The sequence below is a fragment of the Pan paniscus genome, chromosome 3, assembly GCF_029289425.2.
Source record: "Pan paniscus chromosome 3, NHGRI_mPanPan1-v2.0_pri, whole genome shotgun sequence".
Taxonomy (NCBI): Eukaryota; Metazoa; Chordata; class Mammalia; order Primates; family Hominidae; genus Pan; species Pan paniscus.
The window spans coordinates 29921463-29993551 of NC_073252.2; positions in this window are offsets into that span (position 1 = coordinate 29921463).

Sequence of the window (72089 nt, forward strand, 5' to 3'; positions counted from 1 at the left end):
TGTGTGTGTTCTGACTGCTCCACTGACCAGCCATTTCCCCCACATGTCTCTTTCTCCTTGGGCCTCCCTACTTTTTGAGAAACAACAATATTAAATTAGCCCAATTAATAATTTTACAATGGCCTATAAGTGTTCAAGTGCAAGGAAGAGCCACTTGTCTTTCACTTTAAAACAGAAACTAGGAATGATTACACTTAGTGAGGAAGGCATTTTAAAAGTCGAGATAGGCTGAAAGCTAGGTGTCTTGCACAAGTTTGTCAAGATGTAAATATGAAGGAAAAGTTCTTGAAGGAAATTAAAAGTGCTACTCCAGTAAACACACAAATGATAAGAAAATAAAGCAGACTTATTGCTGGTATGGAGAAAGTGGTCTGGATAAAAGATCAAACTAGCTACAACATTCTTTTAAACCAAAGCCCAATGAGGACAAAGTCCTAACTCCCTTCAATTCTGCGAAGGCTGAGAGAGGTGAGGAAGCTTCAGAAGAAAAGTTTGACGCTAACAGAGGTTGGCTTGTGAGGTTTAAAGAAAGAAGGTATCTAAAGAACATAGAAGTGCAAGTGGAAGCAGCAAGTGCTGCTGTAGAAGCTGGAACAACTCAACCAGAAGATCAGCTAATATAATTAATGAAGGTAGCTAAGCTAAACCACATATTTTCAATGTAGACAAAACAGGCTTATAATGGAGTAAGATGATATCTAGGACTGTGATAGCTAAAGAGGAGAAGCGGATGCTTGGCTTCATAACTGCAAAGGACAGGCTGACTCTCACTAGGAGCTGATATAGCTGATGACTATGTTGAAGCCAATACTCATTTGACCATTTCTGAAATCCTAAGACCCTTAAGTATTATGATTAATTTACTCTGCCTGTGGTCTATAAATGGAACAACAAAGCCTGGGTAACACCACATCTATTTACAGCATAGTTTACTGAATAGTTGAAACCCTTCATTGAGAGTAACTGCTCAGAAAATAGATTCCTTTCAAAGCATTACTTCTCACTGACAAACCAGCTTGACACGTAAGAGCTCTGATGGAGATGTATACGGAGATTAACCCCTGCTAACACAACATCAACTCTGCATCCAAGAATCAAGGGGTCATTTTAATGTTTAAGTTTTATTATTTAAGGAATACACACTGTAATGCTGTGTGTGTCATAGATAGTAATTCTTCTAACGGATCCAATAAGATGAAGGGAAAACTTTCTGAAAAAGATTCACCATTCTAGATGCCATAAGAACATATGGAATTCATGGTAGTAGATCAAAATATCAATATTAACCTTCTTAGAGAAGAAGTTGATTCTAACTCTCATGGATGACTTTGAGAGGTTCCATACTTCAATGGAGAAAGTAACTGAAGATGTGATGGAAATAACAAGAGAACTAGAATTAGAAGTGAAACCTAAATGTGTGGCTGAATTTCTTCTGTCTCATAATCAAACTTAAACAGATGAGCAGCTGATTATTATGGATGAACAAAACAAGTGGCTTCCTGAGATGTCATCTACTCCTGGTGAAGATGCTGTGAAGATCATTGAAATTACAACAAAATATATGGAATATTACATAAGCAGTTGATAAAGCAATGGCAGGATTTGAGAAAATTGACTTCAATTTTGAAAGGAGTTCTACTATTGGTGAAATCCTCTCAAATAGCATTGTATGGTACAGAGAAATGTTTCATGAAGGAATAATCAATCAATGTGGCAAACTTCATTGTTGTCTTACTTTACCAAATTACCACACAACTCTAACCTTCAGCAACCACCACCTTGATCCGTCAGCAGTCACCAATATTGAAATAAGACTCTCCACTATAAGAGATTAGAACTCATTGAAGGCTCAGATGACTGTTAACACTCTTTAACAATAAAGTACTCTTTATTTAAGGTAGGTACATTTTTAGACATAATGCTCTTGCACACTTTAAAAACTACAGCATTGTGTAAACATAACTTTTATATACACTGGGAAGTCAAAAAATTTTGCGACTTGATTTACTGAAATATTAGCTTCATTCTGGTAGTCAGAACTCAACCCACAATATCTTCAAGGTATGCCTGTAGTTAAAAGAAATCCTGGACAACATTTTATGGGGTAAAAACAGAAGAAAGAACATCAAATTTTAACTTACATACATTCTTATGTATGCATTTACATTACTACTTATAATAGCTGTACAATGCTGAATGCTGTAGAAAAGAAATGAATGGGATTTTCTCTGCCATTCTTAATTGTGAGCTCCAATTCTTTCCTTTAATCTTTCTCTTATTATAGACAAATTAATTGATATCTCTCAATCTGAGTGATCTGATCTGTTAAATGTGAGTGAAAGCATTGTTACTACATATATTAATGTTATTGTAAGATAGTGAGAATTGAATTTAATATCATTTTCTAAATAAAAAATAATATTATAAATATTAACAATTGTTTAAAAGACTTTTAAAGTCAGGTTACTATCAGTAATTGAGATGGTGTGGGGAATTAGCAAATTTAAAAAATGCTGTAAAGGAAAAAAAGCCCCAAATTTTGTACCTTTAATAAGAGTTCTCCCGATTATGTTCATTTTAATATTTTGCCTTTTTTCTTCTATATTTTAAGGAGACAGAAAATAATAATCTCCCTTAATATATTAAGATATCTATTTTAGAAGGCCCTGACTTTTTGTACTAAGTCACAGTTTGGTATAAGCAAATGAACTGTACTCTGCTTTATATGCCTGTGGGTTATTGGCTTAATGGGCTTATTTCCATTCCATTATAATCATCAACTTATAATGAACCAGTCTATAATGAACCAGAATGAGAGAGCAAACACATAGTTTGCATGGGTGCATTTATCTTAATCATTAAATTGTTATAACTAGATCATTTAACATGGATGTATTTCTGCCTCAACCTTAATTGAGGGAAAATGGTTCTGGAGGATTTAATTACGTGGTAGGTATGTATGTAATGGAAAGATTTGACTAGGAAGTTTTTTCTACTACAAAGTCTTCTCTAAACGTCATGACACGGAGAGTCAATTAGGGACCCCACAGTTCTCATAGCCCTTGTTTTGTCCTTAATTTGGCACTATCAGAAACTCAATTTCAGGATGCAAATGTGTGTTTGTATTGTATGAAAATGATTAGATGGTGATCCTGAAATCATTCAACCAAATGGAAGGATCTTTTTTATGGCAAAACATACAGAACAGACTTCATACAGAAAAAAATTAATAAGGCAATTGACTTGAGGTATGCAATTAAGGATATAGAAGATGTGATACTGTCATTAAATCTGAAATGAACAGTTATCTATAGATATAACAGAATGCTAAAATAACATTTATAATTAGAAGTTAAATGCTTAAGTTTCAGCTAATTATAAAATGTTACTTTTTGGCACATAGACAAAATAAGGATTTTAAATTTATTCTTCTTAGGATGGGAATATTTTACATTGTGCCTTCCCAAAACAAAGTTTATAACCTGATATAAAATAAGAGCTTATAAAATGTGCAATAATTGAAATTAAATTGATTTTGTATGTTTTCTAAATTTATCCAAGATATGAAGACATGTTATAGAAAAAAAGATTCTCCATACACAGGTTCTTATTATATTAGGAATAACTCAACCTTCCAAGTAAGGGCCCCCAAATTCAGATTTTAATGAATTTAGTTTTAATATTACTTTGCTACCAAAGCAAGGAATGACCATAGTTAGTTATAAGAATATACTTTTTTAATACAATAAATTTTGAGATCCTCCAAACAAGTTATTTTCTCTCATTCTAAATTATAAACTTGTTCTCAATTTATTTATTGAGTTAATAATGCAGTCCATATATTGTGTATTTCTAACATTTGTATGAGAGAGTTCCAATGAGAAGGCCATCAAAGTAATTTAAATTCATAGAAATCAAAAATTAATACAATATTTAAAAATATTTTTTAAAAATTGTAAGAGGGAATTTTTCCATCTGAAAACTGACCGATGTTATTAACTTACAGTGAAAATAATGAGAGTAAAATTAGACAGACTAAACTATGTCACGAACAAAATGTTAAAATGAATGTTTCAAATTAAAAAAATAAAAATTACCTATAGTTCTAAATATTATTATGTATGCTTCATGTATTATGTTCTATGTATATGGCCAACGCAAATTATGTACAAAATCGGATGCTTGATCTGGGTTCTTAGCTAACACAAAAATTTGTATTGTTAAAATCGACATAAATATCTGAGATATTTCCTTGTATTAAAATTTACTAATATTTTCATGGACTAATTTAGTTACAAGGAAAAACAAAGTAGTTAGAAATCTAAATTTGATTTGACATAAAATTCCAAATTTAAATTTTTTTTTAATACTTGAAAAATATCACTCTGCTTTCTGGCACCCAGTGTTCTGTTGTGAATTTTGAAGTAAACTTGGTTATCTTTTTTTTTTTTTTTTGGTTATTGTTCTGTTCTTTTTCTCTGTTTGCTTTTAGAACTCTCTCTTTTTCCTAAATTATCAATAGTTCGCCATTAAGTATCTCATTGTGGGTTTCTGCTGATGTTCTACATTTGACTAGAGGCTTTTGTGATGAAATCACTCATCTTTTTAAATTCTGAAAAATGTATCACAGTACTTTTTGGAGATATTTCTTCTCCCAACCACACATGAAACATTTTCAATGAAAATTTATTCGACTGTGGAGATTATTTCAGCAACATTCAAGGTGAATATTCTACAGATGGGGTTATCTGAACAAAACACTCTTAAATTTTAATAGCAAATTATATATATCTGTATCTATATTCAAGTATATATAGACATAGATATTTACTTATAAAACACTATTTCTAAATAACTTATGTATCAAGAAGAGTATAATTTGGGCTGAATGGTAATAAAAAGATAAATATCAAAACTTGAGGGATGGGTCAATGGGCTTAAATAATTTTGCTTAGATAGGAAAAAAGATAAATGACCTAAGTATAAAATTTAATCAGTTAAAAACAAACAAACAGAGTAAGCCAAATAGTTTAGAAAAAAAGAAAATAACGATGAAGCTTAAAATCGATGAAATAGGTAACAGGACAGGCTCATCGGCTCACACCTGTAATCCCAGCACTTTGGAAAGCTGAGGTAGGACGACCACTTGAGCCCAGGAGTTTTGAAACCAGCTTGGGCAATATAGTGAGACCCTATCTATCTCTAAAAAAAAAAATCCTTTAAATTAGACAGATGTGATGGCACGTGTCTGTTGTCCCAACTACTCGGGAGGCTAAGGCAGCAGGTTTGTTTTTTACCCTGGAGTTTGAGGATACAGTGAGCCATAACCACACCACCACAATTCATCCTGGGCAACAAACTGAAACTTTGTCTCAAATAAATAAATAAATAAATAAAATAGATAACTAAATAATAGGAGAGAAGTTGCAAAAAAAATATTTACTCAAAATAAACAACACATTAGAATATTAGCAAGGTATTAAAAGATAAACGGTTGTACACAAAACATATTCAAACAGAAGAAAGGCATAATAGGCCTGCCGTAGTGGCTCACACCTGTAATCACAACACTTTGGGAGGCCAAGGCAGGCAGATCACTTGAAGTCAGGAGTTCAAGATCAGCCTGGCCAACGTGGTGAAATCCTGTCTACTAAAAATGCAAAAATTATCAGGGCATGGTTTTGCACTCCTGTACTCCCTAATCTTTTGGAGGCTGAGGCAGGAGAATTGTTTGAACCTGGGAGACAGAGGTTGCAGTGAGCCAAGATCGTACCACTGCGCTCCAGCCTGGGTGACAGAGTGAGACTCTGTCTCAGGAAACAAACAAACAAACAAACAAAGGGAAGGCATAATAGTAAGAGGCTAATCTCAACTAGTTATACAAGCAGATTTCAATTTTTATATATACTTACATATAAAATCAAAATCCACTGAGGTCTTTCTACACTGACATTAATTAAAATAGTAACTTAAAATTTCACAGAATTGGAAACACATTCATCTCAGATGGTTTTGCATATGAATTCCACCAAATATGGAAGGAACAAATTATTTCATTGTTAGGCAAACTTTTATGGAGGACATAATAACTAGGAATCCTTAGTTGGTAATGACAATTGCCCTGATACCAAAACCAGGAAAAGATAGAGTGAGAAAATATAGATCAATTTTGTATCTAAATATGCATCTGAATCTTATAGCTACTATTGTCCTCCCAGATCATCTTTATGAACTATAATCTGTAGATAAAAATTATATCAACTCTTATTTTTATTGTTGCTGTAATTTAGATTAAATCATGTTTTGTCATTTTTACTCAATTTGTATTATTTTCCATGTTATCTATACTGTAGTGGAAGGATTTTTAAAATTCATGGGTTATGAAAAGCAATGTAGGTCTAATTTGAAAACAGAGACAAAAGAATACAACTTCAACTTGTAGTTAAAATTAAAGATTAGATAGCAAAATATTATGGAATAAAAAATTAACAATATGCAAAAATTATGTTTCCAACTTAGTGTAAAATAGTATCTAAGATCATGTCCTTTAGAATTTGCTATACTTGCATTTGAGTTATATGGTAGCTTCCGAGTTACACATACTTTGGTATGTTATATAATCAGACTGAAACGCCATTTCCATATTAATTCAATAATAACAATAATACTTATCTTACAGAACTGTCGTGAGTCTGAAAAGACATAATGTTTGCCAAGTATATAATGTCACCTGGCATATAGGAGATGATCAGTGAATGACAGTTATAAGTGTTTCAATGTTATAAAGAACTCTTTAAATTTTTGTGAATTCATACAGAGCAGGAACATGCTAGCATTTAAATTAAACATAACAATTCCTAATACCATAACCATGGACCCTTAAAAAAGGTTCTTCGGGCCGGGCGTGGTGGCTCACGCCTGTAATCCCAGCACTTTGGGAGGCCGAGGGGGGCGGATCACGAGTTCAGGAGATAAAGACCATCCAGGCTAACACGGTGAAACCCTGTCTCTACTAAAAATACAAAAGAATTAGCCGGGCGTGGTGGTGGGCGCCTGTAGTCCCAGCTACTGGGGAGGCTGAGGCAGGAGAATGGCGTGAACCCGGGAGGCGGAGCTTGCAGTGAGCTGAGATCACGCCACTGCACTCCAGTCTGGGTGACAGAGTGAGACTCCAACTCAGAAAAAAAGGTTCTTTGACCATGACTACCATAAGAACTAGAAGTGATATTTCATGTGAAATTACTGTTCATTATACCACTCTATTTTATTAGTTCCAAGACTCATAGTTCTTTTTCACCCTTTTTTTTTTTTTTTAGATGGAGTCTCACTCTGTCACCCAGGCTGGAGTGCAGTGGCACGATCTCGGCTCACTGCAACCTCTGCCTCCGAGGTTCAAGCTGTTCTCCTGCCTCAGCCTCCCTAGTACCTGGGACTACAGGCGTCAGCCACCACACCCCGCTAATTTTCGTATTTTTAGTAGAGACAGGGTTTCACCATATTGGCCAGGCTGGTCTCATCTCAAATTTAGTGAAATACAACAGTGGCTGGACTGGCATTGCAAATGTCATAGCAAAGATACAGGGCTGCATTAGAAAGGCGGGGACCCTGTGTGGTTACTATAATCCAGGTACATGGCCTGAAAAAATGAAATAGGATATGGATCATTTTGGTGGTTCCTATGTTCTAGACAACCACTTAGAGGATGAAGTGATCCCAACATAGTGTTAGATCTCTAGAATAGGTGAATATGTTCTGTCAAGCTTCAGAGGTCAGTCAGAAGACACACTGCCAACATCAAAGAAATTGCAGATGGGAGATCCTAGGTGGTTTCTAGCTGATGATGCTCTTGATTTTTATTTTTTTTCTTAAATCAAAAAATTGTACGTTCTATAGTTGGATAAATTTTATGGCAAACAAGGACTGAACAGCACATGGTCTTCTTGAAATAATCACATCAAATCAAGACACAGAGTACACGGTTTGGCATGCAAAGTATCAGTTGGCTTTGGATCTCCTCTCTCTCCTTGGCAGATTCTTGTGTTCAGTTCTGAGATCCACAGAGATGGAGGATCATTGAAGAATCAACAAAAGTATCTTGATATCTACTACTCCAATAAGGCATCAGTGCCAGATTTTAGCAACAACAATAACAAACGTAAGAGGTTCTTTTTTTTTTTTTCTTTCTTTCTTGCACTTGCTCCTCTCCCTCAGTTCCCTCTTGGAGAAATTGAAAAGAGCTACTGCTGATGGAAGATGAACTGGGATTTAAAACGACAAATAAATCATCACACACCCTCTCCACATTCGCCATGGCAGGACTCAGAGTCTAAGGTATATCCAAGTTTGGAATTGAGTAAGAGTTCACATATTAGTTTGGGTTTCACTTTTAACTAAAATAAATTAAAGCAAATAAAAAATGTTAGTCTTAGTCTGTGTGATTTTTCCCAAGATTTTATCCAGGAATAAGAAAGGATTCACAGTTTTCTTGTGGGCTATGAGGTGATAAAATATAAATGCCTTATTTGTCATCACACAAAGTCCAACAAGTAACAAATTAAGTGGTTAATACATATTCAAGATAAGATAATTCTCAATGTAGGTAACAGAAAGTGTAAAGCTTTGGAGGTAGAAATCAGCTTGATATTTCCGGAAATGGCAAGAGCATTTTAAACAATATACCATGTAGTCAAGTGTAAAACTATCAAATATATACACAAGTGGATTATAAAGAAGTATATGAATAGAATATGCATTAAAGGAGACTTCTCTGAGACTGTGTCCTTTGAGCTGGATCATGTAGAAAGAGTACATTGAGTGCATAAAAGACATTCCAACAGAAAGAGGAAATATATAAAGGTGAAGCAATATAAAATGTTTGACAAATGTGAGCAGGAGTATGAATTAGGAAAGGAAAGGTAGAATATTAAAAGATACAGCTGGAAAATAGACTGGGACCATAATAAAGATTTTTGTATTTCATAATAAAAATATTAGATTTCAGCTACACATGAAACATTCTAGAATAATAAGGATGAGATTTCAGAACTAGAAAATTAGCTCTCACTATCCCCCGACAAAAAAAACAAAAATACAAAAGGACCCCACAAAAGTCTATGGTTTAAATGTTTATTGCTGCTGTAACAAATTAGCAGAAACCTAATGACTTAAAATAACACACAGTTGTATTGTCTTATAGCTCTGAATGTCAAAAATACGAAAAAGGTCTCAATGGGTGAAAAAAATAAAGCTGTCAACAAGATTTCTAGAGGCTCAGGGTGAGAATCTGTTTTCTTGTCTTTTTCAGGCTCTAGAGGCTGTCCACATATGTTGGCCCGTGGACTCCTTCATCCAACTTGAAAGACAACAGCTGGTCAAATCTTATGCATGATGCCATCTTTCTGATGTTGATTTTGTGCTTCTCTATTCCCTATCTAAAGAATTGTGTTCTTGGCTGGGTGCAGTGGCTCGTGCCTGTAATCCCAGCACTTTGGGAGGCTGAGGCAGGTGCATCACAAGGTCAGGAGTTCGAGACCAGCCTGACCAACATGCTGAAACTCCGTCTCTACTAAAAATACAAAAATTAGCCAGGCATGGTGGTGCGCGCCTATAATCCCACCTACTCAGGAGGCTAAGGCAGGAAAAGCGCTTGAACCCGGAGGCAGAGGTTGCAATGAGCCGAGATCATGCCCCTGCACTCCAGCCTGGGCAACAGAGCAAGACTCCGTCTCAAAAAAAAAAAAAAAAAAAAAGAATTGTGTTTTTGTTGTTGTTGTTGTTTTTTGTTTTGTTTTGTTCTGTTTTGCAACAACCTGGATATTCCAAAATAATCTGCTTATTTTAAGGTTTAGCTGAATGGCAATCTTATTTCCACCTGCTACCACAATTTGAATTGCAACATACCATACCATAGGATAATCACAGCATCTAGTAATCAGGATTTATACATATTTGCAGACCCAATATTCTGCTTACCACAACTGTTATTAAGAAAATAGTTAAAGAAATTACTGCACTTAGAAACCATGGAATAAATAACAATAGTAGTCAATAATACCAATAATAATGATAAAGACTCTTTTCCCCTGTTGGTCAATGAGTTGGTCATTTTATTAATCTTGAGCATCATTAACTAGAAGATCTTAGTCCATTAGTCATGTGATTGGGCAATGAAGGAGTTACATGATCTATGACAGAGAAAGGATCTCCCTTGGTAATGTCCAACGTATAAATGAGAAGAGAAGCTTTTTTCGACTTCTGGTCATGGGACTATTAAGAACTAAGCCTAAAATAGGTGCCAACCACTTTCAGTGGCATATTTCTAACTGTCACTAAAAAGTAAAACCAAATGCAAAATAATGGGAGACTTAGATTAAAAATCCTGAATAAATAGAAACACCATTGACCTTACTGTGGTTAATTAATATGAGATCTCCTTTTAATAATTACACTAGTTAAGGTTTTACTTCCAATGCTGCAAGCTTGGAAAATAAATACATAAATTATTAATATTTTTGAAAGAGTTTTTTTGTCACTACATTTTGAGACAATGAAAATAGCTCTGCTGATAGATGGATTTTTTTACTCGGCTCATGGTATGAAATGCAGTCTGTGGTTATGGCTGTTCATTAGATGCCAACTTGGTTTCAAACTACCAGAGAGCAAATCAAAATAAGACTCAGAATATCTGTTTTATTTCTTATCATTCTTATTATCTTGCTCCCCACACAAATGTTAAAAATAATCCTTTTTTTTTAGAATATCACAAAACTGGCATAAGTAATGATTCGGTTTCACAATGCAAGCATTACATTATGCATTTATGTCTTACTGCAGGTTTTCAAAAATGAAAGAATCAAGCAAAAGACAGCAGGGGGTTATACATGATGAACAACAAATATAAGTTTCTTTCTCTTAGGAACATTCATTCATAATGCACAAAATTATACTACAAAGGTAAGAAACGGTTAAATTTGAAATGCCCAGATATTTCTTTAATTATAACTATTCATGATTTATTTATAAACTATGAATTAAATATGCTTCCAATGTAAATAAATAAATAAATGGACCCCAACAAATGCAAAAGCAAATGATTTTCTCCATTTGGAAGAGCCAATAAATGGTATTTTTTAGGAGTGTAAAAAGTGATCTTTTATGCTGCTAAATGCCATCATCATGAATATCCTGTAAATCATATTAAACAACCACTTGCACTTAAGAGCAATATGAACTTGATTTATAATTCAGAGAAAAATGATTGGAATAATTTTACTTCAAAAGTTTAGATCCAGTATTCAGGATGATAAATTTATGAGTCTATGAGTAATCAACAAGACTAGCCTCCCGCCTTCTCTTTCTATTTCTCTGCCATTAATTAGACTGTGTTTAAATAGACTTGGAAGAATCTCTCACAACATGACTTTGGCAGATTTCTTTTTTCCTCAGAAAAATAGATATTATTTTGGAAAACAACTACTAAAGCTGTCTCATTAAAATAGAGTTCCCAGAATTTCAGCTTCAATTGCTTAGGAGAAGATGTGAATACAGAGCTTTGGCTACACAGGAATCCTGAGCCTTCTTTGTTCTATGTTTCTACATTTGACTCAGTCTTGGAGGTAACATTTTAAAACCCAGTAAGGGTTATACATGAGCTGGTACTACTCTTTTCTTCTCCGTGATTAACCTATGATACTTTTGACTTATTTTTTCTTCTCTTCCATTTCTAAAAGTTTCATTAGATAAAAATCTCTGACTTCAGTTTCCTCAACATGCAATATCCTTATAACCTCAGGGAATTTGGAGAATTTAATCAGCATAAATTAGCCATCATTGTAAAGATAGTCCTAAAGTGATTACTAAATAAAAAAACTCAGTAAAATAATATTTTGCATTTATATACAACACATGTCAAATGCTTTCACAATTGTTAGTTTACCCTATTTTAGGAAATAGGTACTATTGGTAAATAAAAACATGGACATTGGAAAGATGGAATAAATGAATCTCATAGAAAAATCTAGTGTCCAGTAGCACAACAGGATGACCATACCTGGCAATAATTTATTTCATAATTAAAAATAACCAAAAGAGTGGAATCGGAATGCTCTTAACATACACAAAAAAAATGAATAAATAATTGAGGTGATGGATATCTCAATTACTCTGATTTGATCATTATATGCTTGTATAAAAATATCACATGTACCTTATAAAATCCATAACTATTATGTATACATAATAATTAAAAATAAAATCAGTTTTAAAAGAGAGTAAATTGTCCAAATTATCAATAATACAGTAATCAAGCCAAGATGAGAACTCAATTCTCCAGATGTAAATCCCAATCAAGCACAGTTTATTCCATTCAACTGCTCCCAAGAACAAGGAGAAACACTAAAGTTCAGGCTCTTCCACGTTACATCTTCCTCTTTTTCCTAAAACTCAGCACTGCCCCTCTGTCAGATAGCTCTTTCTACTTGCTCTAGCTCCTTCCAGTTTTTTTCCCTCACTGATATTTCCCCACTAAATCTCTAATTCATCAAATTAGATATTTTTTTCAGAAAAATTCAGCTAACCTAAGCTCTTTCCTGTAACACCTTTGGAAGACTATCAGTTGCACTGTTCCTTCCAGATGAATAAATATATGAAATTATATGAATAAATCATATCAATAGCCAACAAAATGCATACAAGCACAGTTTCAATTATATTATAAACTTTCTTTAAGTATTAAGCCCCCATATCCTATTAACAGAAATGCAATTTGTGTCAATATCCTATTGTGCACAGGAAATATATCAAACTATTTATTCCAAATCCATAACACTGTAATTCCACTTTCCTGAAATAATGTTAATAAAATGGCAAAAATAGAATTACAAAGATGACTGTAGTCATTATTTTTAATGAGAAAACGTTGGCATCACACACAATTTTTGTAGAATATTTAAAATTATAAGAAAATGTTAGTCAAATATTGGTAAATAAAAAAGCAATGTAATTACCATATTTCTATATTAAAAATATATGTGTATATGCATAAAGTTAAGGGAATAATGGTAAAACAATATCTAATTCACATTTTTGTTTTTCTTGTTGGTAAAAATATGCATGGATCTAGTACTGTTCTTCTCCATATTTGTGTTTTTTATAGTAAATATGCATTAATACTTGAAGAACCTGCATATGGCATGGAAAACAACTATAAAGGCACAATACAATTTCTTACCATATAAAGGAAATTGAAAAAAGAAACATCAAGGTATTCTTTATTACTCACACCTTCACTTTGGAAAGTTGAAATATTTTTTCCAAAAAATGTTGTAAATTACTTGTGAATATATATTTTCTGCCATTTAGGAAAACTGAACAATTGATATTCACATCTGTGAAGTAATTGATTTCACGGTTCTGATATATCAGCAATGACATAATGGTTATGTGATCACATAATGGTTATACATCATTAAATCCACAGAGCTCAACATCCATGCTAGTATGGCTACTCAGTGCATGCCTCCATGAAGGCTTCAAATAAATTGTGTCATCTTTTACAAAACTGCAAGTTATCATGCATTTTTAATGTTTAAAAATCTCATTCTTTGTCCTTCTTACAAGTTCTATTAAATAAAAGTATTCTTTGGATATGTGATTCATTTTTTTCTACATAAAGTTCTGAATGTCTGAATCATTATTTTATTCATTTATTTACTTAACAAATGTGTGTTACCTAATTTATTTTGTTGATCACTGTGCCCGTTAGAGTATATGAATAAAGATTAATCATTATCATGCGTTCCACAGGGATTATAGAGGCATTCAACATTTTTTTATGCATATTTTTATTTTGTGCTAGAATCTGTGCTAGATGCTTGGAGTTAAGTAGCAAATTAGAGAGAAACCAGAAAACTGTTCCTATGGAGCTCAGAGATAAAGTGTATAAATTATACATGTGAATGACTGATAGAACCATGAGGAATTTAAACTAATATCACAGGAGTGAAGAAAGCAGAGAGGTTGTCTCATGGCATAAATAACACTTAAGTTGATCTTAGATACCATTTTCTGTACCCTCTAGCGCATTATACGCATTCTTCTATCAGAGGACTCAACATCCTGTGATCTAATTATCCATCATTTTCATAAATGGAGGCTTCTCTAACTATAAATAACTCCTGTCATCTCTACACTTGCATTGATTAGCTTCTCATTTCTTCACTCCTCAACAGATTTTGAAGAGTAGAATATTGCCTTCTGTAATATTCTAAGTGTTGATAGTAAATTCCTAAGTATCATTTTTTTCTCTGAATATTATTTTATTTCATGTTAACCTAAACCTTGATGCCCCCTCTTTTGGCATCAGATTTAAAGCAGAGACAGAACTTTCTCTCTTCAGCGATGAGAGTCAATACTAAAAATTGACATTAGTAAACTAGTTTTTCTTTGATTGCTCCAAAATCTGTAATTTCTGTTTCTTTGAGCAAAATCTTCAACATCAAGCAGTGTCACATTCTACTAACTCGTTTGGGATAGTCAGGTGTAGATTTTGGTCCTCATAGAGGGCTCTAAGCCAATGACTGCATGATAGTTTATCACACTTTTTTTCTTTTTTTTTTTGAGATGGAGTTTTGCTCTTGTTGCTGGAGTGCAATGGCACAATCTTAGCTCACTGCAACCTCTGCCTCCTGGTTTCAAGAGATTCTCCTGCCTCAACCTCCATAGTAGCTGGGATTACAGGCGCCCACCACCAGGCCCCACTAATTTTTGTTATTTTTAGTAGAGATGGGTTTTTGCCGTGTTGGCCAGGCTGGTCTTGAACGCCTGACCTCAGGTGATACACCCAAAGTGTATCACCTCCCAAAGTGCTGGAATTACAGGTGTGAGCCACCACGCCTCGCCCTTTATCACACTTTTCTTGACTACATTGTCTATTTGCCCAGCCTTGAAACTTTGAATTATAATTAGTTCTTTGTTCAAGCCCTCAACTCCTTTTGTTACTTTGTTCTTCTTCCTTTCTTCCTGGGGAAACAAACAAACAAACACAAAAACCAACCTTAACCTGAAAGATTGGTCTTGTCCAAGATTGGTCAGTACCAAGATTGGTACTGACAGAGTAAGTGATTTTTTAAGTAATTCTCATTAAGTTTTAAATTAAGTTTATGCGAGTCTCATGACATAGGTTCTCAGTCATTCAACATATTTTTCTTATTATCCCTTTTATTTGATTAGTATTTCTCTTATTTTTCTAGTTTTTTGGAGTAGCAACTCAGATTATTAATTTTCTGCTTTTTCTTTCAAATCATTTTCTTCCTTTATTCTTTCAAGTTGATTCACCTCTTTTATGTTTCTTCATCTTTTGTTTTTTATTTTTGGGGGCTAGAAATTATATGATTTTCTGTTTTATCCTCTGTTGTCTCTTTACTTCTATATTCTTGTATTGGTTTCCCTGGATAATAATTTATTTCATTGAATGACAATTTGATACAAGACTTAGTTGTTCAAAATATTATTCTTTTTCCATCATTTTCACATCTCTTACATCTGAAAATTGTTTTATATCTTTCTCTCTGATTTTTGTTTGCACACTTTCTATTAACTGGCTTTCTTTGTCCATTCATCATGTTTCTGATTTTATGTACCATGCTGTCAAAAACTATGAAATTGACAAAACATGGCCTTATATACTAGATAGAGTTTGAAGACAGAACTGACAGAGAGATATTGCTGATGAATTTGATGTGGATGTTCCGTGGAGATCTCTGCATGGTAAAATATATCAAAGCTTATTAAATACCGTTAGTTGGAAATGAAAAAAAAATATGTGGAATACGAAATGTTAAAAAAATATTCAATGACATTTGTTAAAGCACAGTAAGGAAGACCTGATTCAGGACCATTGAAATAGGCATAGGGACAACTGCAGTAGGGTCTGGAAGTAGGGGAGAGAGACTGGACTTAACTCAGAACACAGCTTGAGCAAGTGGGAATTTATAGCCAAGAAGCAGGGTGGCAGGGGTTGCGAAGGTCAATGGATAAAAAATTACTAAGATGAGACATTATGGGTAAGGGATATTCAGGCTAAACTGACCTAATAAGATTTTTGCTGAAGATAGGCTAGGGTGTTCAGACATTATCTGGGGGATGGTGGTGGATGAGAATCCTGATCATATATGGAAGATGATCAGATATTGAAGATGGGGGTGTCTTGCTACACAAGATTTAGCAGGATTCTTTGCTAAAGTTTGATTTTACAAGGAAATGCACAAATGAGCCTAGCAGAACATTCAGAGGTCTAACGTTTGGCTGCCTATTGGGGGGACCCTGAATAAAGTCTTTCTTGCTATGTTTTAACAAGTATCACTGAATAATTTCTCTTCAATACAAAGAGAATAGTTAACAACATATATACATTAAAGTATGTCATTATAATGCAGTAATAAAGTTAATATTCAATATCATGTGAGAATACTAGCATATAATCACTATAAGAAGAATAAACACAAATCTTCATTAAAACATTGATGTCCTTTTGATTCTGTGAGGCATTCTTCTGATTAGACTTGATCTATAAATAATTTGGAGCCTTAAATAGTGCCTTTTGTTAAAACTGCTAAATGAGATCAACTCATAATTAAAAGTCTATTCATTGATCAATATTAATTCATATTATTGTTAAAATTACAGTTTTTTATCACCACATAAAACTCAGCCTCACAGAAATGTTTTAGTTTTACATAATGAGCAATAGTACTTACAAAAATTTATTTTACTCTGGTATAATACTATATTTGTCAGTTTCTAATAATTTATACAACCGTGGCAAGTCTGCATGAAACTTATGAGTAGTTGATAATTTCTTAAATCAAGATGACCTAAAAAGTTTATTTATTTAAAATAAGAACTGGGGAACCATGTTTTTAAAATGTGCTGTTTGCCAGGTGCTATGACTCATGCCTTTGGGAGGCCGAGGCTGGAGGATCACCTAAGTCCCAGAGTTTGAGACCAGCCTGCTTAACATGGTGAAACCCTTCTCTACTAAACATACAGAAAAATTAGCCGGGCACGGTGGCAGGTGCCTGTAATCCCAGCTACTCAAGAGGCTGAGGCAGGAGAATGGCTTGAACCCGGGAGGTGGAGGTTGCAGTGAGCCGACATTTCGCCACTGCACTCCAGCCTGGGCGACAAGAGGGAAACTCCATCTCGAAAGAAAGAAAAAAAAAAAAAACACACACACACACAATGTGCTCTTACATTGTGATACGATTCTGTGACTCCAACAAATCTCATGTTTAATTGTAATCCCCAATGTTGGAGGTGGGGCCTAGTGGGAAGTGATTGGATCGTAGAGGTGGTCGTTCATGAATGGCTTAGCACCATCCCCTCAGTGCTGTTCTCCTGATAGTGAGTGAGTGAGTTATTGTGAGATCTGGTTGTTTAAATGTTTGTAGCCCCTCCCCCTTTGCTCTCTTCCTGCTGCTGGGCCATGCAAGACATGCCAGCTTCCCCTGTCACCTTCTGCCATGATATGTAAGTTTCCTTAGACCTCCCCAGAAGCAGAAGCTTCTATACTTCCTGTACAGCCTGAAGAATTAGAAGCCAATTAAACCTCTTTTGTTTATAAATTACCCAGTCTCTGGTATTCCTTTACAGCAATGTGAAAATGAAAAAATACACACTGAAAGTCTTTTTATGTTATTTCCTAAATTCGGAGCAAACATGTCTTTCCCTTCCCAGAGTATGAAAAGACAGAGATGATTTTTTCAAAGGAAAACATAGTATCACATTAGATATTTAACATAATTTATATTTTTAAATGTAAAAAAAAATATGTTTTGGTTAGCTACTGCAGTGTGATAAAACACCACACACCCACAGAGTTTAATATTTTAAAACAACAGCGATTCATATGGTTCTGTGGGTCAGAAATTTGGGCTGGACCTAACTGAGAGTTCTGTTTGGTCTGAAGAGGCTTAGCTGAACTGGACTGGAGTTCAACCACCCATTTGTGGTAAACTGCTGGGACTATTGGAACTTTCCATCTTCTGGATGCCTGCATTCCCTTCCACCTGGTCATTCATCTTCCAACACGCTAGCTCAGACTGGTAGACATAGTCAGGGGAACCTAAGTTCAGCAAAAGATGGCATATCCAAGTGAAAATAATGTTCCACTACTCTGTTTTCTCATATTTTTAAATGTCTCATTGGCCAAAGAAAGTCACATGACAAATCCATATTCAAGGGGTGGAAAAATATTGCCATTATTTTTATTGAACAAAATTTAACCCATGAATTTTTATTTACTTTAAAAATTCACCATTTTAAGATATGAAAAATAATATTCTATTATTTACACCAAGACAAGATAAATTAGAGTAAGAATATAAGAATCTACTACTAGCCTTGTTGTGTAAACACAGATTATTTGTAAAATTTAAAAACATATTAATTATAATATGATGTTGGCTTTTAATGCACTAGTAGTTTTTTCAACCGTTTAGAACACATTAGAGATATAATAAGCAGTCTCAATAAAAAGCTGATTTTATAGTATATGTTACATGTAAAATATGTTTCATACATTTCAAAGTATTTGTCTGAAATTTATTTAAATCAATACAAAATTTTATCATTAAATTACAATTATTTACTATATTTCTATTCTCACTTTATAAATGGTAACTGGAAAATATATTTTTTCTTCATGATTTTCAAAATTTTATTATATCAAATGAAAAGAGAGAGTGATCCTTAACATAATTAACATGAATATTTTTATTTATTAGTCTCATGGTGATTTGAAGATGTTAAACAGTTAACTTTCAAATTTAGCATTTATTTTTTAAACAATGTAAACTATATTGGTAGAGGTTCTATCTTAATCTCTACCTTTCCCTTAAAAACTTTTGCCAAAATTATAAAACTAAGATGTTCAACTCCTAAAGAAATTGAACATGCTGATGTTGAAGAAGAATTTTGGTTTTGTTTGCCATCTGGTTACTTTGGAAACTATATTCTTGGAAATTAACTGCATTGCTGAGTTTGAGCATGCACCATGGAAACCAGGGAAGAGAAATTCACCTGTATGACAGAAGATTGCTGAAAATGTAGGGAGTAGAGGTAGGAGAAAGCAGGGACATTACATATGTTCATTTATAACTTCTATTTTTTATTGGAAAGCTTTGAGCTAATTAACACACTATAATATGATACTTAGAATTGAAGGAGAGCTAGTAGCTTTCATAATATCTGACCTAGTTCCCACATCAGAAGAGTAATAGTATAATTATTATGATGATTAAAATATTCAAAACACCTAAAGAGGTCCTGGTCTTCATTGAACTGTAATCAAGAGTTCACACTGCTTTTGCATTATCTCAAAATATAATCACTTTAGGAAATATCAAACATGTGCAAACAAAATGTGACATTCAGAAAGAAATTCACTTACTTGTTTTATCTTTTTGAATTTATTATTTAGATATGTAATATAATGTTCTCTTCAAGTCAACTCACAATCACAGTAATATAGTTTGGATGTTTATCCCGTCCAAGTCTCATATGAAATGTGATCCTCAAATTTGGATGTGGGGCCTAATGGAAGGTGTTTGGGTCATGGGGCAGATTCTTCTTGAATGGCTTGGCGCCTTCCCTGTGGTAATGAGTGAGTTCTTGCTGTTAGTTCAGATGAGAACTGGTTGTTTAAAGGACCATGGAACCCGGCACCTCCACCTCTCTTTTTCTCTTGCTCCCTTTCTTGCCATATGAAAAGCCAAATCCTCCTTTGCCTTCTGCATGGCTGTAAGCTTTCTGAGGCCTCACCGGAGGTAGCTGCTGGCACTGTGTTTCTTGTGTAGCCTGCAGAACTGTGAGCCAATTTAACCTCTTTTCATTATAAATTACCCAGTCTCAAGTATTCCTTGATAGCCGTGCAAATGGATTCATAGACACAGGTTTTGATAAAACTAAGACTCTGATGTGTTTATCAGAATCTTGAAGATGTCCTCTTCCTTAGGTTCTTCAATAAAAGACCAATGTAGGTAGACTTGCAAAGTGATTTGCAGATAAAAATTAAGATCATTAAACAGCTGAGCTTAATATAGGGATAATATCCTGAATTATACGCATGGGCTTATTTAAGGCACATGAGCCATTCAAAGCAGCAGAAGAGGGCTAAGGGGTGAGTCTGAGAAATGTGGCAGAAGACGGGAACAGCAAGGGAGGGCAGAAAGGGAGGTCAGAGAGATTCAAAGCATGAGAAGGACTTGACCATGGCTTTGAAGATGAAAGAAATTAACAATAAGCCAAGGAATTAAGTAGGCCCCATGAGGTTCCCAATGACTACCAACTGACAGCCAAGAAGAAAATAGTAAACTCAATCCTGTATGAAATCCAATTATGCCAAAAACCTGGATGAGCAAGTAAACAGATTCTCCCCTAGAGCCTCCAGAAGAAACATGTTGATGTTGGTTTTCTACTATACACAACAGATAACCCAACAGAGCCTACTCTGCCACTGACATTCGAATTGTGAGATAATAAATTTGTTTTAAGTTTGTGATAATTTGTTATGTCAGCAATAAAAAATCAAGATAATTACTTTGGAATTTTATTAAACACAGTTAATCTGTTATTATGCTTTTAATTTGTTAATTTATGAATCTCTATTGTGTTATTCTGTTTATCGATTTTTGATAGATATGGGGGGAGAGAGAGAGAGATGTTTTTACAGTTGTAATTAAATACATATCTGCCTGCTATTTTCCTTTTTTTTATTCTGGTTACCCTTGCGAGAAAGAATGCTTCACAATAGGATGGATAATATCTTCATTGTTCAACACTGTATACTACACAACAAGCAAAGATCTTGAAAATGAAAAAATGTTTGGTTAATAAATTAATGAATGAATGGTGGAAACGTATGTTACAAAAGATATATTTGACACTATGCACTCAAATATAAGAAGAAGGAATGTGAACTATAAGTTTATAATGATATAGAAAGCAGTAAAAACCATGGGATTTCGGAGAAGTTAGTTTCTGTATTTCTTTAACTGAATTAGTAAACTTTTTTGAGTAATGGTAAAGATGCTTCTACTAAAAATATTAGCATATTTACAATAAGAGATGCTATGGGCAGTGTCCAAGGCAGAGGAAAATTCATGAATAAAAACAATATGTGTATGTTTTTAAGGGTTATTTATAATTTCCATTGGGAACCTGAGAGAGTTTACACTGTAGTGGCCCTTAACATAAACTCTGTTTATGCTACACAAGATTCAGTTTACAAGGAAAAACCACTGAGGTTTTTTACTATTTACTGTGCAAATTTTGAAAACATCTCTAAACTTTTCAGCCTACATTTAAATGTAATTATTCAAAATTATTAGTTTTTTTTCTTAATATGTACAATGTTTTACATAAAAACGTACTTCACTGGCTGAGTGACCATCATCAAAGTATTTGTTTGTTTGTTTTTGTTTTAGAGGTATTTAAAATATTTAAAACAAGAAGTTGGGATTGGGATTTATATCACATTTACTCTAGGACTGAAATGCAGTATTTTACATTCGCACTAGAGAAGAACAACTACTATCTTTATTATTTCTAAAAGAGAGTGGTAGTGATTGATATGTGGGGTGCTGTAATATATACATTTATTCCAAAAATCTACTCACATTTGCTTATAATTTAAAAACTCTGAATTTATTGAAAACATATACAAATGTATCCATAAAATAAAATATTGTTGATATAACCAAAATAGTGTCTATATAACCACATTATTTTAAGAGTTTTAGCATTTATATAGAAAGTTTGAGTGGTTACATAAACTTATGCACTCACTACGTTTCTTTAGTTTTTCCATAGTTGATCAAGTGGCATAAACTATGAAACCAAAGCCCAGTCAAAGAGAACTGCTGTATTTGTCCACCCTCACACTGTTATGAATAAATACCCAAGAATGAGTAATTTATAAAGAAAAGAGGTTTATTTGACTCACAATTCTGCACAGAAGAGGAGGCCTCAGGAAACTTACAATCATGGCAGAAGTTTCCTTTTGACAGGGTGGCAGGAGAGAGAATGAATGTAAGCAGGGGAATGGCCAGACACTTAAATAAACATTGATCTCATGAGACACACTCATTATTATGAGAATAGCATGGGGTACGCCACCCTCATGGTTCAGTTATTTCCACCTGTTCTGTCCTTAACAGGTGGGAATTATGGGGATTAAAATTCAAGGTGAGATTTAGGTGGTGACACAGAGCCAAACTATATCATTTAGACCCTGAACCCTCGCAAACCTCATGTCCTCACATTTTAAAACACAATCATGTCCTTCCAACAGTTACCCAAAGTCTTAACTCATGCCAGCATTAACCCAAAAGTCCAAGTCCAAAGTCTCACCTGAAACAAGGCAAGTCTCTTCCACTTACAAGCCTGTAAAATCAAAAGCAAGTTGGTTACTTCCTAGATACAATGGGGGTACAGGCACTGGGTAAATATACCTGTTCCAAATCAGAGAAATTGGTCAAAACAAAGAAGCTAGAGGTCCCACGCAAATCTGAAATCCAATAGGGTAGTAATTAAACATTAAATTTTCAAAATGGTCTCCTTTGACTCGATGCCTCACATCCAGGTCATGCTGATACAAGAGTGGGCTCCCATGGCCTTGGACAACTTTGCCTTGTGGCTTTGCAGAGTACAAACCCCCTCCTGGCTGCTTTCAAGGGCTGGCATTGAGTGTCTGCAGCTTTTCCAGGCACAAGGTGCAAGCTGTCAGTGGGTCTACCATTCCAGAGTCTGGAGGACACTGACCCTCTTCTCACAGCTCCACTAGGCTGTGCCCCATTGGGGACTCGGATTGGGGGTCCAACCCCACATTTCCCTTCCACACTGATCTAGCAGTGGTTCTCCATGAGGGCTTTGCCCCTGCAGCAAGCTTCTACCTGGACTTCCAGATATTCCCACACGTCCTTTGAAGTCTAAGTGGAGGTTCCCAAACCTCAATTCTTTACTTTTGTGCACCTGCAGGCTCTATGCCACGTGTAAGTCATCAAGGCTTAGAGCTTTCACTCTCTGAAGCCATGGCCTGAGCTGTAATTTGGCTCCTTTTAGCCATGGTTGGAGCAGCTGAGACACAGGGCACCAAGTCCCTAGGCTGCACACAGCAGGAGGGGCCTGGTCCTTGGCCAGGAAACCATTTTTTCCTCCTAGGCCTCTAGGCCCATGATGGGAGGCACTGCCACCCCACTGAACATGCCCTGGAGACATTTTCTCCATTGTCTTGGTGATTAACATTTGGCTCCTCATTACTTATGCTAATTTCTGCCTTTGGCTTTGATTTCTTCTCAGAAAATGGGTTTTTCTTTTCTATTGCATTGTCAGACTGCAAATTTTCCAAATTTTTATGCTTTGCTTCCTCTTGAATGCTTTGCAGCTTAGAAATTTATTCTGCCAGATACCCTAAATCATCTCTCTCAAGTTCAAAGTTCCACAGACCTCTAGGGTAGTGGCAAAATGCCACCAGTCTCTTTGCTAAAGCATAACAAGAGTCACCTTTGCTCCAGTTCCCAACAAGTTCCTCATCTCCATCTAAGACCACCTCAGCCTGGACTGATATTACTATCAGCATTTTGGTCAAAGCCATTCAATAAGTCTCTAGGAGGTTCCAAACTTTCCCACATCTTTGTGTCTTCTGAGCACCCCAAGTCTCTAGGAAGTTCCACACTTTCTTACATTTTCCTGTCTTCTTCTAAGCCCTCCAAACTGTTCCAGCCTCTACCTGTTATCCAGTTCCAAAGTTGCTTCCACATTTTTGGCTATCCTTATAGCAGTACCTCATGCTACTGGCACCAATTTACTGTATTAGTTCATTCTCACACTGCTAATCAAGACATACCCGATACTGGGTAATTTATAAAGGAAAAGAGTCCTCAGGTAACTGACCTTATTAAAGGGGAAAAGCTCCTTTAAAAACCATCAGATCTCTTGTGACACACTCCTTATCACAAGAACAGCATGGGGAAAACCATTCCTATGATACAATTACCTCCATCTGATCCTGCCCTTGACTTGTAGGGATTATGGGGATTACAATCCAATGGGAGATTTGGGTGGGGACACAGCCAAACCATATGAACTGTGTCCTAAACTACTCTGCAAAATCTTTACTTCTTGGTATAATCCACAGAAATCGTGGAGACAAGTTTACGCTGCAAGTCGTATTTCTTGATATTGAAGCTTCTGTTTGCTCATTGGCAATGTTTTCTTTCAGGCCTATAGGAAGATTTCTTCACTTTTTAAAAAAACTAACTGCCCAATTGTTTATATTAGATTTTAATGCAGGTGTATTTTCTCTAAAATATTTTATTTCCTTAAATAAGGCACATTGTGGAGCCAATAATGACATGTAGTAGGTAGCCAAATGATCATTATTTGCATTTTCTGCTTTTCTTGCTAATGCAGATACTTTTTAAGGCAGTCTCTTTTTTATACTGAGCTTGTTAACTATCTCCTTAATTCAGCCTTTTTTCCGGGAGAGAATTAGTATCTATAAAACAGCCTCCATTATTTCCAAAGATGTCTATAATTTGTATATAACTACTTTTGTAAAATAACTAAAATTTGGTGCTACAGTTGCTATAGATTCTCAATATATGACCACAAATTTGGAAAATACAGTGATAATTTGTTGGCTTATTGATTCATCTAATTATATTTGACATCTCCCAAAATACATTACAAACTCCCTCCTGGAAACTGAAGAATATGTTTTATTTTGCTATGTATGCAGCACACAAATAGGCATAAGTTAACTGTTACCTTTCAGATACAGATGTCTCCTCTTGTTGCCAAATGCCTATGTATGCCTTGATCTCTTCCTATTTACCCTATTTGTGAGGAGAGGACTCATGCCCTAGGGTTATGGGGAACACAGGAAACCTGACGCTAGACAGCTGAGATGACAGCAGTTGATTAGTCACATATACTCAAAAGCCCCGGGGATGAAGCAACTGCATACCACAAAGAGCCACACATGAGTTATACTCAGGAACAAAGCGAACAGCCATAGCATTCGGGAGGCAGGCTTTGTTCCATCAGGAGGAAGAGAAAGCCCTGGTTCCCAACAGAGGCAGTGATTAACTTGCTTGAATAATTCCATGGGCTGGCAGGGACCTCAAGCCCTCTACCCAGAGATAAGAATGAGCCTGTGCCTGGTCTCCATGATAAGGAGGATCATTTGGCTAAAGGACCTCCTATGTAGGGGCAGAGCTGGAAGGGGAACTTGCGATGAGGCTATTCTAGGCTTTCCTAATTTCTCTCATGGCACACATAATACTGGGCCATGATTTTAGGCCTAATAGAACTGAATGTCAGCAAATGATCTTACAGGCTGTGGAATTCTTCATTACTTTGTGCTGTTGATTTCTATTCTATAAATCTTCCCAATACAAGTTTCTCATTGGCGTACTCAGACCACTGAGAAAGCACCAAAGGAAGGACTGGCCATGCTTCCCTCACGTACCATTTTGAGAAGGACACAGATTATCTCTCCAGGTAAACCCCTGGAGATTGTTCTTCCAGAAGGGTATCAAAATTAGATCTTTGAGAAGAGAGCTTCAGCATTAAGTGTTGTTATATTGCTCACTAAACCTGATATTTAAAGAACTTAAAAGTTAGGCTGCAACCTAACTTATTTCCCACTTTCATGAAGCCCATATAACCTATTCAAATTATTTCTCTTATGATCTCTTAAGCAAGTTTTAATCTTCCCTAATGTTAGGTCAAATATGATTATGCTTCCATGCTTGTAAAATCTCTGCTGCATGAATAATCTCTTTCGTCCTCATTTCCTTGTGTATGTAAAATAGGGAAATAATGTTAGAGTATTTTTTTGTTGGTGAGGATTAAATGAAATTAGTGGATTTAAATTGCTTATTACAGTGTTATACAGATTATAAATTATATGGAATATTATTTCCACTAATACTGTCCCAATGTCTAGACAAAGGTTAGGAAAAAATCAATGATGCATTGCCATTGCTTATTTAGATTAACATTAAATCGCAAAAACATAACTTTCTCATATATCTACCTACTGAAAAACTAAACAGCCATTAGAAAGCACATGAAGGCCGGGCCTGGTGGCTCACGCCTGTAATCTCAGCATTTTGGGAGGCCAAGGCAGGAGGATTGCTTGAGGTCAGGAGTTCAAGAACAGCCTGACCAACATGGTGAAACCCCATCTGTACTAAAAATACATAAAGTAGCCAGTTGTGGTGATGGGTGCCTGTAATCTCAGCTACTCAGTAGGCTGAGGCAGGAGAATTCCTGGAACCCGGGAGGCAGAGGTTGTAGCCTGGGCAACAGAGTGAGACTCCATCAAAAAAAAAAAGGAAAGAAAGGAAGGGAGGGAGTGAGTGAGGGAGGAAGGAAGGAAGGAAGGAAGGGAAAGAAAGAAAGAGAGAAAGAAAGAAGAAAGAAAGAAAAGAGAAATGTAAATGAATAATGTGTCTCTTTTTAAAATAATATTAGCACTGATAAAATATTTAGTTATATCATAACATGAAAGTAAATATAAATGTAACAAACAGAATGTGATTGAAACCCTAGGGTTGAAGATTGCTTACATAGGAAAAAAAACTGAAAGAATAAACGATAAGATGTTTCTTTACATGATAACTACATTATGCTAGTTTTGCTCCTTTATTGCTTCATAGTCTCTAATTTACAAATTTTCTAATTTTTCAAAGTATGCCATCATATTATTCTAATTTGTTCTTAAACCCTTACCAAGTCATTTTACTTTCTGGAGGTGGCACATTTCTTTGAATTGTTAAAGGTTTTTGTTCTATGTTTCAGTCACTTATTGATTACTCACATATTTTCTTTTTATTTTGCCTATTTGTGGTAGAGATGTTTTGATCATCAATGACATCCTAAAAACTTGGTGGATTTAAAAGTAATTATTGCATTACATGATTTTGTGGATACAGAATCCAGATGGTATTTTATTGTGTAATCCTGATTGTCACCTGGAGTCAGGAGCTAGACTTCTGTTGGCTGCTGAGCTGGGCTGGAGGATCCAAGGCAGTTTGCTCATACGTATGGCTGGCACTGGTGTTGGAGATGGCTTGAAGACTGGAGTCAGCTTGCCTCATTCCCATGTAGTCTCATGGCCCCATCACATCATCTCCTAGGATATCCATATGTCTTACGGGCTGCCAGCAGGATGGTCCCTAAGACAAAGTTGTATGCTGCCAGAACTCTTAAGAGTGTGACCTGGAACTGCCATGACATTACCTCCACTATCCTCTATTGATTGAAACACTTGCAGGTCTTCTTACATTACAGGATGAGGGAGACATAGCTCACTTCTTAGAGAACAGAAAATAGAATATTAAGAGGCATCTCTAATTCTACGCAGGATGATATTCTATACTGTAAGAATGAACATTTACTATGATTCTGATAACTTTTGTTAACTTCTGTTGCTTTATATTATACATGTGTTTTCAATATACTTTATTTATCTTACTAAATACTTAAATATTACAAGAAGGTTGAAAAGTACTACTATGTATGGATCACCACTTTGGGATGTTTGAGTTGTTGTGATAATAAATAGCACCCTCTTGCCTTTCCAAATTCTATACGGATTGAGTATAGGGTGTCAGCAGATGAAGAGTGATAAACAACTCTACTACCCGGAAATCTGATATGGAAGGTTAGGGCTGAGATTTGTGCAGTTAGATTTCATAAAATTCAACCCCAGAATTAGTCAGACTTACTCATAATGGCAGGGGCAAGTACCATTCCCTGCAGGGCCAAAAAGCAGATCACAGTATATGTTCTGTGCTTTCAATCCAGCTCTCAAGAGAAATGAGAGAATTGGGAATAGGTCTCACATGCTGAGTTTCTCACTTCTCTTTCCAAAAAAAAAGATTGTTTATATTGATGAAGAGATGCCAGAGGGGGTGGACAAAAAGGAGTGCACATGAAGGAATCCCTACAATATTTGCCAATGAGATTATCACAATCAAAAAGTTTAAAGATTTTCACAAGACATCATCAAAGGTAGCAAGTTGCAGACTGAGACCTTGAATCTAGATCTGAGTCTAATACCTTAAACTATTTGCAACATGATACAATCACACTTTAGAAGAAACTTTGATATGGAAGATCTTTTTGTTGATACATAATATTTACATATTTATGAGCTATATTTGATACATTCTTACATATGGAGAGTGTGTAATGATCAAGTCAGGAATTTGGTGTATCCATCACCTTAAGTATTTATCATTTCTATGTGTTAGGAACATTTCAAGTTTTCTCTTCCAGCTACTTTGAAATATACAATATATCATTGGTAATTATAGTCACCCTACTCTGCTATCTAACATTAGAACTTATGCCTTGTATCTAAATGTATATTTGTACTCATTGACCAACCTCTCTTTATCCCCTCCTCCCACCCACACAACCTTTCCAGCTTCTGGTATGCATCATTCTACTGTCTCCCTTCATGAGATCAACTTTTTTAGCTCCCACATATGAATGAGAATATGTTATATGTGTCCTTCTGTGTCTGCCTTATTTGACTTAATATAATGACCTATATGTTAATATACGTTGTCACAAATCATGTGATTTCATTTTTTTTGGCCAAATAATATAAATATACCACATTTCCTTTATCCATTTGTCCACTGAAACCTTGGTTGATTCCGTATCTTAGATATTATGAATAGTGTTGTGTTAAATATGCCGGTGCAAGTATCCTTTTGATAGACCATTTTTTTCCCCTTTGGATAAATACCCAGGAGTGGGATTGCTGGATTGTGTAGGAGTTCTATTTTTAGATTTTTTAAGAAATCTTCATGCTGTTTTTCATAAAACGATTGTGCTAATTTACATTACCAACAGTGTATAAGAAGTCCTTTTTTTCTTCATCCTTGCCACCATCTGTTATTTTTTTGTCTTTTTAATAACAGCTACTCTAACTAGAATAAGATGTTATCTCATCATAGTTTGCTAGGCATTTCCCTAATGACTAGAGATGTTCAGCATTTTTTTATATACTTGTTGGTCACTTGCATTTCTTCTTTTGAAAAATTGATATTTATGTCCTTTGCTCAGTTCTTAGTATCATTTTAAAGTTTTGTTTTAGTGTTGAGTTGTTTAAGTTCCTTATATGTTTTGAATATTGGTCCTTTGTCCAATGAATAGTTTGCAAATATTTTCTTTCATTCAACAGAATGGATATGATAGATCTTTCTGTAGACCAAAGCACCTACTAGGAGGTCTTCTACAATGCAATCATTTAATTAATCTTGATGGCATTTGCTATTGGCAAAATTATTGCAAATCTTTAAAAACTGTTTATCTTTATATATTGAAACGTGTTGTGTGGTAATATTCGCTCAGAAGAATGCTAATAAGAAATGTCATTTGAAAAATTCTAAATTATTTAAAAAATTCCCCACCATTTTCATAGATGTCTCAGTGAGTGAACTTTGTTTAGTAGAAAATCTACAATGGCACTTCCCTGAAGATTGAAATTCAACTCAGAATATGCTTTTGAAATTTAAAGTACTTTCATCTTAATGTTTTCAATTTCATGGACATTGACAACCCTATTTATATGTTTAGCTGAATAAGGGTTCCTGGTAACACTGGGAAACAATTTGAAATGATTTTTATAGGTGTTGAGGTGTATCTGTCTGTGAACTTTGTCTACAGTTTATAAAAAAAGAAGTCAAGTTCAATTATCGATTTTTTTTAGATTTTGTCCTTGATGTGGGAATATATATATGTATAAGTATATATATATATATGTATAAGTATGTGTATGTATATATGTGTATATGTGTGTGTATATATATATATATACACACACAATGAACAAGGGAAAACAGGAGAAAAAGTTGTTTTAAAGCCATTATTTGAAATGTTTAAGTTTGGATCAGAGGCAAATGAAACTACGAAACAATGTTTAAGTCAATGATCTAAAGATAGCCAGCATTCTGACAGCCATCATGTTGGAATCATGTGTCCTATAAATAAAATACTTTTCATGAATATTGGATTACAGTATTTTATAAAACTTTCCATCATTCTCTAAAAGAAGTTACATGAGTAGGTGATACACAACCATCACTAGATATCAAGTAGAAAAGAAGGGCTCCAAGGGAAATCAGAAATTTGTCAATAGTCTATTTATGTATTCATTATAGATCTAGTTTTTACAGATCTGCGACTTTAACTGAGAGCTTGACTGCTATTTTCTAAATATATTACACTTGCTTTTCATATAATTTTTTTTTTTTTTTTGAGACGGAGTCTCGCTCTGTCCCCAGGATGGAGTGCAGTGGCAGGATCTCGGCTCACTACAAGCTCCACCTCCTGGGTTCACACCATTCTCCTGCCTCAGCCTCCCGAGTAGCTGGGACTACAGGCACCTGCCACCACGCCCGGCTAATTTTTGTATTTTTAGTAGAGACGGGGTTTCACCATGTTAGCCAGGATGGTCTTGATCTCCTGACCTCGTGATCCACCCACCTCGGCCTCCCAAAGTGCTGGGATTATAGGCGTGAGCCACCACGCCCAGCTGCTTTTCATATAATTTTTTAAAGGAAAAATAAATATTGCATCTAGAGAGGAGAGATAGAAAAGGAGAAGCCTCCATGAGATTATGTCTTTATGTGTCTTGGTATCTCTCAAATACTAATGGAGATTTTAGTGCTGTGAAGGCATGGTATAATCATGAGAAGGATCATTGTCAGAGGTTTTTATTTATTGCTTCAATTTGTCCATTTAGGGTACCAACAACGGAAGCTGGATAACATCCAGAAATAACCAGAGGCTGGAAAAACGTTAAAGGGTGAGTATCCTTATTAAGAATTAAAACTAGGGAACACAATATCTATCCTCAAGTCCAGCTCAGGTAAAGTCAAAATCCAGGTATACATTGGAATGCAATAAGGAGTCACAGAAAGGGCTGGAGTAAATTATAGTAGTTTAAGACACAATTTCAATTTCCCAGGCTCATGTCTGTTGATCAGCAAATGAATGGTGCCCGAGTGGTAGGACCTCATAAGCACAAGGTCATAGGTATTCAGTGTTATCAAAATCGAAAGTACAGCTCTTTGAAGAGAATGCATAAAGTATGCCTTCCACAGTTAACAGCTTATATTTCTGCTCTCTGTCTACTAAGATGCACACAAAACTCTCTTACTCAGGATCAACGTTGTTTTGTTCCCCAGCATGTGAGTAAGTAGATCTGATTTACCATTTCACAATTTTACATGAAAGAACAAATACTGCCTAGTATTTTACAATCTTTCTGGTATTTTACTTTGCATTTCAATAAAAAAGTCTTACAACAAGTAATACTTTGTTGAGAAAAGAGTTTGAATAAAAAAAATAATTTGGAGGCAGAAAAACAGGGAGTTTTTTTAGAGTAGAAAGAGGACGAGCCATGGAAACAGAGTTGAATTTTTCTGGTTACTGTGTGAAATTGAGAAAGCCACATCAGGCTTAGGATTCACAGATTATATCTATTAGGATTAATAATACTTTTTGACTTTCCTTTTTTTTAAGTTCATTCAAGCAAGAGGTACATAGAATACAATCAGTAAATGTCAATTTATCTTACTCTCCAAAGTATTTTTGCTTTCTGAGCCCAAAATTAGCCTCCAGTAAGTCCAGGTTTTCAGGATAGCACACAAAGGCTGGAACTCTCTGCACTGTTTTTTTGTTTTATTTTTTAAGAGACAGGGCCCCACTCTGTGATGCAGGCTGGAGTGCAGTGGTGCGATCGCAGCTCACTGTAGCCTCAAGCTTCTGGGCTCATGTGATTCTAACATTTCAGCCTCCCGAGTAGCTAGAATTACAGGCTGGTGCCACCATGCCCAAATAATTTAAAAAAATATATATTTTTAGACACAAGATCTTGCTATATTGTCCAGGCTGGTCTCAAACTCCTGGCCTCAAGTGATCTCCCCATCTTGGCCTCCCAAAGTGCTGGGATTATAAGCATGAGGCATCATGTCCTGCTGAATTTTGGGTAAGTAAATAAAAATAAGAATCAAAGTTCACCACCTGCTGTGTTCCGGCAATAATGCAGAATTAGGAATGTAAGAGGTCCCGTATAACCCACAAAATTGCATTGTGAAAAAAGAGACCCAAATTTAACCTTAAAATTACTTTTGTTTATGTCATTTATCATTTATTGTGTTTCACTGGTTGATTTTAATTTTGAAATAAAATGAAATTAAATTAGTGCAATTTAAATGTGATATTTTAACTTACCACTATAAAACCATTAAATGCAAGTATTGTCCTCTGCCTATTTACTCAAAGAGGTGGAGAAAAAGACAGATGGGTATGTGAGGAAAAAACATTTTTAAGCTGTTATATGAAACGTCATTGTAAGACTAACTTTTTATACTGGACCATGGAAAATTTGGTCATTTAGATAGAATTTAAGTTAAAAAGTGCACAGCACTCTACATAGTATCAAAGTATATGCTTATCTTTGCATTAATGACGATACCTATAATTTATCAAGTGTTTATTTTATGCAGGTACAGTACAAAGCATTTTATATTTTCACATAATCCTCTTCATACTTACATGTGCAGGGTATTTTAATATTTCTGGTAATCAGATGAGAAAATAAAGCTCAGAGCAGTTATATAACTAGTCAAATATCATCTATCCATTAATACTGGCCTCTGAGTGACCTGGAGGCCATTACTTTAAAAAGATTTTATTTTTTTCTAGATTACTTTATAACATAAGATGGCATACATGATTATACAAGCCAGGGAGCTCTGCACATATGACGGCTCTTTATTGTATATTTTTATGATTTTTGGCCAAAGCCCTATGTCCATTATCCTCTTCACCACAAATTCCAGGCAAAAACAAATATTTACTATGTCCCCTGTCCAGGCCACAATTTTGGAAAGGCCTCCTTTCTTTCAAATATCACATGTTAAATTCTTATAAATAGTTTTCAAATCATCTCTTAGGATAAAACAGTCATAAAATTTTACCTGACATTTGGAGGTGGCTGGCACTCATCCAGGCGCACGGAGCTTTTTAAAACACTGACCCATCATAGGCCGGGCGCAGTGGCTCACTTCTGTAATCCCAGCACTTTGTGAGGCCGAGGCGGGCAGATCACGAGGTCAAGAGGTTGAGACCATCCTGGCTAACACGGTGAAACCCCGTCTCTACTAAAACTACAAAAAATTAGCTGGGCGTGGTGGTGGGCGCCTGTAGTCCCAGGTACTCGAGAGGCTGAGGCAGGAGAATGGCGCGAACCCAGGAGGCGGAGCTTGCAGTGAGCCGAGATCGCGGCACCGCACTCCAGCCTGGGCGACAGAGCGAGACTGTGTCAAAAAAAAAAAAAAAAAAAGATGCATCATAAGTGTCCATATTTATGAGCTTCAGTGTGATGTTTCAGTACATGTATACATTGTGTAACGATCGCAGCAGGATAATTAGCCTATCTATCACCTCAAAAGTGTATCTTTCTTTGTGGTGGGAACATTCACAATCTTTTCTCTTCACTATGATGAGGCACACAGTATCTTTCTGCTGGGTCACTCTGCTGTGCAACAGGACGCCGGAACTTATTTTTTCTTTCTAATCGTAACTCTCTATGCTTCCATCCTGGGTTTCCACGCTCCACAGGGATTTTGCCACTCTCTTGTTGTAGTTCAGTGTACTTCTTCAGTCATTCTATGAGAAATATAGTTGGTTATTCATTGTTTTGATCCTGTTTTGTCGGAGGAGACGGGCACCAGGCACCTCTAGTCAGCCATCTTGTTGACCTCACCCAGAGCTTTAAAAATATATTGCTATGTTATCACATCTTAGCTCCCATCATGACTTGACACACTTCTCGCCACTCTTATGTTTCTCAAGTTAATTTGCTAGAAGAGCTTGTGCTGCATTAGTCACTTAAAAAATTTACTGCTCTGAGCACTTTGCACACAGTAGATTATGCAGTGATGACAGGTGGTGGTGTGTTAGTCATTAGTATTGTTTACCAATGGGTTCCCGTCCTCAGTTTTCAGGCATATGACAAGATAGCCAACGCATTCTTTGAAGTAAGGAGTAAGCCTCCAAATTGTTCTAAACAATAAATGTGGGGGACACAAGTCACTTATTAGATGAAAGCTAGCCCAAAATCTGCCTTGTACACTTTCATCTGTCAATGCACCAGGCTTATGGTGATTGTTTTAGAGAAGAAGAAGGTCAATAAAAAGATAACCACCCTAGCAAACCACAATGCTGCCTTTTCAAACATTAATGTGACTGGAATCAGATGTGACTCTGTCCTTTTTGTAGTTTGACAAGACACCCCTTGTTGTCTTCTCTGAATGTGCTATGGAAAGTAGAAACACTTTAGGGCACGGGAGCTTGACATTTTCAAGTTGGAAGCCAACTTATAAGATGCTCTGCAGCCAAACATCTGGGGCATATTTTTACTGCCTTCTTATACATAATTTGATTTATTTATTGCCTTCAAATTCAATTTTTTCTTGGCTGATTTGCAATTTTTAAAATACTGTGTGCAGATAGGATTTGTTATGACAAAAAGAGGTGTTAAATATGCAATTGTTTTTAGTAGCTCACTTATTTCTTCATAGCTCAGTTTGATCTTGTCAGACATAATGAAGATAATTATAACAGCAACAATACAAATTAATTAGATGTGCTCTTGATTCTTGATGTTGTGCTACCCTACTATGCAGTGAGGTTTTGATTTTGTGCTTAAAAATCCGTAATAAATAATGTTCAATTCTCTTTACAGAAAGCTAAAGAAATAAAAGTAGGTTTTATTGTTCTTTAAGTGTTTAATTCTAAAGGAAATGTAAAGTAAGTATTAAACGAGTTGCAATAAAAATTTCACAGACTTGGAGCATAAATGTAATCTGTTGTTAGCATATATGGTATTACAGCTTAGGACTTGTGAGACAGATTGGTACCTCCCATTAATCTTACTTCTCTAGCATTTTGAAATATGCCATCGTATAAAAAGATTTTAATTCAAATTTTTAAAATAACTATAGCATATTTTTAAGTAAATTAATTACTAGGATGTTCACAAATATGCAGTCCCTGAAAAATCTAGTTTAAGAAAATGTACTCAATATAATAGGAATGGAATCTATATTCATAGTAGTTTAGAGGAGGGGTTAGCAAACTGTGACCCTCAGGCCAGACTGGCTGCTTGTTTTTATTTTTATATAAATAAAGTTTAATTGGAACAGCGCCAAGTACATTAATCTAAATATTGTCTATATCTGCTTTCATGGTATAACGGTGGGGCTGCATAGTTATGGCAGAGAACATATAGTTCACAATGCCTAAAATATTTGTTACCTAGTCATTCACATAAAAAGTGTGTTGCCCTCACATTTAGAACATGGGCAGTGAGTAAAAAAAAATGGTTCTGGCATTTTATAGATTTATAACCTTTGCCAAATTGTGTACCCTTTCTCTAGCTGCATTTTTAAGCTTCGTATTATGAAGCACATAATAATCATGAAGAATATATAATCATCTTATATCATAGGCTCAGCTGATGTTTAAATGCAATGAGATATGTAAATTGCTTAGATTAGTATCTAGAACAGAAAAAATGCTTAATTAATATAACATTATTAATGTTGTGATTGTTTCTCTTCTTTTGTTTATGAACTATCCTCCTAAGACTTCCTGACATGTTGTGTTCTTACCACAATAAAATATTTTAGACATGCACAACCACACACACACACACGCACACACACACACACACACACACACACACACACAGGACTAAGACTGCCTGAGGAGCATCCACATAGATGTAAATGATTAGACTGTTAATGTTACATAGTTTACATGATGAGATTATTAATGCAATTCTCACCTAGACAAAAGTTAAAATGTTATTATATGTACTAGAGTGTCATAAAAGTGAATTTTTAAAGAATACATATTTGTATTTTCAAATTTTGACATATTCAAAAAAAATTTTATGGGCATATTTGGAGTTGACATGCTTAGTACATGTAAAATGTATTTGGTATTTAGAGCGTGACTTTGAAGATGTAAAGATAAATTGGATAATACCATTATTTTAGGATGGGGCAGACATTTTATAGGCTTAAAATCTAGTGTTTTGTCTTATTTTTACAAAAGTGTGTACTCATTAAATACTTGGTGTAATAATTAAATAAATGAGTGAATTTTGTAATGAATGTCAGATCTCCCCTTCCTTCCTACAAAAATAAGTTAACTGTAAACTGAATCTATATAATAAATAACACAATAATAAGTCTCTAATGCTATTTTAAGCAGTTTTAATTCTGAAAACAAGGAGTTTTATGTATTTTTTTGTCTCTTCTAAAGACAAGAATCAACTTTATCCTGTGCATCATTTCCTGCACTGATGTCCTTCATCCCATCAGTAGGTTTGCTGCACTTCGGTGCTCTGGGTTTCCTGATTTCTTTTTATAGTGTCAGGGAGCAGCATAACACAGGTCACATTTGGGGTGGTGTTCTAAGGACTAAGTTTAGAAGGGAAACAAAGGCAGACCCAGGTAAACGCCACTGCAGGATGCTACATGGATAGTGCCTCATGCAATATTATGAGTATTTTCCACTTTTCTGATTTTTGAAACCCACAACTAAATCTAGACAGTTTCTAGATAATGCTTGTTGAAGTTTTTTCAAAACCTGGAATACCATCTTTTTGACCTTTCCATCTTGAGGTCCTTTGCATGCAAGTAATGTCTGTAGCACATAAAATTACCCAAATCATTTTTTTCTTCCTGGAAATACTTCCATTACTCCAGGTAAAAAATGTCAGAGTTAGCCTCATATCTATTAATGTTGTTGCTAAAATATTTGCTAGGCTTCTCTGAAAATGTGGTAACCTAGAGTCTTGTTTATTATGGAATTTGTCTTTTTGTTAAAACTAGTAGTTAAACAACCTAGAATTACATTACAATGTGTGAAAATATAGAATATGAATTGCGAGTTTGTACATCTTACAACGTGATTTCTTTCTGTACACTAAGCATATTTTCTTAAGTCTGCCTAAGAACTCAAGAGAACTTACTATTCAGCTTACGTCTTCAACCATTATTAAACAGCATATGGGAAAGTGAAGAGTTCCCAGGGTCCCTTTCTTTAATTTAGTTAGTGCTCCATATTTATTTAAGTTTCTATAAATCAATAAGCACCTTACCTGATTATTAGCCCATCTGGATGCTGACTATTAGAGTTCTAAAGGAACTGTGTAAACAGCGTTGCTTCATATTCATATTTGGCATTCATATTTAGCACCGGGCATTTTAAGCAATTTAAAAGCTGTCAGGGATCTGTGAACCACTGCTAAAAATTTATCGAATATTGAAGAACAGGAGAAGGTACAAGAACAAGAGCTAAATGGAGAAATGTGGTTTGTAGCCAAGGAAGAAACTTCTATATGATATTTGCCAAAGAAAATCAGGCAGAATGTGGATTATTGAATAGATTTCTATGCAACTATAGTAACAGAGAAACTAAGAAGATACAAATTCTCAGAGAGGCTGAGAGAGCATTATCACCTGTTCACTCTTTTCTTACCTTCAACCCCTCTCCCTAAGATGGAAACTACTCTTTAAAAGACCTGAAAAGACAAGAAAAAAGAGCAAGGAAACTAGAATATTCCTGCTGTAGTCAAGGCAGAGAGGATAATGAAATGACTGACAATTAAACATGTACTTCACACATGCTTACACATACAAAAACTTATCTATATACGTTTGCATAGATACTTGACAATTCACATAAACCTATGTTAGACCATATGACTGGAAGGTCTTGATAATGAAAGAGAAGGCTATTAATGACTAAGTTAGAACACCGGGCATAAACTGGGATTGGCCCTAAGCACCTAAAATAAATAATCCCCTAAATAAATTATGAGCAAGCTACTAATAGCGCTAATGTAATCAACTAAATCGTTCAGTTTTTACATACCCAAATTACCTGTCAGCCCTGCATATTTAGAGGTAAGTCATCAAATCATTTATTTTATAAATCAAATTTTATTTCAAATCAAGTGTAACTATTTAGAACCATATCTCAGCGTTAACTTGGAATCTACAGACAGTCCTCTCTCTGCCCTCTAAGTGTTCTTGTCCTTTCGTTTGCCTCTGCTCCCATGTAGTTTAATCTGTGCTGTGGGAAAGACATGTTCTGATTTGCAATGACTTTAATAACCTATCTGTAGGCAAATTTAAAAAAGGAAATACCTGCAGACACCTGCCAGGAGGTGCATTTACGTTGAGACACCACGGCATTCATTTGACATTACTGTTTAACAGGTTATATTTCCAGTGGATGGCCTCAGATTTTTTTCTTCACGTTTATTAGTCTATACTTTTCTAAACTAAATGACATTTCTTTGTCTTTGAACCAGAATGCCTGACCTCTTATGTCCACACTTATCTTTGTTTTCAATTTATTTTCTTTTTACACAAATATGCTATGGATAATTTTATACTATCACTCTCTTCTGCTGTTCCTTCTACTTAAGTAAAATTTTTTTTTCAGAAAACAATAGACAATAGCCACAACTAAATATTTTCTCTCATATATCATTTTATTTTTAGTTTTGATTCAAGTATCATGTCCTAAACTCTGATTAGCCTAAATCAAAAAATACTTTTAAATCAAAAATGAATTTAAATTGAATATGTAATTGTTTTAATTTAGACAGTGATTCTATAAAACATTACTACCTACTTCTGCTTTAAGTATATATGTGGTTAACTTACAAGTGGTAGCTAAATAGTGAGAACACACGGGCACACAGAGGGGAACAACACACTGCAGCCTTTCAGAGAGTGAAGGGTGGGAGAAGAGAGAGGATCAGGAAAAATAACTAATGGGTACTAGGCATAATATCCAGGTGATAAAATAATCTGTTCAACAACCCCCCATGACACAAGTTGACCTATGTACCAAACCTGCACTTGTACCCCTGAACTTAAAGTTAAAAAGGCCGGACGCGGTGGCTCACGCCTGTAATCCCAGCACTTTGGAAGGCCGAGGCGGGCGGATCACGAGGTCAGGAGATCGAGACCATCCTGGCTAACATGATGAGACCCCGTCTCTACTAAAAATACAAAAAATCAGCCGGGCGTGTTGACGGGCCCCTGTAGTCCCAGCTACTCGGGAGGCTGAGGCAGGAGAATGGCGTAAACCCGGGAGGCAGAGCTTGCAGTGAGCCGAGATCGCGCCACTGCACTCCAGCCTGGGCGACAGAGCGAGACTCCATCTCAAAAATAAAAAAAAAGAAAAAAGAAATAAAGTTAAAAAAATTAAATGATGAACAAACCAATTCTACTACGTAAGTATTGACTTTGTGTTCCACGAGGATGCTGTCCCTCAATTATAAACATTGTCCATTTAGTTAAGCTTCTGATATCTAAAGTGTAAACAAAAGAGTATTATTTGGAAACAAACAAGATTAGACTGACATCACCTTAATATGTCATGGTATTTGATATTACCTTGTGATTCTCTTTTCCTGAAATGATACACACTACTTTCTCAACTTCATTAATGTCTCCTATCCTCACAACTCAACCTAGATGGCATTTATTATAAAAAGTTTCCTCAAACTTGTTTCGTACCTTTACTCTACTTGGAGAAAGTATCTTCTTTATTCATTTATTACTTATTTTTAAACCCTGTATGACATACTTCTTTTGGGGTAAGAAAATTCAGACATTAGGGCAATGACCCTAAACTTTAACACCAGTATATAAAACGAAAATTTCTCTATGGTACTTATTCTTCTATCTCTTCATAGTATCCTTTGATCCCAGTAAAGTGATCTGCCTTAAGTTCTGTCTCTGTGATTTTGCTTTTAACCCTTTAATGCACATATTGATCCAGCCAGTATAAACTTTTATATCAAAAACTATTGAACTTTTCTGAACTCAGAGATTAAATAAAATGGTAATACATATCTTCCAGTATATCTTCTATAATCCCTAACTATGTATATGTATTTTAGTATATTAAAATTCTATCATTATTATTTAGTACCATGTGCAATATAGTAGTTTATTATCTCATAATAGACAAACATTATTTTCTCTACAATTATTAATAATTTAACCTACCAGTGACAGAATTGTTACTCATATTTAGACATTTTTAAATATGCCTCTGTCTCCCTTTGTGTCCTATTTAATCCCTTTAGAACATGCTACATGACATTAGGATGACCCAAATTCCACTATAACAAACTTTAAGAACCAGTGAAAACCTTGTCTGGGAATTAAATAATCTGACCAATGAGTGAAATTTGGTAATGTTTACCTTACAGGATTGTCTCATGGCAATAATGGAATGGTATGTTAAAGTAATAATGGTATTATCATGAAAACTTGGGAGAGCCTAGGTTAGTAAAAGCAACCCACTTTGTAAAGCACTTAGGCAGGTAGGATAATTACTTAATCAAAGTACCAAAAAGGGCTTTGAAAGGAATAATTTATGGTGTGGCACCTGATGATCAGGCTGGATGTATTTAACTCAAATAGTCAAGTATTTTAATCCTAAACCATTTCTGCCCAGCCAAATAGAGGAATGTGACTGAGATTGGTTTAGCTAATTGAAGCCCATATTGGCCATATTACCTGCACATTAACATGTAGACTTTAGTCAGTTTAAGTTTTAAAGAAATAAATATGCGAAGCATCAGTTTCAATACACCTAAACATCAAAGTACTAACCTAGACTCAGAGACTGCTACTCATTCTACACTTTACAAACTCTAAGGTGCTAGAAACTGTGTTATGTACAGCATCTTGTGCAAAAACAGTGCAAGTTTATGTCCCCCTGAGTACAAAATCATTTAAACTTTATGTTCATTAAACATTTTAATAGAGATATAATAAAAAACATAAAAGTAATTAGGGAGGATCTAAGGTTACATATTATTACATATCAGACACTATCCTAAGCCTTATATATGTATTAACTCATTTAATTCTTACAACAACCTTAATAGATGGGTATTATTGTTATTATTTCTATATAAAGATACAGAAAACTAAAGCATAGAGGGGTCAGGTAATTTGCCAAGGACATCACTGGCAGAAGCAGGATTTGCACCACAGGTAATACAATGGCAGAGAACGTGCCTTTAAGCGACAGTGTATAATGTCCCTGATTCCATTTCCGTGCTTCGATTTCTTCCAACTCCAGATTTACATATATCCTGAGAACTGCATCTGGAAGAAAAAACGATTTGTTCTCGATAAGGCAGAGAAAAGGTATACTACAGGAATGGCAGCAGTGTTTCACCAATTTCTATCCACAGAATGAAGATTAGTCCATATCATGTCCTCTCTCCGCTACCACTGATTTCTACATTTATACCTGGGTGTCATCATCAGACCTAAGAAATCTGGAGCTTCCTTAAAACTTGGCACATCTTCCTATGAAGTCAAAATTTCACAACCCTCATACTTTAAAGGAAATAAATAGCAACTTGCTATCTAAAAATCGCTTTCAAAATCAAAGAGAAATCAAAGAAATCTAGAATCCTAGTATGTTTGATATTGTTAGAGATGAAAGAAGCTTTTGAGTAACAGTGTATAAAGGTTAGTGTTTCATGATTTGTTGCTTTGCCTTAAGATTCCTGGACTGGAAGGAAAAGGTAATGTATGTAAGTGAAATATATGTATGTGTTTTCTACTATATAGTAGGTATGTTCAGGGTTAATGATACACGTAAATAAAAAAGGCACTAAAGATATTTAAATTATGAACAAATTAGAAATTGTCACTTTTTTTTTTTTTTTTTTGAGTCAGAGTCATTGTCTCACTCTGTCATCCAGGCTGTAGTGCAGTGGCGCGATCTCAGCTTACTGCAACCTCCGCCTCCCAGCTTCAAGCCTCCAGAGTAGCTGGGATTACAGGAACCCGACACCAAGCCCAGTTAATTTTTGTGTTTTTAGTAGAGACAGGGTTTCACCAAGTTGGCCAGGCTGGTCTTCAACTTCTGACCTCAGGTGATCCACTCGCCTCGGCCCCCCACAGTGCTGGGATTACAGGCTTGAGCCATCACTGTCACTTTAAGGGAGTTGATCTAGTTTATCCTTAAATTGAGCTGATTCCAATATTCAAAATTAAATCAATGTTTTCTGACACTACTGCCTCAACTTTAATGGTACATGTTCCCATATATCAAAAAGAGGAAAAAAATGGTGCAAAATCACTGAATTTTGAATAAATATTCCTTCAAAGGTATTTAAAATCTGATTATTCATTAATTCACATATGTGTCAGAGAATAACAGTGAATCATACCTAGGGCTGGGGGAATAGAACAGTGAAATTTGAACACTCTTTCCAAGTTTCTATTGATCTGCAGTGCCACATTATTTCCTGAATCTATATTAAATCACACAGTTTATTTCTGTTCTCCATTATAATATTTTATAATACGAACTGTTTCCCATTGGACTAATTTGAGCAAGACAGTTTCTTGATCCTTACCTTTTTGTCCAGAGTGATGGTTAACCTTTCAAAGGATGTTGTTTGTTTTAAGAGGTAATGTATATGTCACCTTAGGTCTTATGGAGGAAAGACATTATATAAATCTTATATATGTGTCTTATTCCTAATTGGGATTTCCAATGAGCAGAAAGATTCAAGGTTGAATCCTCATTGAACTTCTTTCCTAACACTCCCTATGATTAACTATACCTGTACAGCAGGAAGTAAAGCCTATCAGCCTCCCAATAAAACTTGATGAGTTTTATAACACATTCTACGACTGCTCATTTAACATATGCATTACACTGAGGTTATTATGACACTCACTAAAAGCCGACTAAATCCATTTCAACAAAGCTCAACGCTTTTAACAGATTTGTCGGTGTTTTAGCAAATGCCACGGTTAGTACCATCTATTGGCTGATTTTACAAGTCTCAGTTGTTCTGGATGTTTAGGTAGAAATTTATTATGAATATTTCTGCAAAGTAGAAAACACCAAAGCAATGGCCAATCTAAATAATAGTAATTAAAATTATATGATGATTAAAGGAATAATGAGGTTTAAAATTTGGTCTTAAATTATTCTTATTCCATATTTTGTTTAGAAATTTAAAATGTTTAGACTTTAAAAGCTTTTCTTTCTATTCAGTTAGCTTTCATGGGACAATTAACAAGTTCTTTGATATCTATTTATTATGTCTCTTATTTATTAGATAGTTGTGAATATTTATATTGAAGTTCCTTCTTAACGGTAATTTTTCTTATATATAAATGTATCTGCTTAGTAAAAAGCTACTAGAAACTATCTGATATAATTGTTTTGTAGCAATATAACTCTAGAGGCAAATAATTTATTCAAAGTTACCAATTCTGGAACAGTAACAACATCTTCCATATAATAATCTTTGCTGGCAAAGTATTTCAAAATAATCACAGAATCTGTGTTTGTTTGTTCAGCAAATATTTACCTCCTAGTTAATATCCTCATATTAATATATTCTCATATTAACATATTCTCATATTAACATAGAACATATGTGGTCCTTACACACAATGCACACACAAAAACATGAGAGACAGTGAGAGAGAGAAGTAAGAATGAAGTAGGGAAGACAGGGAGGGGTTACAGATTAGGAGAATTGCTGTGACAAAAAAAAAAAAAAAAGAATGATAAGGAAGAACATCTAACATCCATAGTTGGTTGTAGAGACAGAGTCCTTCCAATTTTCAACATTTCATGACAAGTATCTTCTGATTGTATTCCAGCTGCTGGAAGTCAATGCTAATTGCAGAGGTGAGCTTCATAATGGCGATCAAATATTAAGTCATCCTTTTCTGGTTTCCTTACACCTGTGAACGACTGCAACAAGGTTTAATTCTCTAGCCACTAGGCGGTCCTTGATTAAATTCATAACTGATTTGCTTCTAGAAAACTCCTTCAAAAGATTTGGACCAAAAATTCATTAATATACTGGTTTTTGAAAAATCCATATTAGAAACACATATGTTCTGTATATTTTACACACACACACACACACACACACACACACACACTACATACTGGAGAAAAAGCAACTTTATAATAGAAAGTATTTTATGGATGCCTTATTCTAATAGTATTTTGAGTTATGTAGCCTATGTACAATAAAAAGAGGACATATATAAAAAGGACACTGTATAAATACATGTAAGTAAGCTACAGTAAATAGACTATAACCGCACCCAAAGAATGACTGGAAAGTAGATGACAGAAGTCCTGGGTGAAATTCTTCCTTTCATCTTACAAGTTGTGTAATAGCAAACATTAGAAAATAGTTTCCTAGGTGGACTAAAACAATACAAAACAAGGCAAAATTTAAATAAATATATCTATTTACAATCTCACAAATGTATATTTACATATGTTAAACTCTAAATATTTAATTAATATTAGAAATAATAAATATTTTATGACTCTGACAATTAACTTTAAAAGCATCCCAGGCCAAGCATGGTGGTTCATGCCTGTAATCCCAGCTGCTCAGGAGGTTGAGGCAGGAGAATCACTTGAACTCGGGAGGTGGAGGTTGCAATGAGCCAAGATCACGCCATTGCACTCCAGCCTGGGAAACAAGAGCAAAACTCGGTCTCAAAAAAAAAAAACAACAACAAAAAAAGCATCCCAATAAGATATATTGCAACAGAAATACCAAAAGATCTAAAATATCAAATCAAAATTATCTAGAAAATTAACTGCTATGAAAAGTATACATTTGAGCTACTTTAGTTGCATAATGTAGACTATTTAACTGGCAGAATATCTGAGTGTTTTATTACCCATAGTTCATTAATGCTATGGAGACATGGCAGTATTAACAATAATTGAATTTAAATTTCAGATTAAAAAAATGTTAGTCATACCAAGGACCAATGATTAGAATTAACATAAATAATAATTTTATGGAATTTTTTCAGAAATCATAAGTATGCAGAACCACGTTTAAAAGCACATATATGCAACAAAATTAAATAACATTGCATAGGCTAAGATATACTTGGTGCTTCTCTGTAACTCTGACTCTAGCATATCTTTTTTTTTTCCTAATTGGACCTTCAAAGTTAATAAAACTGTAAGTATTCTAGTGGCAGCATCTGCATTTTTTTCAATTATGCTTATTGCTTTGTATAGCACAATTCATACTTATTTGTATTATTAATATTTATTTGTATATTTATCCCCAATAAATAAGGAATAACTAGCTGTTATTTCATTGTTAAAATTCTACTTTAAAGGAATAAGACTTATGGGGTTCTTACACATAAATGCAAGTAAATGCGGAGATAGGGAGGGAGGGAGAGAGAGAAAGGGACAGGGAGAGAGAGGCAAAGAGAGAGACAAAGAAGAGAAAACTTACTTGAAGTGCCTCTCTCACACACACTTAGGAACAGTGCAGTTGTTGGAATTGACATTCTAAAGATTCCTAATATGAGAATGTGAGAAATTTTAAAAATGGCATTTTTTTAGAATATCAAGAGAAGATACAATTTGAATGTATAAGACTTTGCATACAAAAAGGTAAAAGTAAACATATACTTATGTGTTCAGACAAGTTTGAAACCAGTAGAGAGAGTCTCACTTTGGCATTAATGAGTATTATAAACTTTAAAAATGAATATAAATATATATGCTTTTATTCACACCAATGTTAATGTATGTGAATTATATAATTAGTCCTATTAATATCGAATTTAACAGAATCTGCATTTTACTGCCTAAACCCTGTACTTGACTTTTGAGATGAATAATACCATGGAGATGGCATATTAGGAATAAAACCATTTCTAATTATGTCAGGTGGGACTATCATTTGTTTTGTATAATTAATGGTCTTATTTTAAAATTAAAATTAAAATTTAAAAGAAAAATGCCTTTCATTGTTGTTCCTTTGCATAAATAGCATTGAACAAAATATATCACAAGACTAAATTGAAATTACTTTTCCTATAAGCTCCTTTAAAAAACCCCAAATTCATAATAATATTAGGGTAATATGTCTATAAACAACATTTACCAAAATATAGAGGTGTATAGAATTGTCATTCTTTACCTTACCTCACAAATAGACTGTCTTCATATTAAAAATTCAAGTATTTTTTAATCAGTTGAGTAATTATTTTTTTCTAATATATTGTTATGTAACTCTCTGGTTATATGATTTCTTTATATGCCCAAATGTGATACATTTATGCTCAAATAGTCAACAAAGCTCTATTTGTCTCTTTTGCTTTGTTGAATAAACAAATCTATATTTTATGAACTTATATACTCAAAAATATTTGACTTTCATAGAAAGTAAGTTATTTGATTTTTTTATTTATCTATTGTGCCTTTTCGTAGACTTTTGCATTAGCTCTTTGAAAAGAAAATGATTTAAAAAGAGATAAAGCTGTGATTCTGTTTTCTATGTCTCTGTTTCCTTTCTATTGTAATTCTCAAACAATAGGTGTATATTAAACATTCCAAGCTGATCAATACCTTTTCTTTGTCTATTTAGTAATTTCATCCAAGACTTTTGTTAACACGTAAGATAACATTTACGATAATTAGTGAATGTAGGGGTAAGATGTATTTTGGATAAGTTGATATGTGAATGAAGAGACCTGGGTTATAGAAAAGTATTTTTCCCTCTACTTATATGTATTTATAGAAGTCACTTAACTCTCTTGAATCCTTAATGTCTTCATAGACTATTCTGGTAGATACAAAACATAAATAGGACAAAACAGAGGTAACCATTGGAAACATACCTGGGTCTTGTCACCCCCACCCAGTGAGCTTTATGGAACATTAGTTCTGGCTGAACCTAGAGATAAACATAACCATGATTATAATTAAAATATTTTGAGCATTTATTTTATGCCGGGCACTATGATCACAATTTACGTATGTTGTTCTTTCACATTCTCAACACAGACATATGATTCAGAAGCTACTGTCATTTAAAGATGAGGGAACTGGCTTATCAAAAGAAGTTCATATCATTAAGTATCAGAGTTGGGTTCTGAACACAAGAGTTGTGTTCCATCATAAGTGAGCTTATGATCACTTATGATGGAAAGACCCTAGCTTTATTATTTCACTGAAAATGACACACATTGAGGGAGGCCTCTTTTTCCTACGCTTGCTACCAATGCCTTTTCATTCCAATTTTTTTTTTTTTTCCCTGGGGGGAGTGGTGTAGGTGTGGCAGCCTGTAACCAAGGAAACAGCATGAACATTTACTGTCAGATAGAGAAGAGCAACAATTCTGGCTCCATAATTACTAGCTCTAAGACCTTAGAAATGTTCAACTTGGTCAGGGAGGTGGCTTACGCCTGTAATCCCAGCACTTTGGGAGGCTGAGGTGGGTGGAGGGATCACAAGGTCAGGAGATCAAGACCATCCTGGCTAACATGATGAAACCCCGTCTCTACTAAAAACACAAAAAATTAGCCAGGCGTGGTGGCGGGCACCTGTAGTCCCAGCTACTCGGGAGGCTGAGGCAGGAGAATGGCGTGAACCCGGGAGGCGGAGCTTGCAGTGAACCAAGATCCTTCCACTGCACTCCAGACTGGGCGACAGAGCAAGACTCTGTCTCAAAAAAAAAAAAAAAAAAGAAAAGAAATGTTCAACTTGCTGAGCTATAGGCCATATCTTTGTAAAACGGGATTTAAAAATGCCAACTTTGGGCCGGGCGAGGTGGCTCACGCCTGTAATCCCGGCACTTTGGGAGGCCAAGGCGGGCGGAGCACAAGGTCAGGAGATCGAGACCATGCTGCCTAACATGATGAAATCCCGTCTCTACTAAAAGTACAAAAGCTTAGCTGGGCGTGGTGGCGGGCGCCTGTAGTCCCATTTACTCGGAAGGCTGAGGCAAGAGAATGGCGTGAACCCAGGAGGCGGAGCTTGCAGTGAGCTGAGATGGCGCCACTGCACTCCAGCCTGGGCGAAAGTGCGAGACTCTGTCTCAAAAAAAAAAAAAAAAAAAAAGCCAACTTTGTGTACCTTACGTGAGACTGAATAGTAACTATGTCATGGCTACTGCGTAAGGCGAACTGTAAATACAACATATTACTTTTAGGAAAACGCTTCGTGATGTCCACATGCTAAAAACAGTCTAGAACAAATTCCAAATCTACTGGAGTCACTGATCCATGTTTTAGCTGATAGTGGAAGAGTCAGAAGAGAAAAGAGAGAGTGCCTTCCCAGAGAAGAAATTTGAAGAAAAGGATGTACCAGCCAGAGACAGGCAAATCTATGCCCTAAGGAATGTGGGATTAAAACCTCTAATCTCTGGCAGAAAAATGTCACAAAAGGATACTGTGATTGGATTTCTTGAGGAAATAAATATGAAAGAGTCTTCATTTGCCTCTTGTTTCACTGTGCTGAGACAACATCAACCTATAAATGAAGAGGACAGCAGATATAACAGTTTTTCTTCAGCAGTTGAGTAATAGCTGACCAGTCCTTCAAACTTAATTATCGAAACTTTGGTGTTCACTTTTTAAAGTCTAACTATAACAAAGTAGTTTAATTCTCTAATTCATGGCTCAGAAAATTATGTGTACACATTTCATGACAGGGCACTTATTATGTATTTACGGATAGGGAAGAGGTGTACTATTGTCTGTGTCCCTCCAATTCAGGTGTTTGCCAGTGGGTCAGTATTAAGTCAGGATACTGTAAGAGGTGATTAAGCCATACGGTTCCTTATTAAGGTCCTTATAAGAGATACTTCTTGCAACATTGGGCTCTCTTGCCCTTCTACACGTGAAGACACAGCTTTTCTTCCCTGCAGAGGATGAAGCAATATGGCACCATCCTGGAAGCAGAGAGTAGTCTCACCAGACAACTTAACCTGTTGGTGCCTTTATTTTGGACTTCCCAACTTCTGAAAGTGTGAGAAAATACATTTCTGTTCTTTAAAAATTACCCATTGTAAGGTATTCTATTATAGTGGAACAAATGGACTAAGATTGGGCTTTTTCTTTTTCTGTGCTTCTTTATAAGGGCAACCAATAGAGAGATCTCTTCTGATCTTGCAGATTGCATAAATACACTTTCTGAGGTCAGAATAGGTGAAACTGAATACTTGAAATAGCCATAATACATAATGTTTTAGCTAGTTGTAGAGTCTGTTGATTGGTTGTATAATACTATTGTTTTTTGTTGTTGTTGTTGTTGCTGTTGTTGTTTGAGACGCAGTCTCGCTCTGTCGCCCAGGCTGGAGTGCAGTGGTGCGATCTCTGCTCACTGCAAGCTCCGCCTCCTGGGTTCACCCCATTCTCCTGCCTCAGCCTCCCGAGTAGCTGGGACTACAGGCGCCCGCCAACACGCCTGGCTAATTTTTTGTATTTTTAGTGGAGACGGGGTTTCACCGTGTTAGCCAGGATGGGCTCGATCTCCTGACCTCTTGATCCGCCTGCCTCAGCCTCCCAAAGTGCTGGGATTACAGGCGTGAGCCGCCGTGCCCTGCCAATACTATATGTTTTTAAGTCACAGTTATAATGAGGCAATATCACAAACAATCATTTCTAGCTTGTGAGAACACCTCATCTGCAAGTATAAAAAAATTCTAGCCTGTTGGGCCACTGTGACCTTGGTCTTTTTTGCGTGGCAATTAATGCTTCAATAGCCTTCTCTGAAATTTTTTGCTGTTCAAAGGATGGCAAAAATGTGATCAGCTTTGCGTTATTTGATACATCTTCATTTTTGAGGGTTTGGTTCGTTTTCATCGATGATCATAGTGTTAAGCATTATATGGCAATAATCCTAGAGGACTGGTGTTTGTGATTCTGTTGTGATCTTTCTCTCCATTCTTCTATCTCTCTCTTTCAAATGATTACTTTTAAGAGGAATGATCTATATGTTTCTCTCATGTGCCTTTGTGAAAGGTATATTACTATTACATTTCTAGCCCTGCAATCTAAGGCCATGACCTATGGGAAAGGGGCCCAAACTCTCTCAGGGATGTTGAACATAAACTAAATAAAGTTTTTATTTTTTTACTGAAATAAGGCTTTACACATGATTAGCAACCACATAATTTATTATAGCGTCTATAAAATATTCCAATAAAATATTATACATGATTCTTTATGATTTTTATAAGATCTAGCCACATGATAGTCTATTAAACTATAGTTACAGAAACTTACAAAATCTTTTATGTGTTAAAAATGAAAATAATGATTGCTCCCAATATATCTCACAAAGTTGATATAAGAATTAATAATTTAATAATCATGTGTCAAATAACTGAGTAGGAGATAATAGGGGATTTTCTTCCCTTTAGATCTTTAACTTGGAAATCAAGACTTGTCATTTGCATTGTTACTTGATGAAGGTAGTCAGCTAATGCATCTCAATGGAAAAAAAGAAAAGTAGAGATGCATTTGTCTTTCATAGCTTATGAATTCTCAAATACTAATTATTGCAATTCAAAAGAGATGTCCTGCCATCTTGCCAGTATTTTTTTCTCTATTCTGGCAAATTAAAAAAAGAAGTAATAGTTCAAAAAGTTAAAACAAAAATTTACAGGCTTTTATGGGTTCAGATGATTTATGAGCATGAGTCATCCTTTTTAAAGTTATATTTACAGTTTAGTGTATGCGTATGAACCCTGGTTTCATCTGCATGACAGATTAAAATTATTTACAGTGTTTTATAAATATAGTTTCTATATAGGAGTACAACTTTATGAGTGGATGGATGGCTGCCTGGACAATGTTAAGGAAAATTAAAACTGCTCATAACTGCTCATAACTGCTCATGGGTGAAATCCTAATACACAAAGTGTGTGAGGTGCAGACTGCAGTAAATTTTGCCAAATAGGAGTCCAGTGAATGGCAAACGATACTGCAGAATGAAACACTTGAATGAATGTTTTCCATAGAGTAATGGTAGATACACTTTATGCCGATTTGTGGCAATACAGTGTGCATAAAGAAAATAAACAATATTTTTATGTCAAGGCACAACTTGAAGTCACATTCCCTGACAAGTGTCCTGCTACATGTATTACTAAGCATGTGTGGACAACTTCTGAGGCCTAGCATACTTAATATGGGTATGTTCTTGACAGAGCACATGAGAATTCATTTCTGGAGTGCTCCGTTACCGACTCTGACAGCCTTACAGCTCTGTTGAGAAATGAAGTATAACATGAGGTTACTAAGCAACTCTGCAGCTTTTTAAAAGCATGTCTTGGAACTCAGTTGTTTCTCCTAATTGATTCCATCCATATCATTTTGAACATAAATGGGACATCATGTTTAGAAATATGCTAGATTGGTACTTTAAGCTAATGTCTTGCTACCTCTGCATATCTAAGTCAAGGGCTGGCATATAAATGTCATATTGAAAGCAAATTTTTATCTTTCCCCTGAGTTGCATCATACACGCACACACACACACACACACACACCTATTTCTGCACCCCAAGCTAGGGTCTGAGGTTATCTGCACATTGTCAGAAAATAACAGAAAAAAACTGAAGAGTGATGTTACTTTTTTTTAAACTTGTACACAGAATAAAATTTTAATTAGCCCATCTGACTTACCCCTCAATACATTCCCACAGTATAATACATTAGAATTAATAGCAAATCTGTCTCACAGCATTGTAGCCACATTGACATTTCTGTAGTCAGTAAACCAATGAGCAAGATAATATGTCATCCAATCTTGAAATATTAGTGATAAATGCATCCACATACTGCATTTTACGAGGAGCAAAGTAGACTTTTATCAACCTTGACTCGTCTCCGTTATATCAGAAGTGAAGAGTAAACAATAAAATGTTACAACCTTTTTATATTCAATGTGTTTTCTTAAGAACCCATTTGCTCTTCACTCTACATTTTTGAATAGTGCATAATTTAGTTACTAACTCTGTAAGCATGGAACATTTTGCAATTTGATGAAGTTCCAAGATGTAGGAAAGATTGATAGATTGAGAAAGTCTGGATATTTTTACTTAGTGTCTGTTTTTGATTTGTTGAATTACCTTTCTACTTAAGGTATGACCGTTACAGAATCTTTCACAAAATATACACTTTAAACCACTTGATGATATAAAATGTATGTTTTAATTATTCATTTGCTTGAAAGAATCACAGTACTATGTATATATAGACGGTACTAAAGTAATTGCAGTTTTGCCATTAAAAGTAATGGCAAAGCAATTACTTTTGTATGAGGCTTATATATATATTGAGACAGGATCTTACTCTGTCTCCCTGGCTGGAGTGTAGTGGTGCAATCATGGCTCACTGCAGCCTCGGCATCCCCAGGCTCACGTGGTCCTCCAACCTCAGTCTCTTAAGTAGCTGGGACTACAAGCATGTACCACGACAGCCGTCCATGTTATCCAGGCTGGCCTTGAACTCCTGAGCTTAAGTGATCTGTTCACCTTGGCCTTCCAAAGTGCTGGGATTATAGGCATGAGCCGCCACGTGTAGCCATATATATATATATATACATATATATATTTTTAACTTCATCTTAGGGCTTTCCCTTTTAAACACTTTTTAATTGGATGAGAAATGATACCAAGAAATTTCAACTTAGATCAGTCTGTCCATTTATCCTACCACTGTTTACAGATAAATGAGGAATCACACTACAAACACAGAACTGAGGACAAAGCAAAAACTACTTTAAATATTCAATGGTAACAGGTAGAATAAACATGCCCTTTTTCAACTAAAAAGAACTGTGGAAGTGAATTTTATTTACTGAATCAGAACCCTGTGGTAGTTGTCAATATTGCATGGCTTTAGTAGTCAGAAGCTTGTATAAAAACCAAGCCCTAGAATTAAGATGAAGACTTACACAGGCAAGCTATTTACCGTAGCAGTACTGACATAGTCAATGTGGAATAAATAAATAGCAATAATTTACATGAAATATTGTAGTAACGCATGTTTTAATATAATACAGATTAAAGCTGGTATGTATTTTATCTAAAAATGTTTGCATATTCATTTTGGAGAAAAAGCATTTGTGTTCTCATTACAGGAAAATTCACACAATTGGAAGGAGTGCAAAGAGACAAAAATAATAATAATATTTAAGCTATAAAAGAAGATATTTGAAAGCATAAATGTTAACACAAATTATATGCTCACCTGATAAAGTGTCTTAGTTAGCGTTTATTTCTGGTAAGAAATGAGCCTAATGGGGATTAGTTTTCCACATCTATCCGCCTGTCTAATTAATTGGTTGCAATATGTTTTCTAAAAAAGCAAGATACATAAAGTATTTTCAAGATTTTATAGATTTTTTAATCAAACAGAAAAATACTGAAAAATATCAGTTCATTTAAAATAGAAATATAAGAGCAATAATAAATATAAATTATGTGCAAATAAATGTAACACATGCAAACTTGTATTAACAATGTCTCAAAGTAACAACTGGTTCAGTAAATAGGATTATTTGGAAGTGAGATCAGCACCTTGATGAAATAAGTAAAAGGCTTTCTTTTTTCTTCCACAGAAAGTCAACGTGAAAATGATATACAGCCCAAAATACCTTTATGAGAAATCCAGAATCCAGTAAGAACTGGTAGCACATGAGATTGGAACTAATTTGTTTTGCTGCTGGTTAGACATAATTGAATAGCAAACATCAACCACTGTAGCTTATATTTTGAAAGGAAGCTGATGAAAATTGAAGTTAAATTTTTATTTAAAAAACTAAAAATACAGAACAACTACTTTTGTTGGTTCCATCAATAGATGACATCCATTAGCAGATTTTACAATGTTTTCTTTGAGCAAAGAAAAGATAAAAATCACTAGTCAAAACCGCTTATTACCCTCTGAACTAAGATTCCACCTCTCCAATTTGATTTCTCCAAAAACATTTGGCAGCATATAGTTTTTAGTAGCTTCAAGCAAGATTAATCAAGAAGAATGTCATACAACTGCATCAAATTGTAGCCATAAACCAAAGCAGCCTCAGGTGAATTCCAAATGAACATTAGTACATCAAAGAAAATTTTTTATCCACTATGAAAGCAGAAAAACCTTAAATCCCTTAAATGTTTTTCTAACCAGCTCAGTGTTAAAAGATTACATATTTACAGATATATTTCCAGAAAAATATGATATAATATGGTTTGGCTGTATCCCCAACAAACTCATCCTGAATTGTAGCTCCCATAATTCCCATGTTTTGTGTGAGGGACCCAGTGGGAGATAATTGAATCATGTAGGCAATTTCCCCCATATTATTCTCATGGTACTGAATACATCTCACGAGACTTGATGGTTTTATAAGGGGAAACCCCTTTTCACTTGACTTTCATTCTCTTTTTGCCTGCTGCCATGTAAGGTGTGCCTTTTGCCTTCCACCATGATTGTGAGACCTCCCCAACCACATGGAACTGTGAGTCCATTAAACCTTTTATTCTTTATTAATTACCCAGTCTTAGGTAAGTATTCATCAGCAGCATGAACATGGACTAATACAAGATATATGTTACATTCTTTTTGGGACACTGTTTTTTTTTTCTTAATTAATTGCATACAACTTTCTAAGTTATTATGTGTTTTTCTGAAGCATCATATAAAATGTCTGCTTACACATGGGTTTAAAGTAGTTCATTGAATCAGTCTTATTTATGAGGATATTAAGTAATTTCTACTATTTTATCCAGTAAACAAAATATTTTGCTGCAAGATCCATCTTATATCTACAGAATTTTTAAAAAATATGTTTATTTTATTTTTTATTATACTTTAAGTTTTAGGGTACATGTGCACAACGTGCAGGTTGGTTACATATGCATACATGTGCCATGTTAGTGTGCTGCACCCATTAAATCTTCATTTAACATTAGGTATATTGCCTAATGCTAACTCTGCATGCAGAAGTGAGTCTCAACCTCACCTGTAATTAACATTTTCACTATCAAGTTCAAATCCTGCCTTTTGCTTCTGTATTATCCCTGCATACTCTTACTAATAGTCATCACTTTGCACATCAATTTACTATTCTATTGCATTTGCATCATATTTTTGGGCTCATGGGTTTATATTTACTTCAACTGTTTTTCCAAATATCATCTTATACTTAAAATAAATAAGATCTTATTTCTCTGCTATCATTATTTTCATGTTCACTGTTAACACTTAATAAATACTCAATTAAATAGTACTAGCATTGAGTTATGCATTTTTAAAATAAATATTAACCTCATTATTTCTTCTCTCCCTAAACTTCCTACCACTTATTCTTTTCAATATTGATGCTTCCATTTTTAAAGCATTTAAAGAAAGTTGCTTTTTCTATTAGTTATTCCAACAAGTAGATGCAGATTAATTTTTCGTGTCCTTTTTGGATTTATGGATTTGGATTTATTTCTAAAATGTTTTTATGCCAAAGGAATTTCTTATTTGGATAAGGTTCAGGATCTTTTAGTATAAACAAAATAAAGAGACCTTAAATATTAATGCTTTAAAAAGTCTGCAGATTATATTTTATATTTTAGAAATAAATCCCGTGTTAGTGAAAATGTTAATTACGAGTGAGGTTGAGATTCACTTCTGTATGCAGAGTTAACTTACCTTTTCATGTGTCTATTATTTTACTTTGTTCTTTTCATTACAAAATAGCTTCTTTCACAAAGGATGCAAAAAATGTGAATAAACAAGAAAAAAAAGAAAAATTGGTAAAACAGATTTAGGGAGGTACTACCATCCCCGTAAGTATTGCACCATCCCCCTTTTCAACCTATTTGCAAAAATGTTCACACATTTAATAATCAGGTTTTTCTATAATGCATGTTTCCTTTATAAAGATATCTGAAGGAGAGAAAATGAACACATCACAATGTAATGTCTTGATAGAGATGGCAAAACAAAATCTATAAACTACAGTGTTCGGCAGCTAACAGAATAAGTACGTAAATGGTTTTCCCAAGATGAGAATGTAGTGACTCGGTAAGCAAAAGACAGATTTTGAAAGTATGACAGCATGACTACAGAGGTGGTTATGAATGTTTCCTATTGATAATAAGAGCGTCATTATTAATTTGTGTACAATTACATTCACTGGATTACAGTATACTACAAATATCCTTATTAAAGCCTCAGAGCTATTTGCCACAATGCTTCTCAACATGGCACTGACACAATACATTTAATATTCAACTATGATGGAAAAATGTTTAATGTCTTTGTTATGTATTAACAAAAATAGTGATGTTAATAACTGTTTGATATATCAACTCGTTACCCTGCTGGTGGCCTACTTTTACAATAGCACTTTTATCAGTAAGTAATAATTGCATAAAAGGACATAAAGAAGAGATCCCAAGAAGCTCTAAAATTCTTGCTATTCCTTCTGTAATAACCTCTGGAAAATTGGAAAGATTCACAAAAGACAGTGACTGATATGTATCATATAAAACCATAAAGCAATACACCATCTGTAATTAAATATGTATTAATCATTCACATCTATTCCACAGATTTTTAAGTAATAATGTGTGGCTAAGTCTCCTGTCTTATGGAAAATAAGTGAAAGAATAATTTCCTTTGTCTTCACAATAATGCCAGAAGTTAAGTGTCAGTTTGGAATAAGTAAACCTGGAAGTTACAGAAAATACAGCTAGAGTACTACTTCCAGGGGCATTTTTTTCGTATGTATCTGGAAATATTACTAGTATTGGCTCAGCTTCTCAGCAGTGTCATTAATGATCCACATTCTTTCTTCGTATTCTATCACTCTTGGCAAGGTGACCTTTCTTCTGTTAATTACAAGATGGTTGCTGTACTTTGATCAGTTTTAAGGAGGAGAAAAGTAAAAGGTTTTCTTTTTTGAAACAATAGTCTGTGTGTGTGTGTGTGTGTGTGTGTGTGTGTGTGTGTGTGTGTGGCCTAATTACTACCCAGACCCCTTTCTGCTCATTGTGCTAGTCAGAATTTGCTCACATACCTAATAAAAAAGAGATTATCATGAGATTACTAGTAATGATCAGTCATTAATTAACCCTTGCGGCTCTTGTGGAGACCATGCCAATCCTCCAATCAGGAAACTCTTCTTTCTACCTACACCATTGTGATAAGTAGGTATTTGTTCTTCTTCAAACAATAGGAAGCACTGAACTGCTTCTCACTGTAGAGTTACACTACTTAATTTTCCTTTTCAATTGTTATTCAGCATGCCTTGTGAAAAATATATTGTCCACCAGCTAAAGTCAAAGAGAGCAGGAGTTAGGAAAAACATACACAGCTTTGGAAAGAGATAGGAGTTCCCTGTCTCCACAGGCTGCCAACACAATGGAACAAAATTGAGTGACTACTGTTTGTGCAAATGTTGCTTTACCATCATAAAATCAATTTTTAATTGGTCAATAATCTAAATTGAAATTTGTCTTCAGTGCATTGAGCTGGAGGAGATCTGTTGCATAATCAAAGACATCCTCTGGCAAACCTTGCTCCCAACTTCTAAATACTGCAGTTTAACTTCACTGGGATTTTCTTAATCTTCATAACCTCGAATCCTGTGATGTGAACTGTTAAGGGCATCTCTGAGTCACTTATTGAAGTCTTTTGAATAATGTATTCTCTCAAGTCCACACTTCCCTTTGAAGAGTTTGCCCCCTCTTGTCTCTGTAATCAGAGCACTGGTGTAAACTTCATGCCAGCTGTAGAAGTTCTATGAATGAAAAACTCTGAAGCAAACTTTATCTGCTGTTTTCTCTGCTCTGTTGACCCCATTGATAAAACCTCTCTGCCAACACAGTATGAACAGCATTCCTATGGGAAACATATATTTTACTCTTCTGATAAAAAGTGGATGTTATCACATCAAAGGGCTTCTATGTGAACTGAACCCTTATGACTATAATATTTGTTTGGCTCTAGAAATGCCATCTGGAGAGTATGTTACAAGATAATATTATGATAAAATGGAAAATTCCCAAAGTGTAATACACGATGTTAAAATTTGAAAAATTATGAGATTTTTCTTACTTTGTCTCCTTTCAACTTCATATCTGTCAAAGATGACCCATCTCAATTCTCCATTTGTATTCCATCAGCTTCCACTCTAGGTCTTGGACCAGTAAAATGTTAATCACATATTCTGTGACTTGATACTAAGTAATTATTACTGCTAAAATGGATGTGACTGTCTGAATAAATTATGGAAACAAACTTTCTAAGATGTAGCCTAAGAACTATGAAACAAAACAAACACTTTCTGAACCTTAAGATTGCCTTAATTTATCCTATAAAATCTAAGATATATAGCTATCACAGTCAGTGGGGTAATTCCACTTCCTACTCAGAAACAAGGCAGACAAAGTAGCTATACAGTATAAATCCTCTTTCTCTCACCAGGATTTTCTAGTAGCCCATAGTCCCAGCTACTCAGGAGGCTGAAATGGGAGGACCACTTGTGCCTAGGAGTTTGAGGCTGCAGTGAACTATGACTGTACCACTGCACTCCAGCCTGGGTGACAGAACAAAACCCTGTCTCAAAAAAAAAAAAAAAAAAAAAAAAGAAAAGAAAGAAAAAAAGAAAAGAAAAAAGAATGTGCTATCCAAAGGTAGCCAATTTAGTAAATATCCTATTCCACTGCCCCATAGAACACATGAAAGTGGATTTTCATTGTATGTTAATAATAACTCAACTTAACTGCTAGAAAATACATTTTGAAATGGAGATAAGGTTTCTTTCAGTTGTTGGTCTTTCCTTTAGGCAAGTTTTTAGAACACCAGGAAAGCTACACGGCTGTAACCTCAAGGTAACTCATGGTACTTTATATCTACAGAAAGACAGCAAGAGCAAAACAAATAAAATAAAATGCCATTGCCATCTGGAGTGTATAATAAAAATGCACAATGTATCATAATAGACAATAGCAATCTCAGACAGCGCTGCCTTTCCAGATTTGTCTTTATGTCATGCTTCAGGTCTGGTTTCATGACTCTTATAATCTGAAAAATGGAAGTACTCACAGAATAAAATGCCAAGCAAGAAGAGTAGTATCTTGAACACCAAATGCTATTCTCAGAAGTAAAAATTTCCAATATGCTGGGGGAATAAGCAAAGAACATCATTTTAAAATGAATTAGAAAGATATTTTTACATTCTGACATATCTTTAAGAATTTTAATATCAGCTCAGTAAATATTATACTTGTTATGAACTGAATTGGGTCCCTCCCAAAATTTATATATTGAAGTCCTAAAGCTCAGTACTTTAGTGTGTAATTGTATTTCTAGGGTCTTTAAAGAAACGATTAAGACCGGGCATGGTGGTTCATGCCTGTAATTACAACACTTTGGGAGGTCAAGGAGGGCAAATTGCTTGATTCCAGGAATTTGAGACCAGTGTGAGCAACATGGTGAAACCCCATCTCAATGAAAGATACACAAATTAGCTAGGTATGGTAGCATGTGCCTACTCAGGAGGCTGAGATAGGATCACCTGAGCTGGGGAGAAAGAGGTTGCAATGAGCCATGATCAAACCACTGCACTTCAGACTGGATGAGAGACCTGTCTCAAAAAAAAAAAAAAAAAAAAAAAAAGGAAGTAAGAAAATTAAGAAAAAAACCAAAAACCAATTAAGATTAAATAAGATCAGAAAGGTGTAGCCCAAATTAATTAAGACGGGTGTCCTTGTGTGATTAATCGACTGCAAGGGTGCACCACACAGAGAAAAGACCATGTGAGAACACAATCAGAAGTCACTATCTGCAAGCCAAAGAGAGAGGGCTCAGGGAAAACTAACTTTTCCAATGTTGGACTTCCAGCCCCTATCCAGAACCGTGAGAAAATAAATTAGCTGTTTTTGTATTTTGTTGCAGCATCCCTAGAAAACAAATACAATTCAGTAGTTGCCGCCCCACACCCCTTTTCCATAGTTTTATTATTATTCTTATTCATGATTTTAATTACCTGTGGTCAGCTGTGATTAGGAAATATTAAATGGAAAATTTCAGAAATAAACAATTCATAAGTTTTAGATGGCATGCCATTCCGAGCACAAAGATGAAGTCTTGTGCCACCCCATCCCATCTTGCTCAATTTCAGCCTGGACATGCAACCTCCCTTTGTCCAGCGTCTTTATCTACAGAAGCTCTTTGTCACTTAGTAGCTGTTTGGATGATCAGATTGACTGCCACAGTATGGTGGAGCTTGTTTTCAAGCAATCCCTAGTTCACTTAATAAGGGCTCCAAAGCACAAGAGTGCAATGCTGGCAATTTGAATATGCCAAAAAGAAGCTGTAAAATGCTTTGTTTATAAGTGAAAAGGTAAATGTTCTTGATAATGAGGAAAGAAAAAACGATATGCTGAGTTTGCTAAGATCTAAGGTAAGACAATCTTCTATCTATAAAATTATGGAAAAAACAATATGTAGAGTATATAGAGAGTTTGATACTATTTGCAAGATCATGTATCTACTGGAGGTCTTGGAGCATAATCTCTGATAATAGGAGGGGAATACTTTCATTCTGTTTTTTAAATTTTAGCATTTTTTTTACCTCAAAATGTTCCCATCTCTTAATTTCTCCTTTTCTAGTTCCAGAAACTTTTCCTCAGTGAGACTTTACACTTATTAAAATGTCTCATTCTTTTTTTTTCCTTTGTTGATGGCATGTTTCCTTTGCTGATAGCAGTTTACAAGTTCTAAGCTGTGAGGTTACCAGATAATTTTGATTATTGATTTTGATAATACTAGAAACAATTAAATAAGACTATAAGTGCTCAATTATTTTAAGACAAGTGTACCAAGTTATTGTAATCTGAATATCCAATAAGTTAACTGGTATATATTAAGCCAATGGAAATTTTCTCTTAGCAGATTTCTTCAATTTAGTATTCCTTCCTTATTTGTGTTCTCAAACATCACAAAATTAAATGAAAAATGTAACATTGAGAAAAAGGGGGAAAAAGGAATGTAAAAGGAAAACACAATATCTAAAATCTCTGAGACGGTTTCAAAATTGCATAAGTGTACAAGAAAAATAATAAGAAAAGAACAAACATAAGAAATATTTGAAGTAATAATAGCTGTGAACTTTACAGAATCAAGGACAGAAATCAAATCATAGGACCAGAAGGCTCAAAAACACAAGGCAGGATAAATACCAAAATTCTGCTTCTTTTTGAGTATATCATATTCAAATTGCAGAAAACCAAAGACAAAAAAAAATCTTGAATGGAAGCTGCCATGGGGAAATATTTTACTTACAGAGGAAAAATAATAAATGCAGTGGACTTCTCAGACTATAAGCAAATGAAGATGAAGTAAATATTTAAAGTGTTGAAAGAAGAATAAAGTGCCAAACTAGAAGTTTTTATCCAGCTAAATTATTCTTTAAAATGACGTAAGATTATTTCAAAGACAAAAACAGAGGGAATTTATTTTCAATAAACTAAAAGAATTTCTTCGGGTAGAGGTAAAATAATACATTTTAGAAATTTAGATCTACAAAAAAAGGAAATAGATAAAAAAATCAAACCACACTAAGAAAAATAAGGTAAATTACTGTGTTTTTGATTTTTAAATTCTTAAATAATATATAATATAACTGTGTGTATAAAGCAATAAAATGAGAATGTATAGGGTGACTATACCTTATTAATAAGTGAAATCAAAGACTGCAATGCCACAAGGAAGGAAAGACCCAAATTGTTCTTATATAATTTACTTATGTTACATATGAAATGATTTAGTTCTATTTTAGTGAGGGCTTAGATTAGCATGAAAAAATGTTTATTGTGAACTCTAAGGCAGTGTATTAGTCTGTTGTCACACTGCCGTAAAGAACTACCTGAGACTGGGTAATTTATTATTTTTTTAAAAATAAGTTTCTTTGACTCACAGTTCTGCAGGCTGTACAGGAAGCATGGCTGGGAAGACCTCAGGAAACTTACAGTCATGCAGGAAGTGAAGGAGATGCAGGTACATCTTCACATGGTGACAGGAGAGAGAGTGAGAGAGAGAAGGGGGAAGTGCTACACGTTTTCAAACAACCAGATCTTGTGAGTACTCACTCACTATCATGAGAACAGCAAGGGGGAAGTCTTCCCCCATGATCCAATCACCTCCCACTAGGTCTCTCTTCCAGCAGTAGGAACTAAAATTCCACCTGACATTTGGGTGGAGACAAAGAGTCAAACCATATCATTTTGACCTTGGCCCCTCCCAAATCTCATGTCCTTCTCACATTTCAAAACACTATCATGGCTTCCCAACAGTCCCCCAAAGTCTTGACTCATTGCAGCATTAAATCATTATTCCAATTCCAAAGTCTTATCTGGGACAAGGCAAGTCCCTTTCACCTATGTGACTGTAAAATCAAAAACAAGTTTGTTACTGCCAAGATTCAATGGGGTTCCAGGTGTTGAGTAAACAGACCCATTCCAAGAGGGAAAAAATCAGTCAAAACAAAGGGACCACATGCCTCATGCAAGTCCAAAACCCAGAAGGGAAGTTGTAAAATCTTATATTTCTCAAATAATCTCATTGGACTCCATGGTTCATATCCAGGCCACGCTGATGCAAGGGCTGGACTCCCAGGGTCTTGGGCAACTTTGTGCCTGTGTCCCTACTGGGTACATCCTCCATGGCTGCTCGCTCAGGCTGACATTGAGTGTTTGTGGCCTTTTGAGGTGCAAGGTGCAAGCTGTCAGTGGGTCTACCACTCTGGGGTCTGGAGGAAAGTGGCCCTTTTCTCACAGCTCCACTAGGCAGTGCCCCACTGGGTACTCTGTTTAGGGTCTCCAACCCCACATTCCCTGTCTGCAGTGCCCTAATAGATGTACTTCATGTGGGGTCTATCCATTCAGCAGATTTCTGTCTGGACATCCAGACATTTTCACGTGTCCTCTGAAATCTAAGCAGAGGCTTCCAAACCTCAACTCTTGCCTTCTGCACATCTGCAGTCCCAACACCATGTGGAAGTTGCCAAGGCTTGGGGTTTGCACCCTCTGAAGCAACAGCCTGAATTGTACTTTGGCCTCTTTTATCCATGGCTGGAGCTGGAGCAACTGGATGCAGGGTACCAAGTCCCTAGTCTGGACACCACAGGGGGGCCCTCGGCCCTCCCTATGAAACCATTTTTCCCTCCTAGGCTTCTGGGCCTGTAATGGGAGGGGCTGCTGTGAAGGTTTCTGACATGTCCTGGAGACATTTTGCCAATTCCCTTGGTGATTAACATCCAGCTCTTTATTACTTATGCAAATTTCTGCAGCCAGCTTGAATTTCTCCCCAGAAAATGGAATTTTCATTTCTAGCACATCATTTTTCTTTTTTATCACAAGTTTGCAATTTTCCAAACTTTCATACTCTTATTCCCCTTGAGCACTTTGCCACTTAGAAATTTTCTCCACCAGATACCCTAAATAATCTCTCTCAAGTTCAAATTTCCATAGATCTCTAGGGCAGAGGAAAAATGCCATTGGTATCTTTGCTAAAGCATAGCAAGGGTGACCTTCACTCCAATTCCCAACAAGTTTCTTATCTCCATCTGAGACCATCTCAGTCTGGATTTCATTGTCCATATTATTATCCGCACTTTGGTCAAAGCCATCCAACAAGTCGCTAGGAAGTTCCAAACTTTCCCACATAATCTTGTCTTCTTCTGAGCCCTCCAAACTGTTCCAACCTCTGCCTGCTACCCAGTTCCAAAGTCACTTCCACATTTTCGGGTATCTTTATGGAAGCACTCCACTCTCTGCAGTACCAATTTATTGTATTAGTACATTCTCACAATGCTATAAAGAACTGTATAAGACTGAGTGATTAATAAAGGAAAGTGGATTAATTTACTCACAGTTCTGAATGGCCGGAGAGGCCTCAGGAAACTTACCATTATGATGGAAGGCATCTCTTCACAGAGTGGCAGGATAGAGAATGAATGCCAGGAAGGAAAATGACAGATGGTTATAAAACCATCAGATCTCATGAGAACTCACTCACTATCATGAGAGCAGCATGGGAGAAACTGCCACTATGATTCAGTTACCTCCCACGGGGTCCCTCCTATAACATGTGGGGATTATTAAAATTTAAGGTGAGATTTGGGTGGGGACACAGAGCCAAACCATATCTCCAACTGAGACCAGTTCAGCCTGAACTTCACTATCCATATCACTATCAACATTTTGGTCACAATCATTCAACAAGTGTCTAGGGAGTTCCAAACTTTTCCTCATCTTCCTGTCTTCTTCTGAGCCTCCCAAATTATTGCAACCTCTGCCCATTACTCAGTTCCAAAGTTGCTTCCACATTTTCAGTGATCTTTACAGAAACGTCTCCCTTCTCTGGTACCAATTTTATGTATTAGGATGTTCCTACACTGCTCTAAAAATACTACCTGAGACTGGGTAGTTTATTAAGAAAATAGGTTTCCTTGACTCATAGTTCCAGAGGATATACAGGAAGCATGGCTACAGAGGCCTCAGGAAACTTACATCACGACACAAGGTAAAAGGGAAGCAAGCACATCTTCACATAGTTACAGGAGAGAGAGAAGAAGGAGGAAGTGCTACTCACTTTCAAACAACCAGATCTTATGAGCACTCACTCACTATCATGAGAACAGCAAGGGGGAAATCTGCTTCCTTGATCCAATCACTTCCTTCCAGGTCCCTCTCCTAATATTGGGAATTACAACTGGACATGAAATTTGGATGGGGACACAAAGTCAGACTATATTAGGCAATTACTCAAAAATGTAAAACAAAAGCATAATTAATAGGCTAAAACAGACTGGAAACAATCAAACATTCAATTTAAATCAGAGAGAAAGATGGGAGAAATAAATTAAAATGCAATTAGTAAAAAAAGGTCAAACTTCTTCTCAATGAGTTTGCATGAAAGAACAAGTGTTGAGAAAACAACCCCTTAAAGCCAAAATGGGAGAGAAAAGTCTCATGTCAACATCATTGTCATTAGACACATAGATTCGAGCATGTTCATCACTTCTGACCATCTGGTCTAAAACTGCGGTGGGATTGACAAAAGAACCATTGAAAATTTTGATAAGGAGGCTGGTGAGTGGGAGAGGACTTCTTAAAGTATGCTTGGCTGAGCAAGAACAGGGCATCACCATTGATATCTCCCTGCAGAAATTTGAGACCAGAAAGTATTACATTACTATCACTAATGCCCAAGGACATAAAGACTCCATCAAAAACATGATTATAGGAATCTCAAGCAGACTGTGCTGTCCTATTTGTTGCTGCTGGTGTTGGTGATTTTAAGATGGTATCTCAAAGAATTGATGGACCTATGAGCATTCCCTTCTGACTTACACACTGGATGTGAAATAACTAATTATCAATGTTAACAGCATGGATACTACTGAGCCACCCTACAGCCAGAAGAGACATGAGGAAATCATTAAGGAAATCAGCACTTACATTACAAAAATTGCCTATAACACTGAAGCAGTACTATATGTGCCAATTTCTGATTGGAATGGGACAAAATGCTGGAGCCAAGTACTAACATGTCTTGGTTCAAGGGATAAAAAGTCACCTATAAATATGGCAATGCCAATGGAATCATGCTGCTTGAAGCTTTTTGTTGCATCCTACCACCAACTTGCCCAAGTGCTTTCATCTACCCTTCCAGAGATCTGCAAAGTCAATGGTATTGAGCCCTGTGCACTGAATGGAGACAGTGTTCTCAAATCCAGAACGGATGTCACCTTTAATCCAGTCAACATTACAACCAAAGTAAAGTCTGTTGAAATGCACAATGAAGCTTTGAGTAGAGCTCTTCCTGGGGATAATGTAGGCTTCAAGAATGTGTCTAAGATGTTTGTCATGGCAACACTGCTGGTAACAACAAAATGATCCATCAATGGAAGCAGCTGGCTTCATTGCTCAGATGATTTTCCTGGACCATCCAAGCCAAATCAGTGCTGGCTATGCCCTTGTGATGGATCATCACACAGCTTACATTGCTTTCAAGTTTGCTGAGCTGAAGGTAAAGATTGATTGCTGTTCTAGTTAGAAGCTGGCAGATGGCCCTAAATTCCTGAAATCAAGTGACGCTACCACCATTGATATGGTTCCTGTCAGGTGCATGTTTGTTGAGAGCTACTCTGATTGTCCTCTTTTGAATCATTTTGCTGTTTGCAATGAGACAGACAGTTACTGAAGGAGTCATCAAAGCAGTAGACAAGGAGACTGCTGGAAATGTCAAGGTCACTAAGTATACCCAGATACCTCAGAAGACTAAATAAATATCCCTAACGACTGCCAACTCAGTCTTGATCAGTGGTGAGGAAAAGGTCCCAGAACTGTTTGCTTCAATTGGCCATTTAAGTCTAATAGTAAAAGACTGGTTAATGATAACAGTGGATCGTAAAACCTTGAGAAGGAAAAAAAAATGTTTTATGGACCATTTTGGGGTTTTGTATGATTGTGTTTGTGGCAGTTTTAATTTATTAGTTTTAATAATCAGTACTTTTTAATGGAAATAACATGAACAAAAATCTGTTACATAATTTTGAGACCCATTAAAACAAACTTTAATGAGAAATCTGTGTCTTCTTTTGGTCAACACTGAAACATTTTTAGAAATGCTTAGGCAAAGGACTTCAAAATCTATTTATGGTGTTGAAAATCTGCTGAAACTTCATGGGAGTATGATAATTCTGAGTTAACATGTTTTTCTGATTGGAAATGGAGACGTTTTATTCCCCTACTTATTTTTAAGGGAAAGAAAATGTGTTTAAAGTACCTAGTGAAATGCTATGAGAGGGCTCTGGTTGCAACACTATTGGTTAGGACAGAAATGCAGCATGCTTTTGTTCACCTGTAATTCACTTTAGAAGGTCAAGTTCTGTAATATCAAAGACCATGTGTTACATATAAAATTTTGTGTAGTTACATCAATATTGAGTAAATTTGTTGGAATCTCAAAAAGAATTAAAAGCAAAGTATACGTTAACCCAAAACCTTTTAATATTCTCTTTAAATCGAATGGTCTAAATGCACTGATTAAAGTGCAAAGATAGAGCGAATAGAAATAAATTGTAAAATGTTGTCTATAAGAAGCCTAATTTAAGTATAAAGAATTTGAATGGTTAAACTTAGAAATGTACTGTATATTATGTAGAAATAGACCATGCTGACACTAATCAAAATAAAGCTTTGTGAACTATATTAATTTCAGACAAAGTAGAATTCAGAACAAGATAATCAGTAATTAAGTGAGGCATTACAAATTGATAAAGGGATCGATTCTCTAAGAATAGTTAATAATCCTTAACATGTATGTGTCTCATGGTAACATCAAAATATGTGAAACAAAACTGATCAAACTCAAAGGAGAAATGTGCAAGGCCACTGTAATAGTTGGAGATGTGGAGACTTCAACACATCTCTTTTAGTCATGGATAGATAAAGCAGGCAATTATCTGTCAGGGTTTACCTGAACAGCACTATCAATCAACTTAATCTAATTGACAGTTATGGACTACTTCATCCAAGAAAAACAGATTACACATTTCTCTCAAGCTCACATGAAACATTCACCAAAATAGAGCAAGTTATGGGCCATAAAATACTCTTTAACACATTTTAATATAAATTATTTAAAGGAAATTATCAGATCACATGAAACGAAACTAGAACTCAATTAGGAAAATAGCTGAAAAATCTTGGAATACATGAACATTAAAAAACAAATTTATATATTGGAAGTGGGTCAAAAAGCTCTCAAGAGAATTAAAAATTATTTTAAAGTAAATGAAGATGAAAATATAAATTAAGAAAATATGTATGATATAAGGAAAGCAGTTCTTAGGCCAGGCATATTGGCTCATGCTTGCAATCCCAGCCCTTTGGGGAGGCTGAGGCGGGTATATCACTTGAGTACAGGAGTTCACGGCCAAACTGGGCAACATGGTGAAGCCTCATCTCTACTAAAATTTCAAAAAAATTAGCTGGGCCTGGTGGCATATTCTTGTGTTCCTATTTACTTGGAAGGCTGAGGTGGGACAATCAATTGAGCCTGGAGGCTCATTGGGTGGATATCACACCACTGCACTCCAGCCTGGGTGACAGAGTGAGATCCTGTCTAAAAAAAAAAAAGTTTAAAAAGCAATGCTTAGAATGAAATTTATAGTACTAAATAATATAAATCTATATTTATATATTTTCTATATGCATGTTTTTCTCTCTCTATATATACAATATTTCTTTATGTTAGAAAAAATAAAGATTTAAAAAAAAATCTTAGCTTTCACATTAGGAAACTAGAGAATAAAGCACAAGTTAAGTATAAAGCCAGGAGAAGAACAGAAAAAATAAGAGTCAAAGCAGAAATCAATGAAATTGAAGTAGAAACAAAATAGAGAACATTAACAAAATCAAAAGCTGATTCTTTGAAAATATAAGCAAAATTCACAAATCTCTAGTCAGATTAAACAGTAAAAGAAGTGAAGGCAAAAATTGCTAATGTCAAAAATGAAGACATCATTATTACTCATCCATGGGCATTAAAAGGATAATAAATAGCTCTATGCCACAGATTTGATAACTTAGATAAAACAGACCAATTCTTTAAAAGACGCAAATTACTAAAATCCACAGCATGAGAGATAACCTGTATATTCCTATTTCTGTTAAAGAAATCATATCAATAATAAATAATATTCCAAAAGAGAAAGCACCAGGCCTATATAGTTGCATTGGTGAATCATAGCAAATATTTAAGGAATAGATAATGCAAATTCTCCATAATCTCTTCCAAAAAATAAAAGCAGTTGGAACAGTCTCTACATTATTCTATTTCGCCCTAATAAAAAACACAGAAAATAAAGGTATTATTTTAAAAAAAAACTACACCAATATCTTTTACGAATATACATGCAAAAGCCCCCACAAAATATTAGCAAACTGAATCCAATAATTTATGATAAATTATATATCACAACCATGTGGGTTTATTCCAGGTATGCAATGCTGGTTCTACATTTTTCTTCTTAAATTGTTGCTATTCTATGCTATGTTTCTTGTTCACATTGTTCCATTAATAAATAGAATCCAGCAGAGCAACAATATAAATAAGAAAAACAACACAATTATAGCAATTGGCATTTGATCCAATACAATTTTGTAGTTAAACAAATTTTAAAAACTCAAAAAGAAACCTCTCATGCTAGAAATAGAGAAAATTCCTCAACCTTACCTAAACATCTACAAAATATCTATGGTATTTAAAATTGATTTATTAGATGTTTTCCCCTAAAATTAGGAACAAAGCAAGAACGTTCTTTCTCATCACTGCTACTCGACATTGTATTGAAAATCTGAGGTAATAAGTAGAATGACAAAATAATATAAATGATATACTAATTGAAAAGACAGCATGAAACGCTCTTTTTTTGCTCGGCTGACATGCTGTCTATAAAGAAAAGACCAAAGAATTGAGAAAGCAACTTATGAGACTAATAAGTGAAAACAGCAAAATTACAGTATACAAGATTAATATATAAATGTTAGGTACTTTTATACACAGATTTTTAAAATAAGAAACTATAAATGCACTGAAGATAATAATATCTAGGTATAAATCTAACAAATTTGTACAGAGTTGATATGCAACAAACTAGATAACTTAGATTAAAAAATCTAAGAATCTCTAAATAAATGGAGATATAGTCTGAGATTATGGATTGTAAAACTCAATATTATTAAGCTGTCATTTTTTCCCCAATTTGATCAATGGATTCAATTCAAACCTGGTAAAAATCCCTACAAAAACTTTGGCAAATGCAGACAAAATGATTCTAAAGATGATATGAGAAGAAGAAAGGCATAGTATAGCCAACGTAAAACCAAAGAAGAACAAAGTTAGAAGACCCATACTCCTATAAAGTTATGTCAATCAAGGCAGCATGGTATTGGTAAAAAAAAAAAAAAAAAGACATATAGAGCAAGACAACAGAGTTGATATGTGAAAAACTAGAAAATTCTGATTAAAAAATCTAAGAATATCTAAATAAATGGAGATATAGATAGTCTGAGATTACGGATTGTAAAACTCAATATTATTAAGCTGTCATTTTTTTCCCAGTTTGATCAATTCAACCCTGGTAAAAATCCCTGTAAAAACTTTGTCAGATGCAGAGAAAATGATCCTAAAGATTATATGAGAAGATGAAAGGCATAGTATGGCCAACATAAAACTGAAGAAGAGCAAAGTCAGAAGACCCACACTCTTACAAAGCTATGTCAATCAAGGCAGCATGGTATTGGTAAACAAAAATAAGACATATAGAGCAAGACAACAGAAAAGGAAACTCAGAAATAAATGCACACAAATATAACAACTGATTTTTGACAAAGACACAAAGGCAGTTCATTGGATTTAGGATAGATTTTTAACAAATGGGTTAGTACAATTAGATATCCATTAGTTAAAAATAAACCTAGACACAGAGTTTACATCTTAAACAGAATTTGCAAAAAATTCAAAATGAATCATAGATCTAAATATAAAATGTAAATCTCTAAAACTTTCAAAATACATTTTAGAAGAGCTACGTAGCTTTTGGTCTGCAGATGAAGTTTGAAATGCAGCACTGAAAGCATGATCAGTGAAAGAAATAAAAATTGATAAGCTGGACTTCACTAAAATTCAAATCTTTTTCTCTGTGAAAGACACCATTAGGAGAATGAAACAAAGAAGCCACTGGAAGAAAACATTTGCAAAACATATATCTGAAGAGAACTTCTATCCAAAATACACAGATAACTCTTAAAACCCAGCAACAAAAAAAAAACTGAATTTTTTAAATGCACAAAATCTGAACAGACATTTCACCAAAGAAGACATAAAGATATAAAATAAAAATATAAATTATCAAAATACTTTTATTAAAAATTTAGATTAAAAGAACAATAAAATATTAGTACATACCTATTGGAATGGCTGAAATCTAAAATAATGAACATTCCTGTGCTGCTGAAAATATGGAATAAAAAGCACTCTGAATCATTGCTGGCGGAAATGTATAGTGGTACGGACACTGGAAGAATTTTTGGCAGTTTTCTAAAAAAGTTAAACATAGTCTTATTATCCATTAATTATGTTCCTAAGTATTTACCAAACTGATTTGAAAATGCATGTCTACACAAAATCTTGCATGGGAATGTTTATAGTAGCTTTATTAATCACCACTACAACTGGGAGTAAATAGGATGTCCCTACATAGGTGAACAGACAAACAAACTGTATTACTTACATATGATAAAACATTATTCTGCTATCAAAAAGAATGAGCTATAAAGCCATGCAAAGGTATGGATGAATCTCAAATCCATATGAAAATGCCATTCTGAAATACTGGAAACTGTAATTGCATTTATGTGACATTCCAAAAGAGGAAAACCATAGAAATAGTAAATGGACAGTGGTTTTTATGGATTTAGAGGAGAAAGGTTTTAAAAGATGACTAAGAGGGGACTTTTTAGATCAGTGGAGGTGTTACATATGCTATTGTAGTGATGGATAAATAACACTGTAGATTAGTCAAAATCTATAGACTTTACAGCATAAAAATAAAACAATATATTCAAAATTTACAAATTACTTAGTTGTTTGGGGGATTTAAGGATGAAATGCAGCCTATGAAAACAAAATCTTACTGTATTAAACATGTATGAAATAACCTCACTAAAAGAAATGAAGAAAAATGTGTTGACCTAAAGAAATTCTGAAAGTAGTGGAGTCCTTAAGTCAGGAGTTAAAAAATTGTGCATAATCCTACTATTATTTATGGCATTGCTTCCCATGTTTATCCAGATTAACTGTTTTCAAATCATATAACTGAGCAATAAGGCAAATGAAATGCAGATGGTGGAAGCCAGCCTTATCATGTTGACGTGGAGGTTGCAAGTAAGCAAGGGAGAAGGCTGCATTGAATCACGTGATCATACACTACAGTTGGAGACATCATAAATCATGTTTAGCTTAATGTAGATACAAATGGTAATA